The 72,089-nt window shown below is 40.4% G+C and overlaps 1 protein-coding gene across 2 annotated transcripts; it reads left to right on the top strand.

The window, feature by feature from the left end:
* Positions 1–52,375: 52,375 nt before the first annotated feature.
* Positions 52,376–68,221, top strand: LOC143886437 (uncharacterized). Of its 2 annotated transcripts, XM_077390404.1 has the most exons (4): positions 52,376–52,586; positions 60,063–60,181; positions 60,954–61,866; positions 67,919–68,221. In XM_077390404.1, the coding sequence occupies exons 3-4, from the start codon at positions 61,001–61,003 to the stop codon at positions 68,091–68,093; spliced, it is 1,041 nt and encodes a 346-aa protein (XP_077246519.1). In that variant the 5' UTR covers positions 52,376–52,586; positions 60,063–60,181; positions 60,954–61,000; the 3' UTR covers positions 68,094–68,221. The 2 variants fall into 2 exon arrangements, with proteins under 2 accessions (XP_077246519.1, XP_077246518.1); XM_077390403.1 differs by lacking the exon at positions 60,063–60,181 and having other exon boundaries at positions 52,377–52,586.
* The last annotated feature ends 3,868 nt before the right edge of the window (positions 68,222–72,089 follow it).

The following is a 72,089-nucleotide window of genomic DNA, read 5'->3' as shown; positions in this document are numbered from 1 at the left end:
TATAGATCCTCAAGGCTCCTCAATCTGAGCTCTCCTGCTTGCAGGCTCTTCCGATATTTCTCCACGTCGGATTTTAGATGCTAAAGAAAATCTCCTCTCCATATTTTTGTTTTCCCAAGCAGCCACAATGGATCTAATGAGATCAGGAGTGAGATCTTCACAAAGAGGAGGGACTATGGCTCCGGGAGGACATGGGATTCTCGTAACCTGATGGAGAAATCGCATGGGTGCATAAAAAGAAGATTTCTCAATATCCATGAGGTAAACAAACGGATGTGGGTAGGTGCTTGTGAAAAGTTGGAAGCATGAATGACTCACCCAACGAAACTGGCTCTCCTCTACACACTGCAACCAATTGCGCCATTCATCAATGGACTGAGGTTGATTAGCTATTGGTTGCCATGCAAGCAAATTCTTCAGGGTATACGGATTTTGGTTTTGTCGTTGAAGAACCTGAAGTTTCTCACCAAGCCAGACATATAGTAATTTAACACATCCACAGAAATTATCTTTGACTTCTTGAGAAGCAATAAGGTCTAGTCCCAAGAAGGTCTCTGCTAACATGGTGGGTATAGGATTCCTCCCCTCATTGATCTGATCTACCACTCCTAATAGGGTCAAAGATGCAACATGGGAGTTTCTGCGAAGAACGTGACGTGCGAAGACCATAAAGATTAAAGCGCTACGTCGACAATCCTGAAAACGGGAATTGGTAGGATCGACATTTTTGGAAAAAAGCTTAATCAGGTCTTGAACTTTCACGCACGTATCCGTTAGACACGGCAGAGCATCCACAGTTTCATTTTTGAATAGTTTGCAAAAGAAGTCACGAGAGGATTCTATTCTTGAAGGTTTGATCCAGAGTCCCTCAGATGGGAGCTTTAGCAGGGTACACCAGTCCTCAAATATGGGACAGAGTTCAAAAGGGCCAAATCGGAAGACATGAAGAACAGGATCCCAAAGTCCAGCGGCTGCTTGGAGAAACTTCCAATTTATATCACGATTGTTCAAATGAGTGAATGAATTGATGAAATGATCAGCCATGGTTCTCCTTGAATGCTCAGATGGAAGATCTTTAATGGTATCGGCTATCCAGTTATCCAACAAAATGTTCGCCATAATCAGACCTGACACAAAAATAGGACGGGATAATGAGGGAACGAAGATAACTTGGAATAAACAAAGAATAGGGATAAACTTAGCAATCAATAATAAAAAAGATACAATTGACAACGTCGAATGTTCCACTGATGATCAAAGATGATCAGAAATTCAGAAACGAGACCATGGTCACAAAATGACAAAAGTAGATCATAGACCGGATCTAAATATGGAAGATGAATGTCAAAACTGTATGATCCAGGAGATCAACAATGATAGGCTATGGTCATAGAGATAGTAGACAAACTGTCGACCATATCTAAAGACAAAACAAGCAAAAAATTTGATTAATACATACGCAATATGAATGACACAACAAAAGAATGGATAAATGAGGCTTGACTCTGAAGGATAAAAACAGGTAAAATTTATCATCACTGGGTCAAGGAATAAACCGTAGCTATGAGTGTGACAAGTATAAGCCACTAGCCAGGTTTAGATCTGAGAGATGAATAGACATGACAGATTGATTCAAGCCAGGAATCTCTACTAGAAAGTAGGTCATGATCTTATAATCAAGAGATATATGGACAAAAATCTCAATGAATAGAGCAAAAGATAGGCCACGACCATGAATGGGGCAAGTAAAAGCCACTGGTCGGGTCTAGATCTGAAAAACGGACTGATACAACTGATTAGATTAGACAAGGAAACCTCACTAAAGAGTAGGCCCCAATCTGATAATCAATATATACATATATACATATATATCCTAACCAGGGGCACCAACCATAAATATAATCCAGCAGAGTCAAGACACTTGACTCAAGACAGACATGTGAGTACACTAGGACTGCGTTGTAGCCACATAAGGTGAACCACAATAATCTATGGATAGGACATGGCTCCTAAATCTAGGCTCCAACATGTGTAAGTAACACATGTTCGTCTTTATATGAATGCAATATATATATATATAAGCACATGCAGATCCTAATTGGGTTTCACTAAGTCGGCAAATATATCCATATACATAATATATGTAAAATGAAAGTAGGGCTCCAGACTCAATATATCGGGTACTATGCTTATGATCCATACTTTAGATGTAAAACACAAGTATACCTAGTGTTATACATAGTAGCTTCATTGCTCATCGGCTGCTATAAACACAAGTACGCCTAGTGTTTATGGCTGCAGCACCGGCACATAGCTTGGAAATAGATACAACAATCCCATCAGGGTAATGACATCCCATCTGGCATGTATTAGTATCTATCCCATGGAGCCAATAATAATAAAATCAATAAAAGAAAATAAAAATAAAATGAAGTATGTTGTGCAGTGTGTGAATCCCTTGTTTTAAACACTTATTTGGTACCCCTGGATTCTAAGCGATTAAATTCTCATTTCACACGATTTTGGCCCAAATTTCTTCAAAATTAATTAAAATGGCATTTTAACAGAGTTAGGCAATATCTCGAAAGATCCCCAGCAGAGTCGCCAGCCTGTGGACCCCGATCCGAGAGAGGCGGGAGGACGAGTCCCCACGAGAGTCTCTCTCTCTCTCTCTGGATCATCCACATGAATAGAGAGCTCTGCCAAGGAACTCTCGAAAGAAGTGCCTCTCACAGCATGAGTGGTGATGAAAGGTGAGATACCTCTCGATTCGGAGACTGGCCCAGATTCGAGACGTACCTCAAACAAAACAAAAAATCTACAAGGAAGTAGGCCCTGGATCCCATACTATGCTCTATTGCAATGGATAACCAGAGATATAAAAGAAAGTTCGTGCCTGGTTACGAATTTGGAAGGTCCGAAGAGCACCTCATCCACCCAAGTGCAAGCACCTGGTCTCTTATGCCATTTACTTATTGATTTTGAAGAGTTTTGGGCGAAAGTCATACGCAATGGGAGCATAATCTCCAAGAAGAGGTCTATCTAATCATGCATGTCTCGGAGATGAATAATAAGCATACACAAAATAAATGAAAGAAGTGTCACCTAAAAGTAGCTAGATTTTGAGTGACAAGCCTAAATGATGTCTAAGTTCTGGTGTTCAAACACATGCTTGCTATAGCTAAAGGTATAAGGTCTGTACATGAAAGTAAGAAAACACAACAAAACACACAACACAAACCAACTCTATACACGACTTGACAAGATTAATCCTAAAACTCTAATGCAAAACTTGACTCGGACCAGAATAGCCATCCACTGTGGCTGCTCTATGTATCCCGGCCTCGGGAAGAATCAGAATCAACGTAGTTCGATGACCTATTCTAAACTATGATGCCTAACCATCTAGAACCGCTATCCTAGACTCGATCCACTAGACTCGACTGATTTTTTAAAGCTTTTCATACGATTGCTTGAATTCAAGTGAATTGTAATTTTTAGGACTCTCTATATGCCTTAACTAATGCAAGCTGATTAGTCTTAAGCTAATGCAGGTGGGCCCTACATCCTATGTGTATCTAGGCTATACAACCTAATGAAAATCATGGGCTGACTATATGCTTCCTAGTCTAGCCATCAGTTCGACTAAATGTCTAACCGATAAACTTGAGGCCTCCTAACTCTAAGGACACTCACATGACAGGACATACCAAATCAACACAAATAAGACAGACTCCTAACTCTAAAACACCCCAAACAGCTAAGACAGACTCCTAACTCTAGGGGAAGATCTTTTTGAAAAGGTTTTAAAGAAGTTTTGTATTTTTAGAAGGTTTGAAATGTTTATTTTTAAAGGTTTGGCTGGACCTAGGATGTGGAGCCCAAGCTGCACTACGTACCTTGTGGAAAGGGATCAAGCCAACGTAGTTCAGAACAAATTTTTCTAACTACACTCCTAATGACTCAAGATTTCTAAGATTTTTTATTTTTCAAATATTTTTCAAGTATTTTTGCTGTTTTGTAAATGTTTCAATGTTTTTTGAATTTTAAAGGATTTTCCCTTTTAGCCAAAGGGAAAACAAAGAGACAATCAGAAAGAAAAGAACACTCCTGTGATCCATAGCTTGGAGAAGTGTCAGATGAAAAGATGGAACCCTTTTAGCTTAAGAGTTGTCCTAGACCGGCAAATCAGTGTCTCAAATAAATGATAGAATGGAAGGAATCTCAAGAAGGCGTGAAAACCTACGAATACTGAATCAGGAATGAAGTCTTGCACTGCTTTTCTCTGAAAGAGTGTGCAAATGAAACAAAGCATGTCTCTCAAATGAAAATAGTCATTGGGATCAATGAGACATAGAGAGAAGAATCAATTAGAGAATGAGACTGAGGTGAGTCTCTTAAAAGAAAAAGGATGAGACTAGACAAGTCTCCCTAAATGAAAAGATCATCTAATGAGACAAAACATGTTTCCCTAAAAATATATGACGAGTGAAACAAAAGAGACAAAGCCTGTCTCCCCAAAAGAATGGTAACCACTAGGATAAATGAGACACGGCCTGTCTCCTAAGAAAGGCTCTAGATAGCTCTTTCATTGCCCATGCAATGAAGGAGCCCAATGTCTTAAGGGATATATATCTAAAAGACTGAGCAAGTCTTTTAAATGAAAGAAATGAATACTACTTGGACTGAGCAAGTCCCCTAATGATAGGCTTGGGCTGGCGCCTTCATAGCCCTTGCAATGACAAGGACCTAATGTCTAAAGGTATATTTAACTAAAAGACTGAGCTAGTCTTCTATAAGAGAGAAAAAGGAAGGAAATGCTATTGGGACTATGCAAGTCCCCCTAAAGGATTTAACCAATCTCCTATAAGAATAAAACATATACATCTTTAAACATAAAAAATTAGCTCATATAAATGACATACCATTAAACACACGGAGTAACCCTAAATGCACAATGCAAAAAAAATATATATGAAAGAAATGAAAGTGTTCATTAATCATGAGAATAATTGAAATTTTGAGTCTTACCAGATACTACCATTGGTCACCCCTTACCATTAGAATGTAATCATGCACATGTTGTTCTAATAACTAATTTTCAACTCCAACTTATGATTCTTCATCCAATAAATGGGTTCATTATAAGAGAAATTTGGCATCAATACTCTCATATATGGACATGTATAGCTGAGTCTAAGGCAAATCTAAACATTAATAAAAAAAATGAATTCAAAAGCATCACGTAACCCAAAGAACTACTCTCTAATTAACCTTGTATTGAATAAAGATACAATGAACCAATATTTCTTACTATTACCATAACAGAAATGGATCAAGTCCATGTAATTATCAAGGTGCAATGTTGGAAAAAATGAAATATAAATCAAATCAGTTTACGAATGGAATAGATGACCTGGTCCCCATCTATTTAATAACTTTAATCCAAACAAAATAACTTATACATCAAATAACTTTGACATATTTCTTTTAATCTTTCAATGACTCATACCTCAACTAAGTTTTCTAATGAGTACAAGGCACAATTCGAGATATTGAGAAAAATAAAATGATATCCAAAAGAAAGCAAATTTATGTTCCCACCTTGCCCCATGTACTATCACTGATCTACTCCAGCTCACACCATTTGATAGACCTTAGATTATCGTAATCGGATTACAGATGTATAATGACAGGAAGGGATAGTAGTAAAGAATAACCATGAAAATCACATAAGTACATAAGAATTATAGGGAAAGGGTAGCAATTACAGAAAGAAAGCTAAAGGCTTCTCTTTCCTCCTCTATGGATCAGACCCTAAATCTACTCAACTAATTTTTTATAGCCCAGAAAATGTAAAAAAACTCCAAAAAAGAATGGTGATGGTAGTGGCCATTTGTGGGAAAGGTGGTTGAATGAGAAAAAGGGTAAAAAATGGAAGTACGAGTCAGATATTGATAAATTTAAAATAGATTTTAAATGACTGCAAGGGATGGCTGCTGTGGTGATAAAGATGAATGATACGCTTGATGGTAAAAAATAAAAAACAGAACTTGTGTTACCATTCAAGACCAAATGTAATTGATTATCACACAGATAAGACATATACAATAATATCTTATTAAAAGTTAAACCATAAAGGAATATGTTAATCTTTACAATATATGAAGCATGGGCTGAACCACTCTGAACTCTTTAACATATAAAGCATAGACTGAACTACAAAAGGATAAATTGATCTTCACAACATACAGAGTATGGGCTGAACTTTATATGTATAAGATGAACTTGTGTTACACAAAACAAGGGCTGAGCTATGGGCTGGACTATGCAAAACAGGGCTAAAATATGGGTTGAATTGTGAACTTGTATTGTGTGCTAAAACAGGGCTGAACTGTGGACCGGACTGTGCAAAACAGGACTAAAATATGGGCTGAATTGTGAACTTGTATTATGTGCCAAAACAGGGCTGAACTGTGGACTGGACTGTGTAAGGACAAAACATGGTGAAAAGGGTGGAAATGAAGACTGTTAATATCATAGTGAAGTGAGGGATGCAAAACATCAAAGTGGTAGTGGGGCTGTAAATATCAAAGTGAAGAGATGGCTACCAAAATCAACATGGTAAGAGGGCTATGGATGTGAAAATCTGATGGGATTATGACAATTCAAACAACAAATTCTAAAATCTAAGTGAAGGAGTAACACTATAGCTACTTTGACATTTTTCAACCAAAACCCCTTGTGTTTTATAGTTCAGTAGGTTATTTCCATAAGGAAACATGAAGAAAGAAACACACATTTTCACAAAAATTCTCAACAAGATATCAAAAAGGCCTACAAAGATATCCCCCAACATCATCTTATTTTACATTAGCCTCAAAATAATAAAGAGCCGTGGATCAATATAAAATCCAAATCCATGAAATGAAAGCCTAAAAGGTACCCTGTCTATTCAAATCTATGAAATGAATTTGCCTTTAGTCAAGCACACCCTTAGTTTATCAGATCCATTTTGGGTTAAAATGCCAATACTCTAACCAATAGTACAAACATGAGCACCACTATTATAAGAAGCCTTCTACAGAGGAAGGTATCTTTGGATCCCTTTTCAAAATTAAAATTATTCTACAAAACTTAAATGATATGTAATATAAGGGTGAATGTGTGTAAAATGTGATCATGCATGTGGGTTAAACACTCTTCTATGTAACAGGGATTTCAAGATGAAACTACAATTTCAAAGTGATGAATTAAACCAAATAATGTTTTAACTACCAAGGAATTGATGAAGGTTATTCCAGAGTTGAAAAATCATAAGGTACCGAAGTAAGATTCCAATAAAGGATAGACATCTAAACATCAAAGTACTAAACATGACCACCAAAATAATTTGTGTGTGAAGACATATCTACAAAGAGAAAAAAAAAACACAATCAATTTTTTTTCTTAATGGCATAAATCAATCTAATCTATACTATCAACCCTAACCCCAACTGGTCATTATAGATACCGAAATTAGTGAAGAAGGCTAAAAGTCAATAAGATTTCAGGGTGAAAATTTCGGAAGGAATACTAATCATATCAAGCCAGATCGATCAAACAACCGACATTTTGTAAACACCTGAATATGAACGTACTGATATTATTTCATTTTTTCAAGCTTCATCACATAACACTAAAATGAACATAAAAGCTTGAGATCAAGCTAAATAATAATGAGATCAAAGTAGAAACATCTCTATCATCTATACGATCCTATTCAAATCACTGATCATTAAATACAAAAAGCAAAAATTCAAGAAATCCTTAACACATATAAATGTAGAATCATCCAACACTCTATTCATAGATGCCGAAACAAAGTAATCAAAAATTAACTTACCTCTTTTACTGCACTCCGTGAAAAATCATATGGAATAAGCTTTAAATCATTTTCTCAACAAAGATCCAACTGGAATTCCCCCAACCTTGCCGAAGATGATTGAAGAAGAAAGAGAAAGTTCAGGTTTCAAGGTAAAGGATTTATAGATCTCTTGTTTTAAGAGTTTAAACTAGGGTTATTAGCTCAAATTAGGACCTCAAAGCTTGAAGGAGAAAATTTAGGATTTATAAGGTCTGTAAAAAAAGAAAAGAGTAAAGATTTGCGCAAGCTACAAATAAAGGAGGAGTTGATCGGACGCTTGCCGACGATCGCCCAGAAAAACACCACCGGAGAAGAAGAAAAGAACGAATACGGTTTGGATTATCAGATCTACTTTCTCTCTCCTCCTTTCTCACTCTCTCTGATTTAGATTTGAAAAAACCTAATTAAAAATGAGAAATGAAGATTAAACTGTTATTTATAGGCAAAGGTTGGTGCGGATATTGGCACTACCATTTTGATAGGTGCGCGGTTCGCGCAAAAATTTGATGGGCGCACGAAGAAATCGTGTCTTTTCTGCCTCAGGCCGCGTCCTTTCCAGGATAAATTCGCCCCCCCCCCCCCCCTTCAGGATAAATTCACCGCCTTTTCTGGTTTACACTACGACAGCGCCTCGGCTCGATCGCTAGGCAAACGCGCTCGGATTTTGACAAAATTTTGCAGGGACATAGATGAGACCGCTTAGGGTGAAGTTTGGGATCCTAATTCATTCATTTGGTAGGTTTTTTGCACAAAATGGAAGGCTTAGGGCACGGTCAAAATGGGGTGTCTACAAAACTCTTCTGTTGCAGGTCATTATGTGACTGTGGAACTGTTGAGGTCGTTGCACCCATTGCAGCCACAGTTGAGGATATCATGCTACTGTAAGCATTTTCTATTTATGAATATATATTTCTATCATATCTACAACTTAAGTTGTTTTGTGTAGCATTTTTCTAGTTATAATTATGAAACTCTATGCTTGTGGTGATCCAGGTACTTCAAATACCTAATGAAGAGGAGGATATGATTGTTGCGTATATGTTAGAGGAACCTGATTGAGGAAATGTTTCATGTAACATGCGGTGCTTACATCAGATTTGCAGCTTGCATGAAATTTGTACCTTTTAATTAATATACATTTTGGGTCATTCTGTGTGGATTGTTGCGTATATGTAAATTTTGACCGCCCAAAATATAATTTTAATTGGAGTTTTGGCTATATGTCGATCTGGTGATCAGCCATTGTTTCTTTGCAGGTTAACTTATGATCTTAAAACACTTTATCAGATTTTAGTGGAGGAGAAGATGATTGATAGGGGACCCATTACAAATTTTCAACAACCCAAAGGGTCCATTGGGCTCGTTTCTTCAATTGCTATGAGAGTGGTTGTGTGGGTAGAAAAAAAGCTTATTATATGAGAGATTGAGAGGTGTGCTAGGCTCCATGTCCAATATTTTCCTATATTTTCTTAATTGCAAACCAATGTATTTGGGCATATTCTTCAACCTTTATTTGATTGGACTATTGGGCCTACCTTGATTTGTATCAGATTTAAAACAACCCTTTTAAAAAAAAAATTAAATCTGATGGAGTTTGGGCTCACTGAGTTGGGCTGAAGTCCCAATCTGACATCATGAACCGTCCACAATTATCTCATAAGTGGTTCCTGATTAAGCATTATTACTCCACATTTTGTACCTTTTTTTCTCTCCTTATTTGAGGAGTACAAAACGACTAGCATGTCACAGGAGATAATAAAGATCGGGGAAATTGCACAACAATTTTAGCCGAAATAACAAGAAGCCTTGAACAATGTTTCAACTCCAACTATGAAAATAACTACATTATAAACAACCCCATCATGTTTCAACCCAATTTACAACTGTCATTTCCAGAAAAAGATGAAAAAAAGAACCTACAAAGACTAATACTTAAAGCATCAAAATTTCATGCTTTAACATGAACAAGGTACAAGAAAAACAAAATCCCTATAGCTGCTAAGACTTTAAGCAAGCTATTTTCATTCTTGAGGAAGGTGATCTCATGCGTTAGGCAGGCGATCCCATTCTTAAGGAATGTAATCTCCTTCTCAACTGCTTTGATATGTTCTTCGTTTATCCCCTTCTCGCCATAATCTGCGCATCCGGTGTTGAACCTTTCCTCCCTACCAGGCCCGGCCTCGTCATCCCAACAAAAATATTTACAATTGTGGCCCAGCATGTTATTTAAACATTACATTCCCACAAGTTTTCCAACAACTTTTTCAAAAAAGAAAATAGATAACAAGTATGGAATTTTACTCACAGGATAATCAGCACATGGCAAAAATGGACGGCCTTGGTTATTATTTTTGTTGGTCCAAGTGATTCTTCGAACTAGTGGCTTTTGACAATAACATAAGTTCGAGTCAAATCCATCGCATAATGTACCACTATTATTGCTTGAAGATGCCATTATGTTTCAATTTGTACTACAAGATAATTGGTATTAAAAAAATTCACATAGTCCCAAACAACATAAAACTAAGTAAGCAACTTGGAAACAAATGAGCATGAGTAAGAAGCAACTTGGAAACAAATGAGCATGAGTAAGAAGCTATAGAATGGGCCATTGCACATTGCAATCCAGTGGAGATAAAAAAATGGTAATGTAAGGCTATAGAATGGGCCATTGCACATTGCAATCAAGTGGGACTTAATGGTAACATTGGACATTGCAATCCAATGGGACTTAATGGTAATGTAAGGCTATACAAATCCCCATACTCTTCCCAATATTAATGGTAATGTAAGGCTATAGAATGGGCCATTGCACATTGCAATCCAGTGGAACTTATTGGGTAAGAGCTTCAAAGTGTTGCCCCAGCCCTCTAAACTTCTAGTCACTAGTCATGCACAAAATTACATTCAAAGAACAGTACTAGAGGATATTCAACATTGGTCTATAAATGAGAGAAAACACTAATTTTTCAGAGTTTGCTTGTCTATTAATTTCAGAGTCTGTTGTTGCTACATCTTGCAACCCTGAAAACCAACTCATGGAGCAAATGTTCTTTGAAAGTACCAACTCCAAGATACAGAAAGCTACATCTTGCAAGACATTCAGCAAAAAGCACAAGATACAGAACAATGGCCTAATATTTCACAATAGAAACCCTAAAGAAATTATGGAGCAAAAAAAAATCATATATAGAAGCATCGACCAGATCATGAGTTCTTGAATAAAGAAGAAAATCCCAAATTGGGAACATGAATTAGACAATCAATTTAACTCTCCATACAACGGTTTATATGAAAATTTGAAGTGATTTTAGCGGGCAACGAAATACCTGAGGAGCAGAATTTTATGAAAATGGAAAAATGAACCAGATCTTTTGTTTAGATGAAAATGGAAAACCCTAAAAAAGTGAAGAAGAAAGGGAATACAAAATCTGATGAGAGAGATGAGATATATCTAGGGTTTTCTCATATGACAAAAAGAAAGAGATTAAAAGAGTTAAAAGACTAACCTGCATAAAACTGGTTCGAGGGAGACTTGAAACCCTCCTGGTTCGAGAGAAATCAGCTTGAAACCCTCGGTTTTTTTGACAGAAATCGTTGGGGTCAGTAGCCGTGGAAGAGAAGAGAGGCGTATTGAAATTCCAAGGGTGGTCCCTAATTGGCAACTAATGAGGAGTGAAAATTAGGTTTCTAACAAGTTTTGATCTTTTGAAAACTTAAACCTAAATTGAAGATTAAGAGATCAAAAAGAAATTCAAGCACACAAGTTAAATCTAAAGGTGCAATGCAAATAAAGAGCAAGAGTTCAAGAGAGAGTGCACCCGAGATTTAAAGTGGTTCGGTCATCAAAACGCAAGGACTACTCCACTCCACCAACCAAACCCGTTGATGGCTTCACTATGTGATCTTCTTAACTTCGGCGAAGATCGGTGCCGATTACAAATTCTGATTACCTTTAACCTTGGTGGCAATCTTCACCACGGAGAGTGAGCTACGCTTCTCCGAACACTCGCCCGATACAAAGTTCTTGATAAGAAAGAAAGAACAAAAAATCCCTCACAAGGGTTTACAAGAATTGCAGAAGATGTACAAATTGAGCCTATGATCCAAATCCTACGCTTTAGAGGATGAGAGGCATAATCAAGTTTGATTTACTCTTTGGATGTTCAAATGGAGTTTAAGAGTGTTAGGATTGATCATTTGGAAGTTGGGAATACCCATATATATAGAAAAACCTAAATATGACCGTTTGGTGGCATAGTGGTAATTCTGAAGAAAACACCAACTGATATAAATCTGACCGTTATTAGTGTTCTCGGAGTTCCGAGAATATTTCTCGGAGTTCCGGGAATACAAACAGAAGATGAAAAATGTCTACTGGACCAAATCTCGGAGGTCCGAGAATTCTCTCGGAGTTCCGAGAAGCCTATGTTGAGTAGATTTTCACTTCTTGTTTTTGGGCTTCCAATTCTCAACCAAGATGGGATTGCTATGGGTTTCAAAATTCTAAACTAGGATTGGATCTTAGTACAATCTAATATAACTTTGATCTTCAATGGATTCTTCAAGTCTTCATTTGTCTTGGACTTCGATGTCTTTGGCCTTCATGATGTGGTCCAATGAGATCTTCTTGGCCTCAATCCAAGCAATGTTGTCTTAGCACCAATGTGATCTACAACTTAGACAATCAAACACATTAGTGATCATAAATCACTTTTGTATTGGAATCATCAAAATAAGATGGGAATGCCAAGGTGGAAACCATTGGGCTTACAATCTCCCCCTTTTTTATGATGATAAGCACAAGAGATTTTCCAATAAAAGGCATTCACATTTTCCTTACACTAGAATTCTCTCCCCCTTTGGCATCAATAAAAAAGATTGGGGTAAAAGAAAAACAAAGGGATGAAATATTCAATTTAAAGCTCCCCCTTTTTCAAGGAAAAAGACAAACCTAGAACTCCCCCTATTGAGAATTTTTATTCAACATAAGAGGGGATATTTTAATTATCCATAGAAAGATATTCAATTTTAGAGCAAAAACCCCTAATCTAAGCACATATGAAGATAATCATATGGGGGCTTTGGGAACCCAAGATTTCTTGGTTCCAGCACTATCCCTAATCTTAAATGCACATTGGAATTGGTAATGACCATTTATTCCACAATAATGGCATCTAACATGAGGGTTAGATACGCTAGTCCTATCATATGCATGTTTAGGTCTTTGACTAGTCTTCTTTAAGATTATGTCAATAATTTTGTCACCATTTAAGAATCCATGGAGACATAATCTTAATCTTTCATTTTCATTATGAAGATGGGTTATTTGATTTAGAAAATCATTAAATTCATCTTCATAAGATTTGGAAGAGCTTGCCACATCTTGGAGTTTTGCAATTTGGCAAGTTTTCTCATCCAAACAACTCTTAAGGGTTTCAATCTCAAGTTTAAAATTTTCAAGTTGTGCTTGAGATTTGGAAGAAGATTCATTTTTCAAAAAATTAAGTTCATTTTCTAATTTTGAAATGGATTTCTTTTAAACTTTATTTTTAGAAATTTGAGAGTGCAAGGTTGAGCACAATTCATCATATGATATTTTTTCACTATCACTACTAGATGAATAACACAAGGGGTTAGAGTTTACCTCATCTTCATGGGTGAGTGCCATGAAGCAAAGATCATCCTTTTTATCTTCCCCTTCGCTTGAACTCTTTCCCGATGTGCTAGTAGCATCCCATCCGGCGGCAAGAGCCTTATGTTTCTTCCATTCCTTCTTTCCCTTGTATTTTGAGGAAGATGACTTGAGAAGTGGACAATCCGGTCTTTTGTGTCCGGTCTTCTTGCAATTATAGCACCTTATTCCTCCTTCTACTTCACTTTCTTCTTTCTTCTTTGTTTTATCCTTTTTATGTTTCTTTCTCCATAAGCTTTTAAATTTTCTTAAAGCTTCTTCTTCATCGCTATCCGCCTCGCTAGAGGATGATGATGGGCAAGGAGATCGAGGACTTGAAGCGGGAGAACGAGGTTTTACAGAAAAAGGTTCACCTTCTCAACGAGCAGCTGTTGGAATATGAGGTGGATCCCCTGCTGGAGACCTCTTGGGAGGAGGAGAGGAACCCTTCGGGAGAGGAGTCGTTCTCCGATTAAGTTTTGTGTTTCCTTGCGTGCCTATCCCTTTCTTTGTCGGGGATTTCTGAGGCCTGCGTGCCCTGTGCTGTGTTTTCTTGTTTTCCCTTTCTTTTTTGTAGGCCTGTGAGCCGGGAGGATGTGAATGGATGATCTTTATGAATTGGTGCCGTGCCCTTTTATGCTTTTAATCTTGTTTGTTCATTGTGGTTGCGTACCGTGGCCTTCGCATCCGGGCTCCGGGCCTCGTCCTTTTCTCCCCTTTTTTTGTGTAGGTCTGCGCTCCGGGCCCCGAACCTGCATGGGGTCGGGATAGCGGTGCTTGTCGACTTCGTATGGTCTTGTCGTTTCCCCTCGCCTTTCTTTAAGGAGTTTAAGCTTTATATAGGTGTGGGAGGCGACACGCGGCGTGTTCTGGGAATAGCGCCGCCTTTATATCTCTTCATGATACTACTTTTAGTTGATTGATTGGCCTCGGGGAGCGGGCTTGCTTGCCTGGCCAGAGAACATTGTGTCTAAGGCATTTATGGGAGCTTTGGGGTTTGAGAGGACGTGCTGTCTCGTTCGGCGGTTCCTTCCCAAGGAGTTGTCATTTCAGCGGCGCCGCTTGATCATTCAATAGAAAACGAGCACACGGATGGCTACCGCTTTGTTTTCCTACCCCAGGGTTCCCCCTAGGGTTTTATAAGGGGTGAGCTCTCCTGCCGAGTGTCTTTGTCCTCCGTATTTTTTTTGCTTTCTTCCGGCCTCTCTTCGCCAGAGATGTCGTCATCTTTCCAGGGTCTATCCATCAGTGGTGGGGGGAGAGTCGCTACCGAGGGGAGTCCTCCCAGCAGTCCCGAGGGTAACCCCGACGGGTTGGGGCCCCTGCAGGCGTTTCCTGAGAGGAATCCGCCTCCAGGGTTTTCCCCACGTTCTCCTCTTCTTCCGTTTCGCGAGGGGGAGTCCCATGAAGCTTTTGTCCCTCGCCACCGGTCTTTTTTCTCCCATGTCTATCGTAGGGAGATGGCGGTTTGCAGTCGGATGATTGACATGGAGCGGGAGATTGCGGCCTTGCGGGCGGAGAATGAGCTGTTGAGGAATCGGGTGCGTTGGTTAAATGACCAGGCCCGGTTCGCTGAGAATCGCCGCTGGGGGAGCTCTTCGGAGGGGGAGCAGAGTGATAGGGAGCTCTCTGATGCGGAGAACTCTTTTAGCGACCAATCGCTCTGAGTAGGAGGTGGCGGGAGGAGTAGGGTTTCGGAGGGAGTTTCTTCCTCTTTTTTTTTGTTAGGGGCCTTGGGAGTTCAGGCCTGCGTGCCTTATGTCTTTATTCCCCCCCTCTCTTGTAGGCCCGTGGGTCAGAAGGAAGTAGTTTATGAATGGCTCTCTTTATTTTTGTTTCCTTTGTCCGTTTGTTACAATCTTATATCTTATGTTTGCCTTCTTCTTGCGTGTTTTTATCATCGAACGTGGTTTTTTTCCATCTTGTGGAGATGTATGCCGGACCCTTGTGACGGGATCCGAGCCCTTTCCTTATGAACGTGGTTTTTTCCATCTTGTGGAGATGTATGCCGGACGCTTGTGACGAGTTCTAAGCCCTTTCCTTATGAACGTGGTCTTTTCCACCTTGTGGAGATGTATGCCGGACCCTTGTGACGGGTTCCGAGCCCTTTCCTTATGAACGTGGTTTTTTCCACCTTGTGGAGATGTATGCCGGACCCTTGTGACGGGTTCCGAGCCCTTTCCTTATGAACGTGGTTTTTTCCACCTTGTGGAGATGTATGCCGGACCCTTGTGACGGGTTCCGAGCCCTTTCCTTATGAACGTGGTTTTTTCCATCTTGTGGAGATGTATGCCGGACCCTTGTGACGGGTTCCGAGCCTTTTGCCATCAAACGTGGCAAGGGTCTATGGATGGCTTGCTGGGGAAGTTACTTCGTGGGTAGGGGTAGAGACGTCCTTTCCGTATGGCGCTTCGACTTATGGCGGTTCCCTTGGGTTTCCCAATCGGCGCCACGTGTTCGTGTCCCATCGGATTTAGAAAGGGCGGGAGTTGAAACGACGCGTGTCTTAACCCTAGCCGTTTTAAAGCCTTTTTGGGGATTTCATTCTTTACTTTATTGCTTCGTCTTCCTCGGGTGAACGGGTTTTCCTCCGCGGCGGTTTTTCACGCGTTGCTTATTCACCAAACTTCTTCCGCTGAGTTCCGTATCTCTTATTTCATCCGCGATTTGATAGTTTACGATGTCTGTTGCGACTGTACCTCAGAGCCCTTCTTCTGAGTCGGTGGAGGTGGTGGAGAAGGCTCTGCCAAGAAAAATGAGGCGGTTATCTTTAGAGGGTGGGGGCGTCGTCTCTGAGGATGTACAGCAGCCCACGGAGTTGAGAGATAGCTCCGGGGCCTCTGGGTCATCGGTGGGAGCCGGTCCCTCGGAATCTCTGGCTGGAGTTTTTTCTGCTCGTGAGGCGGAGGCTAGGGATATTCGGTCTGGTGCCGTTATTTGCCCCGGTCGGGTGGCGTGATTCAGGAACACTTTGGGAGAAGGGGCGGCGGAGAAAATTAGGAGGGAGTTCCACATTCCCGATGATTATGGGATTAGGGTTCCTTCCTTTGTAGAGAGTGTTTGTGGGGGTACCACTGAGGAAAAGGTAGCTTTCTACGTGGAGGCTTTTCGGGCGGGGGTTAGGTTCCCGCTCTTGGGCATTATAGTAGAGGCCCTTGAGTTTTACCGGGTGGCTCCCTCCCAACTGGCGCCTAATAGTTGGCGTACTCTCTTGGCCTTTGTGGCTAAGGCGGGCCTTCACAGGGTTCAACCTACCCTTCCGCTGCTCCGGGCCTGTGTTGCCCTTAGCCCGTTGGTGAAGGGGGAGGACAGCTGGCTATATCTGACTCAGCGTCCTCGGGTGAAAATGGCGGCGAATTTGCCTTCCTCCATCAAAGGGTGGAAGGAGGAGTATGTGTTCATCACCCCTCCGGTGGACGCTGGGTGGGGCTTTCCTCGCTCTTGGAGGCGCTCCGTTGAGTGGAAGTCCCTCCCCGACGAGTCTGACTATAACAAGTTTGACTTGGGGAAGCTCGCCTCCGGGGAGGCTGTCGATGTTTCCGAGTTCAAATGGGAGAGGAGCCTGAAGAGGCTTGGCTTGCTGGGAGCCGTGGAGAAGAGGGCCCGTTGTACGGGCGAGGGAATGGGGGAGAGTTCCGCCAGTCCTCGTGGTGAGCCCCTCCCCTCTTTCTCTCTCTCTCTTTCGCAATTTATTTATTTTTGGTTGCTTTCCCTCGTTCTGAGCAGTTGTTGTTTTCCCGTTTTTTTTTTTTTTTCTTGCAGGAGGTATGTCTTCGTCCGGTGACGCTGGGAAGGGAAAAGGGGTAGCGGTGGTGACGAAGGGTCTGACGAGTCAGAAGAAGATCCCTTATGATTTCATGGCCGCGGCCAGGTTGGGCCGGTCACAGGCAAAACTCGCGGCATCCGTGCCTTCTAGCCCCCCTGTTCGAGCGGTCGGAGAAAAGGGGGCGGCTAGGCTTTTTCCTTCGGAGTCGGAGCCGTCCGCCAAGAGGGCGGCCTCTTTTGGTGCTCGACAGGGGGATGTCGTTCGTGTGGCGCGTCCTCCTGTCTTTGCGGAGGACGTGCCAAGTCGAATGGAGGGGGCGGTTATGACCAAACTTCTTCTGGAACGAGTGGTGCTTCCTCCGCAGAGCTTCCAGGTGCGAGGAGAGTTGTTTCAGCCTGACTGGAAGATCAGTGTCGAGGATAGCGTTCTTGCGAATCCCTGGGTTGGAGTGGAGCTGGGGGTGACGACCGCCCTTCCTGGCGACGAGGCTGAGTTGGAGGGCTATGATCGCAGGGCCCTTGGGGCTCAGTATTTTCAATCGACATCTTGCGTAAGTACCGGGCGGCCGGTTTTCTGTTTGTACGTTTCTCTTTTTGTCATTTGTTGAACGGACGTCGGAAATTTTCTGATGGGTTGCTTTTGCAGTCCCAGAGCTACGCCAGGAGGATGGTGCAGTGCCTGCTCGAGGATGCGGCTGAGATAAGTGCCTTTGCGGAGCGGAATCGGCGGCTAAGTGAAGATTTGGACAGAGCCCGGGCGGAGAGAGCAACCTTTGATGATACTGTCGCTCAGCTTCGGGAAGACCTCCGGAAAACCATAGAGGGGAGAAGTCGCGCGTCGGACAAACTGGCGGTGGCCCGGCGAACGCACGCCTGGGAGCCGGCGAAGGCGCGGGAGGAGTGGCGTGGCTCAGAGGAGTTCCTTAAGGCTGCGGCTGCGTTCAGCGTGGATGTTGAGATTGATGCTTTTGCTGAATGCCGGCGGCGTGTCCACGAGGTTGATCCTTCCTTTCCCCTGGACAAACTGATGCACGAGGTTGAGGTTGATCCTCCGTCGGTACCAGTAGAAGCACCGGAGCTGGTCGATGAGGAGGTGGCTGCTCTGGTGGATCCTGTAGTTACCGAGACCTCTGAGGGGGCTTAGTGATGCCAGGATGTCTTTTGGATCTTATATTTTACCTTTTCTTGTGGGTCTGTAATAACTTTTGAATTGTCCTTCTTCTTCTCTTCTTTTCTGCTTTCTTCTATTTTCTTTATATACACGGTGCGCTCCGGGTTGTTCGAGCCTTTTGAATTTTAATCTGATCGTCGAGAATGTTCCTGGTGCACCCCGTGGGGTGTCTTTCTTTTGTGGAAGGACTATCTTTCCCTCGAGTGATCAGTTCGGGGTTAATGGGTCCCGTCTGCCCTTTTAGGGGGAGGTCTTTTCTTCATGGGGAGTGTTCTAGGGTATTCTCGGGGGGATCGGCCCCGATGCTACCTCTGTCTCGCTCCCTGTCTTCTTTCGGGTCCCTCGTTTATCATGGGCCGGAAAGTGGAGATACGTATGCCTTAAGTAGAAACGCTATTCCATTGATTCGTTTAAGGAGAAAAGATACATCTTTGCCTTTAAAGACACAAAAAGAAACAAACAAACATTCGTCATGCTTTTAAAGAAAAAAACACGGAGCTTACCCTATTCTTTTACTGGTAAAATTCTCGGAGGTTGTCCATGCTCCAACTTCGAGGGACTGGGGTCCCGTCGAGGCGTTCTAGCTGGTAGGCCCCGGGGCGGAGTGCTCGAACGACCCTGTAGGGTCCTTCCCATTTAGGTACGAGTTTTCTGGTGTTGCGGGGGTCGGATACCGCCGTACGCCGTAGTACGAGGTCTCCGGGTTTTACCGAGCGCTTTCTTACCCGAGCGTTGTAGTACCGTGCCACCTTTTGCTGGTAGGAGGCGGTTCGGAGAAGGGCTTGCTCTCTTTTTTCGAGCACGAGATCGAGGGTGTTCCGGAGGAGCTCGGAATTTCCCTGTTCGTCATAATTCGCGGTGCGGAAGCTAGGGAGGCCAATTTCCAATGGAATGATCGCTTCGGCGCCGAAGGTTAAACTAAAAGATTCTCCAGTCGCGGTCCGCGGCGTCGTTCGATAGGCCCAGAGGACGCTAGGTAGCGCTTCTACCCAGTCTTTCCCAGCTTCTCCTAATCGCTTCTTGAGGCTCTGAAGCAAGATCCTGTTAGTTACCTCTACCTGCCCATTGGCCTGCGGGTGTGCTACGGAGGCGAAACGGTGTTCGATGCTTAGGTTATCGCAGAATTTGCCAAATTCGGCGCTTGCGAACTGGGGGCCGTTGTCCGCTACAAGTGTCTTTGGAATGCCGAAGCGGCAAACCACGTCGTGGTAGAAGAACTTCTCTGTTGCTTTCGAAGTGGGTTTTGCCACGGCTTTGACTTCGACCCATTTGGTGAAGTAGTCGATGGCGACGTACAACATAGTATGCCCCCCGGGGGCTTTCGGGAAGGGTCCGAGTAGATCCATGCCCCACATGGCGAAAGGCAGGGGTCCTGCTATCGCGGTTTATGGTGTGGCCGGTTGGTGGGGGGTGGTTGCGTACCTTTGGCATGGGCTGCATTTTTTGACGAACTCCTTGGCGTCCCTGAGGATCGTAGGCCAGAAGTAGCCGTGCCTTACGATTTTCTGAGCTAGGGTCCTTCCACCCCCGTGGTCTCCGCAGATCCCTTCATGTACTTCTCGCAGGGCGTAGTCTGATTCGGAGGGCACCAGGCATCGGAGGTACGGCCATGTGTATGACCGTTTGTAGAGCCTGGGTCCGTGGACCACGTAGTGGGCGGCTCTTGCCATTAGGCGCCGGGCTTCCAGCTTATATGCGAGCAGTATACCGTCTTTCAGGTATCGTATGATGGGGTCCATCCAGTTTGGTCCAGGTGGGATTTCCAAGACTTGCACCTCGTCGATGCTGGGGTGGGGCAGTATTTCTGTGAGCACGGTACCGAAGTCATGGGTCTCGTCGGCGGCCATCTTCGATAATGCATCTGCTCGGTTGTTCATGTCTCGTGGTACTTGGAGGATCTCTACCTCTCCCATTCCCTGCAGCTTTTCTTTTATCTTCTGGAGGTATCTCTTCATTCTGGGGCCCTTGGCTTCGTATACGCCGTTCACTTGGTTGACGACGAGCTGGGAGTCGCAATGGACTTTTAACTTTCCTGCACCGAGCTCCGCGGCTAGACTTAGTCCTGCCAGCAAGGCTTCGTATTCAGCCTCGTTGTTGGAGGCCTTGAAATCTAACCTGAGGGCGTATTCCAGTGTGAATCCTTCTGGGCCGTGAAGGATCACCCCCACCCCGCGCCCTTTTTGGTCTGCTGAGCCGTCAACGTGTAGGGTCCAATGGACCTCGTCGCTTTGTTCCGCAACGTTCTTGCTAGCCGTCTGTTTGGTGGGGCCGTCGCCATTTTCCGTTGTCGCTGGTTCCTCGGCCAGGGTCGTGGATTCCACTATAAAGTCAGCGAGGGCCTGGGATTTAATGGCTGGTCTCGGGCGGACTTGTATGTCAAACTCCCCCAACTCGACGGCCCAACTGACCATCCTACCCGAGGTCTCTAGTTTCTGGAGAATTTTCCTCAGGGGTTGGTCGGTCAGAAGCACAATGGGGTGGGCCTGGAAGTAGGGGCGGAGCTTTCGAGCGGCGCTGATGATTGCGAGGGCGAATTTCTCTATATTTAGGTACCGGATCTCTGCACCGTGGAGAGTCTTGCTCACGTAGTACACCGGGTGTTCCTTTTTGTCGCTTTGTTTGGCCAACACCGCACTCACTGCCGTGGGGCTGACGGCCAGATATAAAAATAGCTCTTCCCCCGGCTCGGGTTTGGCGAGTACGGGCGGTGTCTGAAGGAATTGCTTCAAGGAGTTGAAGGCCTCTTGGCAGGCTGGGGTCCATTCGAACTCCCGTATGTTTTTTAATTGTTTGAAGAAGGGTTGGCATTTTTCTGCCGATTTGGGCATGAATCGGCCGAGGGCCGTGATTCGACCTGCGAGCCTCTGTACCTCTACTGCTGTTGCCGGGGGTTCCATGTCTAAGATGGCTTGGATTTTCTCGAGGTTGGCCTCGATCCCTCTCTGGCTGACCATGAACCCTAAGAATTTTCCGGAAGTTACCCCGAAGGCGCATTTCGCGGGGTTGAGCTTCATTCGGGCTCGTCGTAGGGTGCTGAAAGTTTCCTGAAGGTCGGAGATGTGTTTGGAGGCTTCCAGACTTTTTACCAGCATATCCTCGACATACACCTCTACGTTTCTTCTGATTTGCGCTTGGAACAGCTTATTGACGAGCCGCTGGTAGGTGGCGCCCGAGTTTTTTAAACCGAAGGGCATAACAGTATAGCAGTAGACGCCCTGATCGGTGATAAACGCCGTTTTCGGGATGTCAGGCTCGTGCATTTTGACCTGGTTGTAGCCTGAGAACGCATCCAAGAAGGTGAGAAGTTTGTGTCCGGATGTGGCGTCGATGAGTTGGTCTATGCGCGGCAGGGGGTAGGGGTCCTTTGGGCAGGCCCTGTTTAGGTCTGTGAAGTCTATACAGGCCCGCCAACCTCCGCTAGCTTTCTTGACCATGACGACGTTTGACAGCCACTCGGGGTACCGGATTTCTCTGATGAACCCAGCTTGTAGTAGTTTGTTCACTTCGGCCTTTATGTGAGTTTGACGTTCTATCGCGAAGTTCCTTTTTTTCTGCCGGACGGGTTTGAGGGCTGGGTTCACATTTAACTTGTGAACAGCCAGTTCCTTGGGTATCCCGGGCATGTCCTTAGCGGACCATGCGAACATGTCTTGGTTTGTTCTGAGGAAGTCGATCATTTGGTCTCGCAGGGGGCCCTTTAGGAGGGAGCTGATCCGGACTTGTCTCTCCGGCTGATCTTCGGCTAGGGGGATGCAGTCTAGCTCCTCGACGGGTTCTCCTCTGATTGTGCGGGCCCACTGCTGGGGATCTTCACTACCGATCGTGAAATTTTCGGCCGGGGCGTTAGTTCCTCTTAGGCTTGCGGCGTAGCACTGGCGTGCTACCATTTGCTATCCCCGGACCTCCCCTACCCCGGTCAGAGTGGGAAATTTCATCTTGGGGTGGGGGGTGGAGACTACTACTCCCAAATCTCTTAGAGCAGGGCGCCCAATGATGGCGATGTAAGTGAATGGTATGTCTACGACCAGGAAGGTGGTCAGGATGGTTTTTTGGAGGGGGTATGTCCCGAAGGTTACGGGTAAGTCGATCTTGCCGTCGACCCGTACGGACGCACCGGAGAACCCGTAGATAGAGTATTCCGTGGGTCCCAGCCTTTCTTTGCCCAGTTTCATTTCTTCGAAAGTCTCGAGGTGTAGCACGTTGACGGAGCTTCCTGTGTCCACCAGGATTTTTCCTATATCGAAGTTGGCGACGACCAGTCTGATGACCAGCGCCTCGTCGTGCGGGACTTGTAGCCCGTCGAGGTCTTCGTTGGAAAAAGTGATGATCTGGTTTTGTAGGGGTGGATCCTTTCGGGCCTTTTTGGAAGGCATATCCATGGAGAATATTCGTTCCGCGTATGCCCGCCTGCCGGCGGTTGTCGGCCCTCCCGCTGCTGGCCCGCCCGTGATGATATTGATTTTCCCGATAATGGTGGGCGGCTGTTCGCGGGCCTGCAGTTGCTCGGGGGGCTCCTCTTTCCGGGGGCGTTGGTGGTGGTGCGCGTCGCGTCTGCTTCGGGATCGGCGTCTGCTTCTTGAGCGATGCCTGCTAGGGGATCAATGTCGGCTTGTGGATCGGCGACGGTTGTTGGACCGACGCCCGTGGGGTGACCGATGCCTACCTCTGGGCTCGTCGGAGGGATGTTGGACCTCGCGCGAGCTTTCGTCAGGACTCCTGAGATATTGATTTAGGTGCCCTTCTTCGGCCAACTTTTCCAGTTGGAGGCGGAGGTGGAAGCAATGGTCAGTTTCGTGGCCGTGGTCCCCGTGGAATTCGCAGAATTTTCGAGCGTACCTCTTCTTTGGGTCTGTGGTCATTCTCTTGGGGGGGTCAGGAGACCCTGATCCCTGATGGCCAGTAGAACGTGGGAGAGGGGGAACTTTAGTGGGGCGGTTCCCAGTCTCTCGAAGACGGGGACGGGATTTCTGCCCGCCTGCCTCTCGTCGGTAGGTGAAAATCCGATATAGGGGGTCCCAAGTTGAATTAGAAATGGCAACTATGAGGAGGGAGAATGCGGTTGTTTAAGAAAACTAGAATTTACCGATTTGAAGAACTTAAACCGATTAAGAGATCAAAAACAATATTTTAAGCATACAAGTTAAATCTAATGGTGCAATGCAAATGAAAGAGCAAAGAGATAGAAAGAGTGCACCCGAGATTTAAAGTGGTTCGGTCCTCAAACTCGAGGCCTACTCCACTCCACCAACCAAACCCGTTGATGGCTTCACTATTTGATCTTCTTAACCTTGGCGAAGATCGGTGCCAATTACAATTGCTTTAACCTTGGTGGCAATCCTCACCACGGAGAAAAAGGGCTCCGCTTCTCCGAATACTCGCCCGAATACAAATCTTGAAAGATGAAAGAAAGAACTAAAAGATCCCTTCACAAGGGTTACAAAAGATGTACAATTGAGAGCCTATGATCCAAATCCTAGAGTTGGTGATGAGAGGCACAATTGAAGCTTGATTCACTCTTGGGTATTCAAATGAAGTTTAAGAGTGTTAGGATTGATAGTTTGTATGTTTAGAACACCCATATTTATAGGAAAAACAAAATATGACCGTTCAGTGGCATTACGGTAATTCCAGCAAAATTCCAAACGGCTCTTTTTCAGACCGTTGGAGTGTTCTCGGAGTTCCGAGAATTCTCGGAGTTCCGAGAAAAAATCTCGGAGTTCCGAGAAGCCTCACAGAATTTGGAAAAAAGTCTACTGGACCATTTCTCGGAGTTCCGAGAATATTTCTCGGAGTTCCGAGAATAATTCTCGGAGTTCCGAGAAAAACTCTCGGAGTTCCGAGAAGCCTATGCAGAGCAGATTTTCAATTCTGTTTTTGGGCTTCCAGTTCTCAACCAAGATGGGATTGCTATGAGGGTTCCAAGGTGTTGGAACTCCACAAATATAATCACTTGTCTATTTAGGGAGTGTGAGATTACTTTAATTATGCCTCTAAAAACCTAATCTAGGTTTGGATCAATTACATTAAAAAATGGTCTTCAATATTAATTTCTTCATGTCTTCAAGTCTTCATGACTTCTTGCTTGATGACTTTGGCCTTCCAATTAGTGGTCCAATGTGGGCTTCTTGGCCTTCAATCCAAGCATCCTTGATCTTACTTTATCAAGATCTACAACTTAGACAAACAAACACATTAGTGATAAATGATCACTTGTGTATTGGAATCATCAAAACAAGATGGGAATGCCAAGGTAAAAACCATTGTTCTTACAATCTCCCCCTTTTTGATGATGACAAGCACAAGAGATTTACAAATCAAAGCATATACTCTTTTCACATTTTTCTTACACTAGAGACTTTACTCTAGATTCTTCTCCCCCTTTGTCATCAACAAAAAGAAGGGGTAAGAAAAACAAGGGATTAAAATTTACAATTTTAAAGCTCCCCCTTTTTCAAAGAAAAATTCAATTTTAACTCCCCCTAGTTAAAATAATTTTACAATACAAGAGGGGTTATCAAACAAAACATACAAATGAAATATATTCAATTTTAAGTTCAAAAACCCCTAATCTACACAATATGAATATCATCATATGGGGGTTTTGGGAACCCAAGATTTCTTGGTCCCACATCTAGCCCTACTCTTGGATGCACATTGGAATTTGTAATGACCATTCATTCCACAAAAATGGCATCTAACAAGAGGGTTAGATACACTAGTCCTATCATGATAAGCATGTTGAGGTCTAAGACTAGTTTTACTTAGGATTATGTCAATTATTTTATTTCCATTTAGAAATCCATGTAAACATAATCTAAGTCTTTCATTTTCATTATGAAGATGGGATGTTTGAACTAAAAGCTCATTTCTTTCATCTTCATAAGAATTGGAGGAGCTTGCCATATTTTGAAATTTTAAAAGTTGGCAAGTTTTCTCATCCAAGCTACCCTTAAGGGTATTAATCTCAAGTTTATGATTTTCAAGTGTAACTTGTTCTTGAGATATGGAAGAAGATAAATCACTTTTCAAAAATTCAAGTTCTTTTTCTAACTTTAAAATGGATTTTTTAAGAACTTTGTTTTTGGAAATTTGGGTATGCAAGGTTTCACATAATTCATCATAAGGTATGCTATCACTTTTACTACTAGATGAAGAATATGAGGGGTTAGAGTTTACCTCAACTTCATGGGTGATTGTCATGAAGCAAAGATCATCTTTTTTATTTTCTTCCCCTTCACTTGAGCTTTTGCCCGATGTGCTTAACGCATCCCAACCGGCGGCAAGAGCCTTATGCTTCTTCCAATCTTTCTTACCCTTGTACTTAGAGGAAGTTGATTTTAGAAGTGGACAATCCGGTCTTTTGTGTCCAATCTTCTTGCAATTGAAGCATCTTAAGGCTCTTTCAACATCACTTTCCTCTTTCTTCTTCTTATCTTTCTTATGCTTCTTTCTCCACAAGCTCTTGAATCTTCGTAAAGCTTCTTCTTCGTCACTATCCGCTTCACTTGATGAGTCTTCCTTTGAAGCCTTGAGTGCTAGGGATCTAAATTCCCTCTCCTTCTCCTTTGGCTTCTTTTCCTCTTGTCGGCTAGTAAGGAGCATCTCATGGGTGATGAGAGATCCTACAAGCTCCTCTATGGTTAGTGTCTTGAGATTTTTTGACTCTTGAATTGCGGTCACCTTTGGATCCCAATGGGGAGGAAGAGACCTAAGTAACTTACTCACAAGTTCATCGTTAGGATAAGATTTACCAAGATTAGCTAGTTCGTTAGAAATAATAGAAAAACGAGTATACATTTTCGAAATACTCTCGTTTGGACTCATTCTAAACATTTCATACTTGCTCTTTAACAAGTTTATTTTGGAATCCTTGACTTGTGATGTTCCCTCATGGGTAGTTGCAAGGGTATCCCAAATAGTCTTGGCGAAATCAAAAAGAGCAACTCTATTAAACTCCTCGGTAGCTAAGGCACAAAACAAAGAATTTATTGCTTTGTAGTTCAAATTTGCTTGCCTTTTTTCTACCACATTCCATTCTTCAAAAGGTATGGAAGGTACATTGTATCCATTTTCAACAATGTACCAAAGTTCCACATCTATCGAAAGAAGATAGATGCGCATCCTTGTTTTCCAATGTCCATAGTTTGACCCATTGAAGAAAGGAGGTCTAGTTGTGGAATGGCCTTCCGGAAGTCCGGTTCCAATTTGATGTGCCATTTCACAATTAGAAGTTGCCAAATAAAATCTTTCCCTAGTTAGATTTTGAAATAACTTTCACAAAAAAAAATTTTAAAATCTTTTAAGAGCCAAGGCTCTGATACCAAGTGAAAATCTGATATAGGGGGTCCCAAGTTGAATTAGAAATGGCAACTATGAGGAGGGAGAATGCGGTTGTTTAAGAAAACTAGAATTTACCGATTTGAAGAACTTAAACCGATTAAGAGATCAAAAACAATATTTTAAGCATACAAGTTAAATCTAATGGTGCAATGCAAATGAAAGAGCAAAGAGATAGAAAGAGTGCACCCGAGATTTAAAGTGGTTCGGTCCTCAAACTCGAGGCCTACTCCACTCCACCAACCAAACCCGTTGATGGCTTCACTATTTGATCTTCTTAACCTTGGCGAAGATCGGTGCCAATTACAATTGCTTTAACCTTGGTGGCAATCCTCACCACGGAGAAAAAGGGCTCCGCTTCTCCGAATACTCGCCCGAATACAAATCTTGAAAGATGAAAGAAAGAACTAAAAGATCCCTTCACAAGGGTTACAAAAGATGTACAATTGAGAGCCTATGATCCAAATCCTAGAGTTGGTGATGAGAGGCACAATTGAAGCTTGATTCACTCTTGGGTATTCAAATGAAGTTTAAGAGTGTTAGGATTGATAGTTTGTATGTTTAGAACACCCATATTTATAGGAAAAACAAAATATGACCGTTCAGTGGCATTACGGTAATTCCAGCAAAATTCCAAACGGCTCTTTTTCAGACCGTTGGAGTGTTCTCGGAGTTCCGAGAATAATTCTCGGAGTTCCGAGAAAAAATCTCGGAGTTCCGAGAAGCCTCACAGAATTTGGAAAAAAGTCTACTGGACCATTTCTCGGAGTTCCGAGAATAATTCTCGGAGTTCCGAGAATTCTCGGAGTTCCGAGAAAAACTCTCGGAGTTCCGAGAAGCCTATGCAGAGCAGATTTTCAATTCTGTTTTTGGGCTTCCAGTTCTCAACCAAGATGGGATTGCTATGAGGGTTCCAAGGTGTTGGAACTCCACAAATATAATCACTTGTCTATTTAGGGAGTGTGAGATTACTTTAATTATGCCTCTAAAAACCTAATCTAGGTTTGGATCAATTACATTAAAAAATGGTCTTCAATATTAATTTCTTCATGTCTTCAAGTCTTCATGACTTCTTGCTTGATGACTTTGGCCTTCCAATTAGTGGTCCAATGTGGGCTTCTTGGCCTTCAATCCAAGCATCCTTGATCTTACTTTATCAAGATCTACAACTTAGACAAACAAACACATTAGTGATAAATGATCACTTGTGTATTGGAATCATCAAAACAAGATGGGAATGCCAAGGTAAAAACCATTGGGCTTACAGTGGCCTTATGGCCCTTCGGCCATCGTTTTTCCTTTCATCGGGGCCGGGCTGATTCTGTTCTCGAGCGCAGGCTTCTTCTGCTCGTACGAACTTATCGGCCTTGGATTCAAGTTCCTGTAGGTCGCGTGGTGGCTTGAGGGTGAGGTGCAGCTTGAGATTCGGATCGGTGGTGGCATGCTTTAGTGTGGCGACCGCTATTTGGACGTCCATGTTAGAAAGTTGGGCTAATTCGGCGTTGAATTTCAACATGAAGTCTCTCAGGGTCTCGTTTCTTCCTTGCCGGAGGGCTAAGAGGGCATCTGCTGGATCATGGCGGAGGCGGTTGTTGGCGAACCTTGTGCTAAACTTCCTCCCAAATTCGTGGAAGGATGCGATGGAGTCAGGCTCCAATCTCATGTACCAGTCGTTGGCGATTTTTCTTAGTAGGGACGCGAAGGCTCTGCACATGAATCCGTCCGACGCGCCTCGGAGCGTCATTACCCTTTTGAAGGTTTGGAGGAACTCGAGGGGGTCTGTACTTCCATCGTACAGACCGAAGCGGGAGAGGTCTATGCCTGCTTCTGCTGGGGTTTTTAAGACCTCCGAGGTGAATGGGGATGCCGTCTCCCTTTCCCACTCATCGAGGATGCCGTGGGCGTAGGGTTTTTTCATTTCTAGTTTTACCTCCCGGATCTGTCTTTGTAGGTCAGCTATCGGGTCCACGCCGGGCGGTTGTGCTGAGGTTGCCACTTCTTCCGCCCGAGCCAGGGGCGGTTCCTGGAGGCGGGTAGCTTGGACAGGGGAGCGCGGCTGTTTGTAGCCTGCCTCCCGCTGTCTCGTTGGTATCTCCTAGTTGCGGGGGGCAGAGGGCTATTTACTGACGGGGACGGCGTCCGGCGAGTCGGTGCTCGCTTTCGCCGGGGATGGTATTCCCCTGGTTGTTCCTCGTTGCCTTCGTCATAGGCCTATGTCTGGTCCTACGCTATCGGGGGCCTCTCCGAGGCCGGAGGAGGCAAGCGTTGGAGTAGTTCTCGGCGAAGTTCGTTGAACATCTCCATGGTGGGGACCATCTGCGGCGTGCTAGAGGAGGGTTGGTGTCGGCCCAAGGGCGGTGAGTTGGGCTCTTGGGAGGTTGAGGTGCTGGTTTGTGCGCGTTGAGCCTGGCTTCGGGTCATTACCCCTATTTCTTGCTGTTGGGTGTGGTTTCTCATCGCCATAAGGCGTTCAGTACTCGACGAGTCCCACGGATGGCGCCAATATGATGGCGTCTGAATCCGGGTCTGCGATCGCGCGGTTGGTAGAGGGCCTCCGCGGGGTCTGCAATCACAAACAAAGGGGGTCAGGAGGTCCGGGGTGGGTCCCGGACGACCACTTCGACACCCAAGTCAGATCCTTCGACCAATCAATATAAAGAACAATGAGAGAGGGAAGGGAGCTTCGATCAGGGTTACCAGGGGCAGCACGCGGGCTCTTTTCTGGGTGTGTGAGTGAGTGGGTCGGAGGGGACTAGCAGGGAGAGTAGGATTGGGTTCCTAGCCTCCTCTGTTGTTGCCTCGCCTCTTTTTCCGGTGTCCGGAGTGGAGAATGGGTAAAGTCCTCTTTTCAGCGAAAAAGGTCCTCTTCTGTTCTTCCTTTTCCTCCCTTTTAAAGGGAGGCGCGCGGCCCCTTTCATCATTATGGAGAGAAAACCTTCTTTCGCAGGATTGGGCTGTCCTCCTGCTTTGCCGGCGCGCATGGCTTTGGCGGCCATTTCCTTCCATAATTTGTGATGATGAGGCCTGGGCGGCGAGAGTGCGACACGTGTCACGAATGTGTGGTCTTTGTCGTTTTCCAATGTCATTCTTCATGATGGTTGGGCTCTGCTCGTGCATGGATGACATGTGGCGATATCTGGGAGCGCAGCCGTATTTGTGCCCCATCAATAATCGCTATTGCACAACTCTTCACAACACATGGCTTGTGGATCAAGGAGCAAAGGAACCAAGAGCTTGCACCTACAATGAAGACATCCTCATTTGAAGATGTTCAAATCAAGAAGCTCATCATGAAGATTCCACAACTTCCCAACAAGTGTCAAGAAGGAGCTTGGAGTTGAACATGCCATGGTGACACCTTATGTACCTCAACATGCATTGAAGATTTGAGGACAAGTCACAAGAGCCAAACAAGGTCAAGAAGTTCACTCTCAAGCCGAAGAAGTCTAAGAAAGTGCAAAGGAGCCAAGACATTCCAAGAAGACTCAAGGTTCTTATTTTTAGAATGTATTTGGAGTCCTCTTGAATATATGTAAAAATGCACTTTCAAAAGGTTGTCAAATAGTTTTTATACTTAACTTTTTACATCTTTGAAAACCATTAACACACCCTAAAATGTGTTTGAAAACCTAGGACTTTAGCCCAAAGTCCATGGCCCAAAAGCCCCTAAGCTTTAAAGTAAAAATAGAATTTTAACTAGGGCCGGTCGACCGGGGGTCTCCCGGGCGACCGCGGCAAGGTAGCTGGAAATCCAGCACTTGCCGGATATTGGCGGGCCGGTCGACCGGGTCAAGCCAGGCGACTGCGGAGGTGTCCTTGGACATCCAGGAACAATCCGTCATGGGTTTGGGCGGGTGACCGCTGTGGGTCGGTCGACCGGGATAGGTTTTTGAGCCGAATATTTGAGCTAACAGGTTAGCCTCGTCAGACGACAGCCATGGGACCAGTCGACTGCGACGGTAAGAAATTTAAAAATATAAAAGGGAGCCCAATAGGGGCGGGCGACCGCAGTGGCTCGGTCGACCGCGACGATCAGGCAAACTAGCTGTTGGGGCATTTTCTGCTTGACTTTTTCAAGCCAGTTATTTACAGTTTTACTCCAAACGGTAATATATTCAAATATACTATATATACATCATTAAAACCTATCTCTACAAGCTTTTGAACATTTGAGAAAGATCAAATCCCATTACTCTTTGTACTTCATTTTGAAAATCAAAAGCGAAAACCTTTTCTTTGCTTATTCTTTTGGAGTGAATGTGAGCTTACAAAGTTGAAATACGCCTATTTACGAGGCATTGAGTGTTTTTCATTTTCTTTGTTCTTCATTAAGGGCTTCTCTTCGGCCCGTTAAGAATTATGAAGACGACATATGAGGGTGTGTCCTCTCGCGGAAGGCTTCGTGTAGATGGGCTTCGCTTTGGCCCATGGAATGAAAAAGCGGGCTTCGCTTTGGCCCATGGAATGGAAAAGCGGGCTTCGCTTTGGCCCTTGACAATGGAAAAGCTTGGTCATGTAATGGCTCATTGATTTGGCCTTGAAGGAGGATCGAGATAGTGGAACTCACGCGTGGACGTGAAGAGTGGAGTAGGTCTTGTGATAGATCAAACCACTATAAATCTTGTGTTCATTGTCTCTCTCTCTCTCTCTCTCTCCCTTCTCTTGAACGTGTGGTGATTGGTAATCTCTAACCTTACTTATATTTATGCTTTAATTGAACAAGGGTTAGTAAATGCACTTACGTTGAATGTCTAAACCCTAAATTGCATTATAATATCTATTTGAACAAGGGTTAGCAAGTGTGCATGATTAGAATGTCTAATCTCTGAATTTTACTAATATGATTATTTGAACAAGGGTTAGATTAATTAGTGCTTAATTAAATGATTAATTTTTACTCTTCTCTTAATTAAGCATAAAACTTCTAATTGACCAATTCACCCCCCTCTTGGATTGTCGCACCTGTATTTCATTTGGTATCAGAGCTTAGGCTCTTATAGAGATTTTTAATTTTATTTTTAAAAATCTACAAGAGAAAAGATCTGTGACAATCCAAATGAATTTTGAGAAAGGCTGATCTACCATAATTCCTCCATTCTTTGATGGAACGAATTATGGAGCTTGGAAAGCACAAATGCAAGCCTATCTCAAATCCATAGATGATGACATTTTAGATGTCATTAAAGAGAAAATTTCTTTTTCAAGGAGATGCACTGAAGGTGATATAAAATTGTTTTCCTTGAACTCAAAGGCAATTATTTTATTGTGTTGTGGTTTAACTCCAAATATTTTTGACAATATTTCATCTTGCATCAATGCAAAAAATATTTGGACTTCATCAGAAAACACTTTTGAGAAAAATATTGGTCTCTTTTCAATTGATAAAATTCTTAGTCAAAAAGAGCCTTTACAAAAATCTTTTGTATATGATTTTTTTCTTCAAACATTCTATTTTCGATTTGGAAATTCAAATTGAAAATCTTAAATTGAAAATAAATGAATTTATGTAAAGAAATGAGAAATTAAGTCAATTGAGCATATTTTTTATAAATAAAAATGTTGACTTATTTCAAATATGCAATGCCTTTGAGAAAGAAATTAAAAGCCTTGAAATCACAAACATTGAACTTGTTGAAAAATATAAACATGTTTGTGAAAATGAAGAACAAATAAATGAAAAACTCTCTAATAAGAATCAAAGGCTTCAAGAAGAAAAAGATAAACATACTTCTAAGTCTTGTGATTCCATTTGTTCCTTATCTACCAATCATTACCGTTGTACTCATTGTGGTAGATCTGGACATCACAATTCTGAGTGTAGACTTGGAATTATGAAATCTAACAAGTTTGTTTGGATAAGAAAATGTACACTCCCACAAACATTCTTGCTAGATACTTTAATTCACTGAATACTCTTTGTATCTAGTTTTCATGAGCTTAACGATATATCTTTTTAATTTTGATCTTAGATACTTATCATTATTCATGTTCTTAATAGTTTGTTTCTTTGCTCTTTGTGCTTAAATGATCACATCTTTTTTTTATGCTTTATTGAATATTTAAAAAAAATCCTATCTAAGTGCAAATCACATCACTTGTGCACTTAGCATCCACAAAGCAAATCCACAATAGAAAATTCAATGTGAAAATCATATATGTGCTTTCATGAAAATTAACCTCCCTCTTTGCGCTTGAGTTCAAATTGATCTTTCAAGTTTATTCCCTTTATTCTTGAACTCTATTTTGGACAATTTTGGCTTTTGCTAGATCTTGGTATATTCAACTTAGGTAGAATATCATTTCTAGCAAGATTAAGTGTTAAAAAACATATCTAAGGAAATCCACTCAAATCCTTTCTTAGACATGTCTTATGCCCCTGGGTGACTATATTTATTACTATGCACCTAGTTGTCCTTTAAACCCATTCTTATATGCTTAATGATTATCATTAAATGCATAAGAAATCTTGATGGGTTAAATTGATGTATTTCAAAAAGGACTTAAAATGAATATCCTCTCATGACTAAGATAAAACTATCTAGTCATAGTAGTTTATTTTGGAATGCATGTGTCCAAGGTGTTCATCACTTGACATTCTCTAGAAGTCCTTAGATTATTCTCTACAGTCCTGATGAATATTTTTTTTGTAAAGAATTGAAAATGAGTCTAGATTCGATGTATGAAACTCAATTGAGTAAAATTGAAAATGTCATAGGAATCTAGTACCATTGTTGGGCAGTTTCTTATTGTAGTAGTTATCATGTAACATATTGTGATGGGAACACTTATTTCCCACACATCTTGATTTTCCATGGGCATTTTGCACTCTGTGCGTAAATGCCCTATCTTATATATATAGTGGTTTGTAGATGTAGGCATAGATGTTTGGACCATAATTCTTGTGACCAAACATGGTAGACTATCCATGAATGCTCTCATTGCCTGCGCCATGAATGTCTCTCTTAGACATGGGATTCTATTAATCCCTATTACAATGTCTAAGTTCTATAGATTTAAGCTTAATTGATAATCTATATAATCTATAGTTATTTCCTCTTGTATGCTATTGGTACATGGTAAAGATGGTAAACTTAAATTTAAAAATCACTCAATCGGTACTCTTAGTCCTCTTACCTAGTAAGATAGAGAGTGTACACTCACCTTTAATTAAAACACTAATTTTTTTAGCTTCTAGCCAACATCTTAACCATGATTAGCCATATGTGTGTCGTGTGTGTTATACATATATATAATATATGCACATATTTAGGGGGAGCATGGTATGCTAGGTTGATACCTTCAACCTTAGTAAATCATGCATTAATGGCCCAAGGGTGGTATGAAAATTATTCACCTTTAAATCCCTTGGTGTCCCGTTGGTTGGACAGCCCTTTGGATTCATACACTGTATGAGTCACTTACAAAGGGAGAGCTATACATGCTCAATGTCTGTCCATCCATCTTATCATATGATGTTTGATGTGCATCACATATGATAAGTACACTCATGTGGAGCCACATTGCTCCATATGTGTTGTTGTTGGGTCTTGTCCTATTCTGAAAATTTGAGATCATCTCTCATCTTTTGACAAGATCTTTTTGCATGTGCCTCAGTGCCATATCTTCTCAGGCCTTATACTTATCTTGGATACACTTATATGTTTCTATCTCTACCAATGATAAGTATCTTATTCTAGAGTTTGAAAAATCTCTAGAACCCTTCTTCATTAGACAATGCTTGAGATGATCATCTCATTGTCTATGAAGTAATCTCTTATCATGTATTCCTGAATGAAAATATATTATCATGATAAGGCCCAATGGCTGTGCTTTTTACATTCATATGTAAGCCATTGTATATTGTCATGTGGACCCCGACCCTGGGGAGGCGGCGAGAGAACGGGTCCCCCGTTGGTCCTTTAGATCATCCACGTGAAGGAGAGCTCTACCAAGGAACTCTAGAAAGAGTGCCTCTCACAGCATAAGTGGCGATGTAAAATAAGATACCTCTCAATTCAGGGACTAACTTGGATTCAAGACGTACATTAAACAAAGAAGAGTCGCCATCCAGGGAAGTCAGCCCTGGAACCCATTCTATGCTCTGTTGCAATGGATAACCAGACATACAAAAGGTTCCTGCCTAGTTACGAATTTGGAAGGTCTGAAGAGCACCTCATCCGCCCAAGTGCAAGCACCTGGTCTTTTATGCCATTTATTTATTGATTTTGAAGAGTTTTGGGCAAAAATCATGTGAAATGGGAATATATATCTCCGAGAAGACGTCTATCTAATCATACATGTCTTGGAGATGAATAATAAGCACACACAAAAAAATAAAAGAAATGTCACCTAAGAATAACTAAGTTATGAGTGTCATGCCTAATTGGTGTCTAAGTTCTGATGGACAAACACATGCATGCTACAGCTAAAGGTATAAGGTCTGCAGAGCATGAGAAATCTAAAACTAGCGATTAATCATGAAATGAATTAAGAATACAGTAAACGAAATAAAGAATAAACAAAATGACAGGCAGATAAAAAAATAATGAAATAAAACTTAGGGCGAACACATAGCGTCTATCTACATTAGGGTGAACACATAGCGCCTAATATAATATAAGATCCTAACACATCCCATCTAGAAAGCAGTAAATGACAGATACGATAAGCAATAATAAAATAAAACCTAGGGGGAACACATAGTGCCTATCTACATTAGGGCGAACACATAGCGCATAATATAATATAAGATCCTAACACATCCCATCTAGAAAGCAGTAAATGACAGATAGGATAAGCAATAATGAAATAAAATACCTAGGGCGAACACATATCGCCTATCTACATTAGGGCGAACACATAGCGCCTAATATAATATAAGATCATAACACATTCCATCTAGAAAGCAGTAACTGACAAATAGGATAAGCAATAATGAAATAAAAACCTAGGGCGAACACATAGCGCCTATCTACATCAGGGCGAACATATAGCGCCTAATATAATATAAAATCCTAACACATCCCATCTAGAAAGCAGTAAACATACATATGTATAACTACAGCTAAGCAGATGATGACGGGTATGATAAGCAGTAAAGCAATAAAAGAGCTAAACAGATAATGACAAATATGATAAGAAATAAAACAGTAAAAGAGCTAAGCAGATAATGATAAATATGATAAGTGGTAAAGCAATAAAATAGTTATAGATAAACATGTGATATGACAATAAAGAAAACAATGAAGAGCTAAAACTAAACATGAGTATAAGCAATAAAAGAAAGCAGTAAAGAACTATAAGAGTTACAGCTAAACATGGTGAAACTACAACTAAACAGGTATATGATAAACGAGTAAAAGCTATAACCAAAATATGCGAATAACAAATCACAAACAATCTAATCAAAGAATGAAAGCACACTAACATGATCATATGCAAGAAATAATGTTGAATAACAAACTCAAAACCCAAAATATTAAAAACTAATCCTAAACTCTAAATATTTTTGCCCAAATCTTCAGATGATCTGGTATTCATCCAAAGCCGCCTACGTATCCCTGCCTCCACGAGAATTAAGGCAACATAGTTCTTCACACCTATTCTAAACTAGGATGTCTAAGACATCTAGACCACTAAACTAGACTCAACCTAAAAGACTAGACTGATTTTTAAAGTTTCTTTAACGCTTATTTAAATTCAAGTGAATTGTGGATTTTAGGATACCATATATGCCTTAACTAAATGCAAGTTTTAGCCCTAAGCTAATGCAGGTGGTTCCTATATCCTATGTTTAACTAGGCTGTGTGTCATAAGGAAAACAATGGATAGACTAACGCATCATATTCTAGTCATCAGTCAGCGATGTAGATCGCCAACTGACCGGACGGAAGCGCTCCTAGTCAGGACAAACTCCTAACTCTAAAACAAACACAAACTAAACACATAACATATCAAAGATAAACTCCAAACTCTAGAACTCTCTATCTAAGCCATAGTCCTAACTCTAGAGGAAGATCTTTTCGAAAATAATATTTTGAAAGATTTTTATATTTTTTAAAGAGTTTAAATGATTTATTTACAAAGTTTGACTAGACTTGGGATGTGGATCCCAAGCTGCCTACGTACCCCGTGGGAGGGGATCGAGCCAACGTAGTCCGGAAACATATTTTCCTAATACGCTCTTAAAATCTTTGAATTTTCTCATATTTTTGAATTTTTCAATTTCTGAATATTTTTTGGATTTTAAAATGATTCACCCTTTTAGCCAAAGGAAACAAATAAGGAAAACACACTCTGTAATCCAAATCACGACAGAGTACAAACACAATTAGGTAAAACTCCCAAGGCCAAAAGGAAAAAACCTAAAAAGGTAAACGAGTGTCCCTAAAAATAACAAGGGTACACAAACAAGCAAACTAATGTCCCAAAGATAAGGAAATGGAAATGAATAAGATCCCAAGTAAGTAAACTCTAATAAAACTGAGCTAGTTCCTATGAAAGAATATGAAACACTGTCTAAAGGGTAAACTCCTATCTAAAGGATAGACTTCTAGTCTATGAGATAAACTTCTAAACTAAACTCTCTAAAAGAGGGGAGGCAAATGAGACATAGCATGTCTCATAACTCTATAAAATGGGGTCAAATAAGTCAAAAACTCTCTGAAGGGGGTTCTTATAAATGAGGCAAGGTATGCCTCCTATAAGTTTACTCTCTATAAGATCATGGACCATGGTAAACTCCTTAAGGATAGGATCTAAATGAGGCTTATTTCCAAAGGAGAATCACTTAACGAGATAAAGTGCATCTCCTAGTAGGGCTCTAGATGACTCTTTCATTGCCCATGCAATGAAGGAAAAACTAGTGTCTAAAAGACTAGAAAAGCACCTAAAAGAGAAGAAAAAAATACTACTGGGACTTAGCATGTCTCCTAAATGATGGGCTTGGGCTAACGCCTTCATCACCCTAACTTGAGAGGAAAACGGATTCCACTTATATTCTTTAAACTATAGGTGACAAAGATAAGTAATCATGAGATAGCTTTATTTCAGAACAAGAACACCCACTTGTTAACTAAACAAGAAAGAACAAATCTCCATAATAAGTGAACAAAGCATGTAGAAAGGGATGATCCCAAAAGGCATTAGCATTTACTACATCATAATGATTATCCCTAACCCTCCTTGCTCCTTTATCCTAAGTGAACTTATGAGAATTTCTCCATTTCATGGGTTAATATAATTTTCATGATGGATTTAAAGAGAAGGCAATGAGGGAAGACAAAAATTAATTATAAGTAGGATTCTAAGTAGATGGAATACCAAATCGTTGATACCATTATTTCTTAATAGTGACATTAGTTTTATATGTGAAAAATGGCTTCCAGAAACAAACACATTGAAGTAGAACACAAACTCATAAGATTAAAATCTATGTCCCCTACTACTTACAAAACGTATATACAAACCCTAACAAAAGGACAATTAATCTTCCCTACATTTTTGCTTTGATACCTAGGCTAACTTCCTCACCCTTTGATATTAAAAGATCTCTAAAAAATTATTGCAGCTCTCTTTAAATGATGAACTTTTATAAGTCAATAAAAATATGTAGTTAAAGCTAATTTTCAAACAATCTAATAAATCAAAATTTTATTTTTATCATAACCCGAGTCACATTTCTAAGATTTAAGAAGAGAGGCAACTTAAAACTGTGCAAATCTCCTCTTTTACTTAAAAAGAATGAGGATGTCAACATCATTTTTAAAACAACTATGAGAGTAATTCTGGTTTATGGATGAAAATGAAGACTTAAACCATGCAATTTTTTCAACCTGAGAAATGAATAAAACCATACTAAAACAACTTAAACACTTGGGTACTATACATAAGGATTTGAAATGAGTTAAAGCACTGTATGAAGTACCTGGAACAAATCAAATCAATTAGTGCCAACTTTCATTTAATCATCTATCCAATACCTATAACCTCTGCTCAATAATCAAACCAATTTGAAGTATATACCATTCAAATAGATGAGATTCCATTTGAATAATTCTTTACACATATTGACCCAAGCATACATACAAATTTTTATTTAGTTGTACTCCCCAACTACGGTTTAGATTTTGGGAATTTAACTAACAGAATCTAGATTAAGTGGCTAAAATGCAAATACAATTAATAGTGTGCCGAGAGTGATAAGCTGAAGATTTTGACCCATGATATTCTTGCACTTTAATTCACCATACACATTCTGTCTAATAAAACATTCTTTCTAAATGACTTATTAAGCAAACTCATAGCTACATTTCTACTTGGGACATTCCATTATATTCAAAGGGGTTAGTTTGAACCTAAAGACTCTTAAGTGGCATCCTTATATTCTTCAATGAGAATGAGAACATAGAGGGCTTCTCAAGAAGCTAAAGTATCTGAGTATCTCTGGAGGTGACAAAAGAATGCAAATAAGAATAAAAACGATCCAAAAAAAATAAAAATAAAAATGGTTACAAATGAGAGTACAAGCCCAAAACTATGTCAGTTCAAAACAAACCAAGAATTGAGAAAATATTCAATACACAGTGGGCTCTCATAATTAAATATTCTAACAAAGCATACCAACATTATTTAATGTTCCAAGAATGAACTCACATCCATCTAACAGATCATGTAAACAACATTTGGGACTAAACAAATGAGTTCACATTTTCACATTACTTTTGAAATCTAACAGATCTTGCCCATATTATTTAGTGCTCGAGGAATTGATGGACTCATCTAACGTATGGGTGTAGGCAAAGGTGGAAATTCTCACACCATCATAACCTTACGCAAACAAGATTTATCATTATAGGCATGCTCTCTATTCTTGTCAATTCATTTTCTTAAGAAACAATTGGATGATGGAGGCTGTTATTGTTTATAAGAAAATAAAAATGAGTAACCTACTTAAACCAACATAAACAAGCTAATCATAGGGGAGCACATGAATCTAACATCATTAAAATCACATATGTAAGCACTACATTTTGACGCACCAACAATCAAGCATAATATTTCCATATTTCTTCGAGAATCTAACACAACCTCACACAACAAGAATTTTTTTTAGAAAACACATAATAAGAGACTCTTACAACGAGGACAATTTGGGATATTTAAAGAACAAGCACATGCAACCCAAACCTCATTTCAAATTTCAATGATTAGCACTAAAGAGGCAGAGGCAGCAAAGATAAGAGTGTCAAACTGATTTTTACGTGGATTAAGATACTGTCATTAGAAAAGAAAGCTATTTAAAAAATGATGAAAGTGACAAGGGATTCGTAAATGAACAGCAAGCTTTAAGCCAAACATGAAGAGTCCAGTTGGATAGTCATGCTTATCTTTTGAGAAAATGATTTGAGCATCCGAGTTCTAACAAAGATTGGAGACATAGATCCAAACATATAATATTTCTATTCAATTTCAGAGTTGTAAACAGACAAGATAATGAAACAAGGCTCAAAGATAAAACTTCTTCTAGATTACACCTATTGGACCCAATTCTTCTACACCTCCATTAGCTATGACTATTACAAACCTCAGAGTAAAATTAAACGAAATGAAATAGATAACTTTCTAAAAAAATTTGAGTAAGCATGACAGTAAACATGGCGGTATCTGTATTAAAAGACCAACATTGACATCATCATGTTTTTTTTATAAAATGGCACAATCTCAACTTACCTATCCTCCTTTAAATAGCATCCAGGAAGTTTTGGCATTATAATGACTAATTTCAATTTGTCTCACCATTAAAGCATGAAAGAAGGGATATCACTAGCAAAATGGAAAACTGTGTGAAGCAAGAGACTGAGCTCCGGGAGTCAACATGATTAAATGCTTGAATAATAAGAACACAAATTAAGCAAGGAGCATTGAACCAGAATTTATGAGCTGTAAAATAGAAACATGGGTCGAGATATGGAAACCCAGTGTCATGAGGTTTTAGAGACACAGAATACATATTTCTAAATATGATTAATCAGGTTCTTTAAAAATAAAATCTCAAAATGATAAACATGAGAAGCAGATCTTATCCCAAACTCTATTCAACCTTAAAATTGTGCTCTCCCTAACACACATCCAACATCAAAATAAAAATGGAATTTATATTAAAGATGATCTCATCCCTGCTGAAAAACAGAGAACGAACAAGAGAGCATGTTCAAACATCAAATATACTCAAAACTCATTCCAAATGCCAGCATTACCATAAACACTAAAAAAAACAGAATCAGAGAGCAATAAAAAAAATGAAGATATTTGAATGGAATACATGTATGATTGATCAAGAGTGCAAAAAGTCCTTAAAATTGATCCAACCTTTTGCTTCTCCTTCCTAAAACATGAAAATTCTCGTTGATTTCTTACTTTGGATCCTTGTTAATCCATGATCTCTTCTCTTTCTCAGAGATCTCTTCGGAATTGCTGAAATTTCTATCGATTTCTTCAATTGAATACTCAATAATTGAACCAAAACCCTCAACTCTTCAATGAAATCGCTCAAATAAAAAACTAATAGATCTAATGCCCCCCCTTTTTTTTTCTTTAAGAACAAAACAATTTCGGATCTGATAAAGCATTGAGTAGCTAGAGCTAAGATCAAATGGCTAGAGATAGGCTAAAAACAAAACAAAAAAAACTTGCCGAAGAAATGAAAGCTAGGATTTTGAGAATGAAAAATGCCTGATCTATGATCCAGGAATGTGAATCGGAATTTTTGACGGAGAAGGAAAGAAAGAGCAGAATTAAGGAAAATGCTTAGGGTTTAAACTACAAAAACAGAGGAAATCTAAGATTTTATATGAAGCAAAATTAAAAGTTAGGATTTGAAAAAGCTAGGTTTTGAAATGAATTTAAAGATAAAGATCAAGCTCTATTTGAGGCTTAAGCAAAGAGCAGGAAGATTAGCTGGAATCATTGCCGGAGAATGACCGAGATCCGATGGGATTGCCGAAGAAGAGAGCTTATAATCGGAAAAGAAAAAGGAACAAATTTAGGGTTTGGACGATCTCTCATTCTATCTCTCTCAAAAATATGCTCTGTCAGGGTTAGCAAAAATTCCTAATTTTTTTCTTAAAATAAGGCTTTGATTTGGTTTTTATAAGATTTTTTTAAGGGCTGGTATTCGCACTACAACTATTGATAGGCGCGCGGTTGCGCGGGTAAAATGATAAGCGCACAATTCATCGTGTCCTATTCGCCCCCTTGCCACGGCCTCCTCAGGATAAATCACCCCCCTTCTGTATTTGCACCACGACACCATCTCAGCTCGTTCACTAGGCAAACGTGCTCGAATTTCGACAAAATTTTGTGGGACCTTAGTGGGACTCTAACCTAGCTTAGGGTAGAATTTGGATCTCTAAATCAATGATTTGATGGGTTTTCTAATCACACAAAGCCAATTAGAGCTCGGTCAAAATGGGGTGTCTACATGTTAGGCCTTACATTATAAGAATTATCAAAGGCCAATGACAATTTCCTAGAAGAGGGATGATTTAAAATATTTTTGAGTTTGTCATGTCCCATCATCTCTTCCAAGATTCTAGCATCGGAGGACTTCGCTCAAATCATATGTCATTCGCAGCTTGTCTATGGTATTTGTCTCCTTCCATAGTGCCAGATGTAATAAGATGGTAGATGTACTCAATTTTTCTCTGTCCATCTCTGTATTCTTCCACTATGAAGGATGGAAAGACACTAAGAAAATTGAGGATTCATGTCTAAAGGCTGGCATGTGCACTTCATGCTCATCCTCTCAAGGATGACCCTTTGATGAAGGTGGAAGATTTAGAGCAAGTACCCAATCTCTCAATCCGGAAAGATTTGTCAAATGATGCTCCCTTACATGGAAGAAATGGTGAAGCATTGATCTAAGCTCTTCTAAACATTCATCAGTAGAAGAGATCCGGATAGAAAAAAATAAGTTCAGTTTTACTTCTTTCGAGAGATTTTCAAATACCACTTTTATCATTTCTTGAAGTGATAAAAGAAATGTGGTATTAATCTTTCATTTTGATCATGTATATTGAGCTTTATGGTTCTTATCTATGTATACATATTCTTTTGGTTGCCATGGATGTGTTCGAGTACTTCATTGGTTACATTCTCTTGTCCATATGTTTATTAGACTGTACTCATTTCATCTGGTATCCTAAAAGTCTAATAACCATCTATTCTTATTCAAACTGAAATCTCCATTTGAATGGAGCAACTCAAAATGGTTAAAGGTGATTAATTGAATCAAGGGCCTATGTGCTTGAACTCTAACATTTATATTAGATGCACATAGTCAGGGGGAGCTTTCACTTTCATACGAGAATCTCTAGGGGCAAGCAACAAATGAACTCCAAAAGTTAATCACAGTTCAAAGCATATCCATGCTATGGAAGAGCTTGTTTGCTCACTGTCTAGAGATCCCCTTCTTGAAGCAACTTGTGAACCTAAATGGTTGTGTCATAGATCTAAGCATATCCTTACTCAGGTAGATACTTATCTGCTTCAAAGTTGCAAATGTAGCTCAAGTGCTCAAATCTCTCACCTTTTCAACCATTATGCCTTGCCAGGCCATACAACATAGGTTTCACCTATGGCCAATGACAAATACATAGGGGGAGAGCCAAATGGCTTCATATTCATGTTTATATAGATCATTATGATATGCTCACATGATCTATTGCCCCCCATAATTGTGCTTAACTTGCATATCTTTTGAAATAAAAACAAAACTACTTATCATGCAAGTTACCATATTTTATATTTTGATAAGCATCCTATGAGCATAAATATTATATCATATACCATACATATAGCTTATATAAGCTATCATTCATCTTGGCACTCCACTTGCACTTTCACTTGCACTTTCACTTGCATATTCCTACATTTTTGTTGTTGCCAAAAGGGGGAGAGTTTTGGGAACTGATTAGGTAGTCCATTGTATATGCACCACATGCTTTACATTATCATTTTGTACTTGTGCAAATAGTGAGGGGGAGCATTCCTTTATTATTTATAGTATTTAATGCTTATTCATATATTTATTTAATATCTCCTGCCTCTCTAATCAATTTGTTTGCCATCATCAAAAAGGGGGAGAATGTAAGCCCAAGGGTTTTCATGGGTTAATCATTCACCTTACCTTCTTATTTTGATGCTAGCAAACAAAATTGATTAGCATTTATGGACTGATGTGTTGCTTTGAGGTGTTGTGTTGTATACATGAATTTTATGTCATAATCGCCATTATACAACTCAGGCGACCGCGGCAAGGTAGCTGGAAATCCAGCACTTGCCGGATATTGGCGGGCCGATCGACCGGGTCAATGCGGGCGACCGCAGAGGTGTCCCTGGACATCCAGGAACAATCCCTCATGGGTTTGGATGGGCGACCGTCGTGGGTCGGTCGACCGGGATAGGTTTTGAGCCGAATTTTTGAGCTAACAGGTTAGCCTCGCCGGACAACCGCAGTCGACCGCGACGGTAAGAAATTTAAAAATATAAAAGGGAGCCCGATAGGGGCGGGCGACCGCGGTGGCTCGGTCTACCACGACGGTCGGGCAAACTAGCCTTTGGGGCATTTTCTGCTTGACTTTTTCAAGCCAGTTATTTACAGTTTTACTCCAAACGGTCATATTTTCAATCATTAAAAGCTATCTCTACAAGCTTTTGAACATTTGAGAAAGATCAAATCCCATTTTTCTCTGTACTTCATTTTGAAAATCGAAAGCAAAATCCTCTTTGAGCTTTCATTTCTACACTCTTTCAAGAGGCACTCTATAGGGCTTTTCTTTGCTTATTCTTTTGGAGTGAATGTGAGCTTACAAAGTTGTAATCCGCCTATTTAAGAGGCATTGAGTGTTTTTTATTTTCTTTGTTCTTCATTAAGGCTCTTCTCTTCCGTCCGTTAAGAATCGTAAAGACGATGGTCTCCTCTTCAGCCTGTTAAGAAAGGTAAAGACGGCATATGAGGGTGTGTACTCTCGCCGAAGGCTTCGTGTAGATGGGCTTCACTTTGGCCCATGAGAATGGAAAAGTGGGCTTCACTTTGGCCCTTGAGAATGGAAAAGCTTGGTCATGTAATGGCTCATTGATCCGACCTTGAAGGAGGATCGAGATAGTGGAACACACACGTGGACGTGAAGAATGGAGGAAGTCTTGTGATAGACCGAACCACTATAAATATTGTGTTCATTGTCTCTCTCTCTCTCTCTCTCTCTCTCTCTCTCTCTCTCTTCCTTCTCTTGCACGTGTGGTGATTGGTAATCTCTAACCTTACTTATGTTTATGTTTTAATTGGAAAAGGGTTAGTAAATGCACTTAAGTTGAATGTCTAAACCCTAAATTGCATTATAATATCTCTTTGAGCAAGGGTTAGCAAATGTGCATGATTAGAATGTCTAATCCCTAGATTTTACTAATATGATTATTTGAACAAGGATTAGATTAATTAGTACTTAATTAAAGGATTAATTTTTAATTTTCTCTTAATTAAGCCTAACAGTTCTAATTGACCAATTCACCCCCCTCTTGGATTGTCACACCTGTATTTCAGTTTTAAAAGGATTTTACAAATGCATTTGGAGGCTGGTATATCAAGAGTGGGCCAAGGGGACAAATGGTGTCCACCTCTCGTATGACTCAACTCAGTAGATATAGTTACAAAGAAAGGACTTGCACATACATGATGTGATTAGGGGTAAGATGATTTGACAGTCATCTTCAGAGTTACGTCTCAATGGAGGCCACTGATCTAATGCGAGTGTAGTTTAACTACAGAGCAAGATCGCAGTGGGGCCCACCGTGGGGTTCTGCAGGATTGATCATCGATCCCTGTGACGATCCCACTCATAACTCGAATGACCGGATAACATCTAAACGGATCAGGGTTCCGCATTTTATGTAATTGTACGGACGGATATGATCCGTTAGATTAATGTAGATATTAATTAAGTATATATATATATATATATATATGTTGATATATGTGTATATATATATGTCTTTGTTAAGTAAGTAACAAGAGACGGTAAGAGAACTTTTCGAAGACAAATTGGAGCCGAAATAACTCTCATTGGATGTGAGTTAATAATTAATTAAATTGTTAATTAATTATTTAATTATTATACATTATTATGTATTATTAATTTGATTAATAATAAGCATAATAATGTGTAATCCAAATGAGAATAGTTATTCCTAAATCGGTTTTGCAAAAGTTGCGGAATTGGAACGGAATTGGGCATTGGGATAGGACTACACATTTGGATAAGGTTTGTGGAGCCCACCACACTCCCAAATCAGTTGGAGAGCTGGGGAAAAGAGTCACAATAGGTCAAGGACTTTGAGTTGCACTCAAACTCCTTGTTGGATAAGAATTGCTAAATTGTAGGATCTACAAAACAAGTGATTTATTTCCAACATCAATTCTTATGAGATAAGGTAAGAAGGGCTGGCGAGAGACTTCATACACGTTTTGCCATGTATCTTAGGTGTCCCCACATAGCCTTGGATGTTTGGGAGAGTCCTAATGGCTCGAGGAGTCTCAATTCAAGTTGGTTTCTCAATTGGATAGGAATTGGGAGAGAGAAACAAGGATTTATGAAACTAAAACTCTATTTTCTATAAATGAGAGAGGGATGAACGAATGTTGAAAAAATGAATACTCCAAAATTCGTTCTCCCTTGCTTCCCCCCTTGGAAAATCATTTTCCATATCTCTCTCTCTCTATCTCTCTTCCAATTGAAAAAGTTGAAAGGGAAAGGCTTCCAATCAATTTCTATATTCTCTTCAACAAATATACTGATTAGATCAGACCTTAAAGAGGTGAATAAGAGTTATTCACATCCACAATAGTCCGACAAAGAAAAAGAATCCATCGGTTCAACTTGCGTGGTTCGCGGCATTCAGAACGATCACAATCGTTCGAGGAGTAGATCAAGCAGCGTGGTTCTGTGGACCCTGATCCGAGGACGGCGAGGGACAGATCCCCCCTCACATCCTTTGGATCTTCACATGAGAAGGAGAGCTCTACCTAGGAACTCTCGAAATGGTGCCCCTTACAGCATGAGTGGCGATATATGAGATATCTCTTTGATCTGGACTAAAAACTCTAGTTACCCATTACTTGTCATGAAAAGAAACTTTTATTGATTAACATGTGAAATATACTGGGTTTTAGGGCACCAACTCTAACATCGAGGGGCGTATCTACTTCTCTTCACCCCAGCCAATTGTGTGCAAGGGAAACCACAAATTCGCCTCCAAGATACAATGAAGCCCGATGAATTTTTCACCAATTGTTTGTCGATGTATTGCACCAAATGGAGACAAACCCCGAATTACCTTCAGATTTAGCAAGTATGCAAGATATTGGTTTCTATTTCTTGAGAATAACAAAATAGTAAAAGAAAACTTTTGAAAGGAACAAAGAACAAATTTGAAAAGCTTTCAAGAGAATGAAATTGTCTTTGGAATTTCTCTATTTTGAATTCCCCAAGTGGAATTTCGAATTCGACTATAATTGGCAAGTTTTCACTCTATTTATAGTATATTTGGTGTCTTTTCTATTTGAATTATGCCTTTTCTAGGCACCTTTTCAATTTGGGCTAAAATATGACCATAGATCGCACCCATCGGCGATTCTATGGTCCATATCAATCAAGAGTGGTTGTTGGTTTTTGTAAAACCTTCATCCTCTCCCATAACCTCTAGATCATTAATTCATAGTGCGAATGGCACCCGATCAATCTCTGATTGTTGGGATGTGATTGGTCGCAATTCGATAATCTACATTGCACCCTATCACTCACCAACCGTTACCCACGATTCAATGTTTCAGATCACACCTGTTCCAGCACTAGCCATTGGAGCACATCAGACCGACCCGATCACACTCATTACCTATCCTACGACCCGACCGACCTACCGACTACCGATCAAGAGACCAATCTCCATCAGCTTGCAATGATTGTGATCCAACAATCCAGATCCAATTTGAAAAAAAAAGTGCTCCAATCGTTCTCACTAGACGTTACCCACAATCCAATGATTCAGATTACAATCATTCCCGCACTAGCCGTTAGAGCACATTCGACTGACGGATCACACTCGTGATCTAACGTACGGCCCAACCGACCGGGTATCGACCATCTGACCGATCACCATAAGTTTACATTGATCTTGATCCAACAGTTCAGATTCAATCTGGAAAAAATTTAGCGCTCCAATTGCTCCTCGCGACGTGCTTCAAAAAGCGACACTAGAGCCCTACAACCCTTGTAGCACGTGCATGAACAATGCATTCACCATACCGCGGGTCCGCCATTGCTAAAACTCATTGTGCAACAAAGCAAGAGAGACATGTAGGAGAAGCTTGCATACCCCTCTCCAACTTTAACTTGCCAATGTGGGACTATTCCCACAAAGCACTTTTCAAGTCTTTTCAAAAAGCGCCCACTTTTCAAATAAAGTATAGTTTTCTTTTCAATACCTCTTCCAAAGACATTTTATTTTGAAAATACACCAATACTTAGTGGGAGAAAAGATGGAAAACAAAATCTTTTGGAGATACATTCTTGTTTTCTAGCTTAGATTGTGTAAATTATAAACTATCTTGTTGCCAGTCATCCAACTACTTCAAGTAAATGTCCGTCTATGACCACCCAAACATCATGTCCTTAATACAAACTTGCTGCACCATTTGATACAAAGAGAGGAGTGGTGAATTGCATCCTCTGCAAAGTAGTGAATTTGGAGAGTTGAAAGCAGTAAGTAGGGAGAATCCTTATTCAGATTAACAAGAGGATCAACTTTTACGATATCAAATAGATTCAGTTAACCTTCCTCTATCTTCAATGCATCACCATCCCTTTTCTTTTTCTTAAAGAGAAGAGAAAACCTACTTCTTTGTCCAAAGCTCCCTTGACTTCTTTTTTTTAATTAGGCGAACCTAGTCCAGTGAAAAGAAACTGGCCTTAATCGTCCAAGATTCTCTCCTTCGTTTCATGCAGTCCCTCAACATATAGGAAATTTCTCCTTTCAGGATCCTTCCTCAACATATAGGAAGTTTCTCCTCTCTCTCTCTCTCTCTCTCTCTCTCTCTCTCCCCCCCCCCCCATTTATGGAAAGGCTGATTGTCCACTTTCAATAAGCTTAGGAATCCTATTCCAACCCAATTAGAGACTTATTTCTAATGGAACTTTAATCGGTTTCCTACTAAATAATCCAACCTCCATTAACACCTTAAAAAGGAAACTAAACTCACCTTGAACGTAAATTACGCTAAAAAGAATCTTTTGTGAAAAAAGGAAAGAGGAGTTGGACGTCCAAAGCATGTTGGATGCTCAACCCTAGCTCTCCCTCTATATATGTATGAAGGAAAAGAAAGAGAGAGGCTCATGGACAATTTTTCCCATGCTCTCCCTTTCCCTCTTTTAAGAATTCCCAAAAAGACTTCCATTTGTCTCAAGTTCCTCTACATGGTTTTCTCCCTCTTCCTTCAATGCAAGAAGAAAGGTTTTCCAAGATTTATCTTTTGAAAAAGAAGAGTTACTCCCTAATCTTCCAAATTCCAAGCAATCAAAGATGGGGCCATGACTTCGACTTCCAAGGCATTCGTTTCTTGAGAAGATTTGAAGCCAAACGAGGAGTAGATCAAGCAGAGATTACTAATCGGGTAATCAAATTAGTATGATTTATTTATCCCTTATGCATTTTATTTTGATCACAGAGAAAATCTAGTAACTATGCATCCTGGATTTCGACGAAGGGAAGATTTTTTTTTGTTATTTGCATGTTCCAAGGCATACCATTGCACCGTAATTCCTTGATTGATCAGAATTTAACTAATAGTACAGCTCTGGCGAGAAATCAATTGGCAGGATGGATGGGTGTTGTACGATCCTCAGAGGTAGCGAATTGGTGGGTCGACAGGCTCTGTGAAGTCGGGTGGTCCTTGGGGTACTCTAGTTCGGTCGCGGGTAGTGAGGACCTCATCCGAACCTAGCCTTCTGACCTCCCACCTAGAGGCAGCCAGCTGCAAGTGGTCAGTCACTGGTCGACCGGGGCTCTCCTCTTGACCAGGTAGCGGCGAGTCCGCATGGCGACGCTCGACTGTGGACCTAAGCCTTGAAGGCCCCTCTCGATGGGGCTCTTATGGTTTCAAACTCCGAGGGATAGATTGATTGGCGGTACTCGAACATTCGAACATGGCCCGTGAGATGGCCCGACTGGCTCAAGTGTCTATGGGCCTCCTGCCATGTGTCATTATGTTGTTGGCCAACCTGATTTTACCCCCAACAAGCGTTTTCCATTCTAGCTTTTACCATTTCAATTTTTGCCATTTATAAACACTCTTTTGCCATTCATAAAACTTAATCTTAGCAATCATGGGTGAGTCTCCTCCCTCTTTGTTTTTGCCATATTTATAATCCGAACCCTAAAAGCTAAAATTTTGAAAATCTTAAGGATGTGATCTGTAAGCCCAAGGGTCCTCATGGGTTCTCTCAATCACCTTGTTTTGATGATTAACAAACACAAATTATTTAGTCTTTTATGGGCTAATTGTTTGCCTTGAGTGTTGTGCTATAGACAGAAAATTCACAAGTCAATCCGGCTAGCACATACATCATTCTATGGCCTATGCTTGAAGATGAACCACATACAATGTCAAGGAGCTTGAATCAACTTGAAGGAGTGATCCATGCAAGAGACCAAGACTTGAAGATGAGCTTTAAAGTTGAAGATGTGAGTAATGAGTCTTGTGTTAGATTGTATCATTTAATACCACTTAGGTATCCCATGTTGAGGCATAATCAAGTCACTAATAAGGTCCCAAACAATATTAAAATATAAGGAAAAGACCCGTGGACCAAAGTCCTAGTACCATAGATAGTTTAGAATTGCAAAAGATTCAAATCGGCACACTTAGCACTTGAATTTTGAGATCAAGGCATAAATCCTATCATAACTGACCCTAAACATTTTTAAATATTTTTGAAAATATTTGTAACAGAAAGATCTCATTGTTTCTGTTCAAATCGAGTATAAGAATGTCGAAATCCAACGAGAAACGAGTGAGATATGAATTTTAAAAAACCGGGTCTGAAATCTGGAAAATTCCAAAAATGCCCTGAAATAGATACGTTGGGAAGTTGCCCAGAATTATAGAAATGCCCTTGTAATTGCTAGTTTTGGGTTTTTTCTATATATATAGGTTTCCTAAGCATGTGAACTTATCTCTCTCATTCCTAAACTTGTTGAAAACATATTAGAGAGTGAAAAACACCCTTGTGCCTCAATTTGCGAATATCTAAAGGGATTAGACCTAGGCTTATCTTTGTACATCTTTTGAGAGATCATTTGAGAACTTATCATTGTTGTAATCAAGCCTACAAGAGGCTATTCATTGTGCGCTTCAAAGCTTCCGCAACGATCACGCGCTTCCGATTCGGCGCGTCTAAAGAAGGAGAATGCATTGTACGTGGGTTTACGCTTCGGCCCATCCAAGAAAGGTGAAGCATTGAGGGTCTACGCTTCAGCCCGTTAAGAAAGAAGAAGCCATTGTAAGAGGGCTCACGATCGGCCCGTTAAGAGTGGATGATCATCTTTAGTAGATTTCCCCAAGGAGACCAAACTTGAGAAGAGTGGAGTAGGGGATCTCCCGAACCACTTTACATCTTGTGCACTCTCATCTTCTCTCTCATTCTTTTAGTTGGTAAGATCTTTACTTTGCATTTTATTTTAATTCCACATTTATTTGCAAAGTAACAAGTGTGGGTGATTTGTTTGATTTAACTTATTAATTGGATTAATTAATTAATTAGTTTTTAAATTGGGATTAATTCCCTAAATTTTTAATTAGGCCAATTCACCCTCTCTTGGATTGCGTATCGGGATTTCATGATCAAAACCCTAGAGGTTGAGGCTTTGCATCTCAAAGGTCGCAGGTTCGATCCTAGCTTACCTATAGATAAAAAGTGATCCAAACATAGAAAACAAAAATTCCAGAAAAAACATTCAAGAATGTTCTATTCAGAAAAGTTTTCCTCTCCAAGAATAAACTGCTGCATGCAAACATGCACTTTTAAGTTAAAAAATTCAATTTCCCATCTTCACAAGTGCGATATGTGATCATATCATAATGGGGGCCTTAATCAAATGAAGGGTCCACATAGCCTTTATTTAGGGGTGCAACTCGGGTTGGGTTGGGTCGCAACTCAGGTTGGGTTGGGTCGGGTCGGCCCGAGGAACCATTTACTCAATCCGAACCTGAGCCGACCCAACCCAATGAGGTTCAACACGTCCAAATCCGATGAACCTTTTTCCAACCTGACCCGACCCGAGTTCAACCCGAGTTTTTAAGCTTACTAAAAACAGAAAATGATAAAAATGTCGGGTCGGGTTGCCCAAGCCCTCGACCCGACCGACTGTTTTTTGGGGTTGAACCCACCCGAGTTGCACCATTAATGTCATGTAGGTAGGTGCACATTATCGTTGGCTTCACATCATCACATGTTAAGGAGGAAAGAGATTCTCAACCCATCACGGATGCAAGAACAGAGAGGCAGAAAAAGCAACTTACAAGACCCCCCTTCACATTTCAACCATCTGGAAACATAACCGGGAATAAAAAAAAAAACCCTAATCAGAGCTCTCTCCGATTCTCCATTTTCTCAAATTCCAAGGTATATTTTCTCCAATCTGAATACATAATTTCCCTTCATTAAAACCCACCTAAGTTCTGATTCCTCTCTTTGTGATACCCTTCCCCTAATCCCGTCATTACATTAGGGTTAGGGTTTTTCCCCCTTGCATCTATTTTCACACAATCTAGGGCACGGTTTCGATTTTCTTTTTCTTTTTATGATGTTTTATTTCTCTCTCCTTTTTTACCTGATGGGTATAACAGTATGGATATTACTGTGTTGTAAGTCACATATTATTTGATTGATAGATTTTGGGCTAAAGCCAAACTTGTACTAATTGCTTTTGATTAGGTTAGAACAGGTTTCCCTACCATCTACTCTCTAGGGCATTCCAATTTGACATCAGAAAATAAATTTCTGAATCGACTTGATATGATCACAATTAGCCTTCTTCATAGAGGAAGATATTTGGTTTCCTTTTCTACAACAATGAGCTATGTTGTCCAATGGGTATTGCTCAATATGTAATTTGGAGAAGGTAATCTGAAAAAGACAGATTGACAATAGTTGTAACTGATAAAGATCTTTTCTTGCTTCTCATTCCCTTTCTATATAATACAAACTTTATTTTTGAATGGTAATTTATATAATACAAACTTTTAAAGAATAGCTACCACCCTAAGAATAGGCTCCAATGGGTTTGTTGATTCAGCTTACACTAACTTATCCAAAACAACCCCCTAAAGAAAAAGGTCCTACCAAAACCAACACTGCATACACGGCAATTACATGAATTTTCATATCGGCTCCTCCTTAAAGTCAATCTTGTCCGCAAGATGCGCATATGGAAACTTCTCTGAGATTGTATTAAAATGCTCACCATAGTTTTAAAAATTAAAACTTCCCTTCATCGTCGTGGACTCCTCCGAGCTGATTCTCTTTTCCCTTGGCCGCATTCCGCGTTTTGCCATTGCGTTCTGCGTCTTTCCATAGAGAGTCAATAAAAAGTCCTTTGACTCGAGTTATGACCGTGTCAACCGAGTACTCAGCCAACCGTGTTCTTGGCCGCATCCACGCCGAGTCGAAAAGGATTTTTCTTGGCCGCATTTTGACCCGCATTTGGGTTTTTAAATATGCTCACACGTTGCATCAGCTTGATTAGTTCCTTGCCATTGGATAGTAACTTTTATATTTATAGAACTCCGCATCTGACCATTCTTCTAGCTAGGATTGCTTCTGGATACGGATGTTAAGATGTTTTTACATCGAGTGAAGGAAGAGTAGGGCTCGACCGTACTTCACGGCCGATCCTCTTTTTCAGTTTTGACATGTGGAAGACATGGTGTAATTTGCTCTCAGATGGTAAGTCTAAACGATAAGCTACGTGCCTCACTTTCTGCCTGATTTTTAAAGGCCCAAAATACATCATTGACACATTTCTAGATCTCCTAGATGCTATTGAACTTTGTCTATAGAGCTGTAAACGAAGATAAACCCAATTGCCCAAAACAAATTCCCTTTCAATCTTATTCGTATCTGCAAAAAATTTCATCCTTTCTTGAGCCTGTTTGAGATTCTCCTTTAACATTAGCAATACCTTATCTAGTTATCCCTATCTTTGAATTCATCATCAACAACTTCGACTCTTGTAGTACTTGGTATGCAATCTATTAAAGTAGAAAAGGCTACACCATACCCTTGGGAAATTCCATCTTACCTAAGATATTGGTTTATCAATTGCAAATCATCTTAGGTAAGTTTCCAACCATCTATTAAGGACCTCATTCTGGCCAAACTGTGGATGGTAAGAAGCAAGGAAGCAGGAATCTCTATTCAGAATGGGGAATCGCGATTCCCCGAAACGTGAAATCTTCTTGATTCCCCAATTTTTGGGAATCCCATTTCGGAAACATGGGAAACACGATCCCCACTCTATGGGAAATGGGAAATGTGATCCCCACTCTATGGGAAATTCGATCCCCACTCTATGGGAAACACGATTCCCATTATATGGGAAACGCATATCCCACTCTATTTTTTTTTTGTGAGGGTTTCCAATCTTACCTCTCTATGGTAAGTAAATGTCTTTACCATCTTTATTTTCCATTTACTTAAGATTTACATGTAAATAAGGGAATGACCCCCATTTGAATCTATTAAAAATAGTTTCAAGACCCAAATCTAAAAGGATAAAAAGTCAACTTTCCAGTTCTACTATAAAATTCGAAAAAAAGGGTCGGGTCAAAATCTTAACTTCCAAACGATGGGGTATTTTTCTAATTTTAAAAATTCATAAATTCTATCATGTCCAAACATTATTAAATCTCAAAAGTCCGGTAAAAAAAATTCATAATTTGGTTTCTAATTTTTATTCATCTTGTCAGGCATTGGTCAAAACAGGCATTTCAGTTGATAGTGATTTTCCTTCAAGTAAATGCTGGATCTTTTAATAAAAAGTGTTTTTAAAATATTTGGTTCATATAATTATTTCTTATATTTTTTAGCAATTTTTTATTTTTTAAAATTTTCTTAAATATTTAACTATTAAAAAAAATTCTGACCGTTCACGCTTCCCTCTTCCCACCTTCCTGAGAGCCTTCGCTACCTGCTTCGCTTCCCGCTCTGGCAACCTTGGTAAGAAGAGCTCATCTATAGCTGCACTCCTTGTAATTTGAATACTTCATCCCTTAAATGGCTGGTAAATATGAGATCTCCATCTGACACAATTCAAGCTGGTAAATATGCAAAGCATCCACCCAAAACCTTCATTCACATTTATAAATATAATAGACTGCATGAATCTCCAAATTTCACAATCCTCCAATATTAGCAAATCCCAAATAATAAAGATACCTCCCTTATTTATTAATGTCATTTTGTTTCATTCAGAAAGGACAAAAAGTTACATTTTTTTCAAAAAACAAGACAAAACTTAATTAAATTAATGCATCCAAAAACCTGGTCTGATCCGATGTGCTTTGTTCCGTTTTTTCCGTTCTAGCCAGAACAGTCTATTCTACTCGGAACAATCCAAAATCATGAAAATTCCTAAATTTGGGTTTTTTTTTGCAGTATTTTTTTGTTTTCTCCTTTTTATGCCCCTTTAGCACATTTTTATGTCTTTTAACCCTCCCAAACGAATGGGCAGGATAAAAGACATCATAAACCCCCGCGATTTGAATGGAATTGATAACTCAGATACCTAATTTCCTTTGGTATGGTTTCCCACTGGACATTCCCTTATCCCCAAATTTGACGAACCAACCTATTGGAGCCGGTACACTGCCACTCTTGTTTTCTTGCAGCAACAAAATCTCAACTCTCCTACATAAAGCGAGATCTTTGACAACTCTCTTCTTGGTCCTTGATCACAACCCCCCAGATATTCTCGGAAACAATAGTCATTACACTGACTTGAAGTAGCCTCCCACATTCCATATTCCAAATGCTCTTTCTGAATCAAAATTAACAGAGGGGCCAATCCTTCTGAATTTACCTTTCATGTCAAATGGCTGGTTTATGATTCACTTTCATTTTATACCGCATTCCTTAATCCCCAAGAACAAAGTCAATGACTCCTTGTGGTTCTCAACATCCGCACCATCCTGGGACCCAATTCCTATTGCAAACACCACTCCACCAATTCCCTGTTATGGATTTGGGTGCTAGAAGAGTTGCAATCTCTGTCTTCCAAGAAGTTTTTAGTCGAATCCGAAGAAGACTCATTGAGGTTAATACTTGAAGACTCTGAGTTGTGAACATGTTTGAAACCTTCTTCCTCCTTAGAAGTGCCCTCCATCTCTTCAGTAGCACCATTGTTCTCTCCCATTTGTCTGACCCTACTGTTTTCAACTCTGTCATCAATATCAGCAACCGCTACTTTAGCAACCTCCACTTTGGCATCGAGCAAAGATATGCTCCTGGTAATGACCTCTCCACTCAATAATATTTTTGCATGTACATTAAAAGACCAAATGTCGAAGTAAACAGAGCTCGTACCGTGAAAGGAATTTGAAACATGAGTGTCCATCTCGCTCCCCAGATTTACTAATTAAAACTCCTCATCACTTTTTGATATTCTTCTGATAGCATCCACGTAATCTATCTTTGATTGTCCAAACAGAGGGTTCACCGCCATTGCACCATCCTCTGCAAGTCATATCTTTGTACGCTCACTTTTGCAAACTTCTTTTGTGTTAAAGCACCCATTGATTGATAAAGACCCTCTTCCCCCGTGCATACCAGCCCAAGTGACTCGACAACCTTCCTTATGGCAGTGTCAGAACTGACGAGATACGAATGAGCCTTGGGAACCGCCTTGTTCAAATTTTGAATTCACGTAGTTCACTAAGGTGCTGGTTGAATCTCTCAACTCACTATCTGTTTCCTCCAACAACTCTGTTCCCCGTGATCCTTTTTCCCTCCATGTCAACCCTAGAACTGCGAGATGGAGAATCAACCAACACAGCCTTGCCTTTTTTATCCATCCTCAGGGCCCCCTCCCTCACAATGAGTATCATCGACCGTTCCCAAGTATGACAGCCCCACAATTGATTGCCGAAATTTCTCAACTCTATCTTTCCTTGGGAGAGGATGGCCCCTTGGCCTCTTCTTTTGAGATCAAAGCAAGTTGGCATGTGAGCCGCCTACCTCCTCCATGTGGTTCTTCATCCTCCACCTTCACTTCCACCGAGAAGCATTCGATCTTGACCTCGACCACCATCCATTTTGACACATCAGTAGGACCCTTACTCAAGCCATACACTCTCCCATTTTCTGATCATCTCTCCACTCCACATGTTGGAAGGAGATCCTTGTAAATTTGACCCACCTTTTGTGGGGAATGGAATGGATCCCAGGAAACCACTTCTTAACCCCCACCCCCAAAATATCAAAATTCCTTTTCCGTCTACGATGGAACATATTATCTGCCTATCTCTCCAGTCAGAAGGGTTGAGAGGAATTCCTGCTCAAACGAGACCTAAACAATATTTGGGGCGGTTTGGCAATGATCTAGAAAAATGTTTTTTTGTGTTTTTCTTGATTTTAAAAACAGAAAATCAGAAAAATATGTTTGAGAGATAAAATCAAGGGCTAAGTGAATCGTTTTTGTTGTTGTTTTTTTTTTCCGCAGAATTGTCCAAATCGAACCTGAAAAAGTCATTTCTTACATGAAACAAATTGTTTTTATCGAGGACTGACTCCACCCGGACAAGACATCTCGCCTCTCTCTCTACCATCTATGTATCTTTTCCGCCCAACTGAGGACTGTTGACCGCCAACCACCGCAGCACCATGTTTGTCCCCCCCTCCCCTCTTCTCTCTCATGGCATCCATTTAAGCTCCCCAAAACCCTCCCAAATTTCTCTCCAGAAACCCTGAATTTCATCACCCGTTACTCGTCTTTCTTTCAGGGATGGGAATGAAAGGTAGGAGAGAAACCAACAAAACGAGAGAGAGAGAGAGAGAGAGAGAGAGAGAGAGAGAGAGAGAGAGAGAGAGGGCAAAATCCAGGCAATCGCCATGGATATTAGAGAGGCATCTCACGGACGAAGATGAGTACGAGGAAGAAGAGGAGTAAGAAGATGTGTGCAAGATCTGCTGAAACCCCAGTGATGCTGAAAACCTCCGTCTCTATCCATGAGGATGCAGTATAAGCATCAAATTTGTCCATCAGGACCGTCTCCTCTAGTGGCTCAACCATAGGAATGCTCGACAGTGTGTGGTGTCATGCATTCTCTGTCTCCTCTTTATGCCGGCGATGCTCCGGCAAGGCTACCTTTCAAGGAGTTTATAGTTGGGATGGCAACGAAAGCATGCCATGTTTTGCAGTTCTTTGCAGCCGATCTTTTTTTTTTTGTTTTTTTTTTGGAAGAAAATCTTCAGAATGATATTTATGATCATTTCGATGAACATAATTAAGGAGGTTGGTTTTAGGCATAGTGTAGTTTTGAATAGGGAAATGAAACATCCACCCCCTTTTGCTGCCTTTCACCCCCTTTTGTTTGACTTCTGAAAATAAAGTCATTTTTAGGAGAAGAGTTCTCTTTCTCTCTCTTATAATGTTAAAATGTTCATGCGTGTGGAATTGCAGCAGTATGGGTGTCCAGCGAAGGATTTTATAACAGGTTTGTCAATTCATTGTAGGGGTGGAAGTCAATATATTTTAATCCAGCTGGTAAAACATCCTAGGTGTTGCCTCGACTACACTAGCACAAACATCAAAACCAAGGATTTAGTCCAACAGTTCGGACTAATTATATGCTAGTAATGACATACTTTTGATTTTACCCAAATGATACATCAGTTCTTGGCTTCTTCACTTCAGCTAGGGAAGGAAGGCTTCCTAGGTGTATGGGCTCTTCTTATCTCTAGTTATTATTTTATCATTGCAAAAACTTGTAATTAATAATTAATTTTATCAGTTACACACGATTTTATTTCAAAACTTGATTTTATTTCAAAAAGAGAAAAATATTTTTCATTGTCAGTTACCAAACATAATTCTGATTCTTTATAATCAGAATCAGAATAAAAAATAGAAACAATAATCATAATCGAAATCAAGAAACAGTAACAAAATCATTGCTAAACTGTTTCTAATTATGAATCAGTTCTAACTCAGCCATCCTAGTTTAACTTAAACCTCCTTATTTCAAAATAGAAATGTTAGAAGCTTAAAACAACCCCATCTTATCCCAAATCATGGACTTTCTAAAACCAAACAAAAATATTCCATCTATTCAATCATGGACTTTCTAAAACCCAAATAAATATTCCATTTATTCAAAAGAATTACCAAAATTCATAAAACCTCATTCCTTCATAAGACATCATCCCTTCTCCAATTTTTTATTTGCAGAATGTATATTACTTTGAGCTACATCAGCATTTCAGTAAGTTGATACACAAAAACCCTCCAGATTTGAGGAGCTCTTATCAGTGTCCTCTGCTCAAGAGAGGCACATCTCTTTGAACCTTGACTATGTTGCTAGGTGAGAATGCCCGTGAGCATTTAATAATGTGGATACTGACTTCTAATACAAATGTTCTCTCATGTGGCTCATGCAAGTTAAGAGTCATATTCTTTAGGCCATTGTATTTTTGTTTGTATCTTGATAAGTTCTACCGGGGAAATCCGCAAAAAAATTAAAGAAACTGGAATAAATTGATGAAACATTTTTTTCACAACTATCTGGTTGAGGAAAATCCTGTCAGTTAACAAATTGATCAAGTATTTACAATGGGGGGTGTTTCTCATCATCATTGGCAAGGTTTTGCATGATGGCAATGACAGATAGGGGATATACCATCTTTCAACGTTAGCACTAAGAACTAAGCTTAATTCCTATTCTAACCTTTTTGCTCTTTAATATACACGTGCTTTGTAAGTATTCTCACTTGTTTGTTTGAGAAAACCTCTTCCACACTTAATAAGCAAGGATCTTTTACCAAAGTCTGTCGGGGAATTTGATCTTTTGAAATACTCCATTCCTCCATTTGTTGATCCTGCAGGCATGCTACAAGTGACAAAGTAGATCTTAAATATGCGTACCAGTGTACTCTATTGTATGTAACAACAAATTGATAATGAGTCGGCTGGAAAATGACAAAAGATTTGGGCAGACACTTCTGTAAGTTGATACGCAACTCCCTCTTGATTTTTGGCGCTCTTATAAATGACCTAGGGTGACCATGAATAAGAGACTCATCTCCACCTTGAATATGGACAGTCTTGGAAGTACATAAGACTCGTGAACACTTAGTGAGTGTGATGATTGACTTCTAAGCAAATGTTGTTCATGTGGCTCATTCAAGTTAGAGACGTATTGTTTGAGTTACAACATTAGGCCCTTACATTTTTTGTAAACATATTGTGATAATTTCTAGAAGGAAATTCTTCCCAAAAAATCATATAAACTGGATTAAATAGCAAAGCTTTCAAAATCAGCCTTAGCACTAGGGTTACTTCCTATTCCAACCTTGCTACACTTCATTATAGGTCTGACTGATATTTATTCCCTTACGACTTCAATGGACATAAGTTGCATCAGAATCCTTTACATCAAGTTTATACACTTTTTAGTTTTTAGTGAATCCGTTGCATCAAGTTTATACACTTTTTATGTTTTTTAGTGGGGAAGTAAGACTTTTTACTTTTTAGCCATTAATTTGATCCTTCACCACCAAAACTGTTCTGAACTTCACACTGTACATCGAGGTTGTCCCTATACACTTTTAAACAACTATATCTGTTGTTCGTTTTCTTGTGGGCCGTTCAAAAATTTCCTTATACTCACCCTAAAGAAGATGCATTCTCCTTAAAGATATGCCAAGTATTCTCTCAGTTTACTTGTTTTTATGTTTCCATTTTGCTGGTTTTGATGCTTTTCTTTCTTTTTTCAGCCTAGAAGTTCTCATTCTGAATATTCACTATAACTGAGGGAAAGATTATGGGAGAGCCAGTGGAGGAAAAGAGAGATTTGTTGACTATGACGTCTCAGCATAGTCATGCAAACATAACATGGAAGCAGGAGTTGGAGGTACACCAGTCCAAGGTGGATGCTTTACAAGTGAAGCTTATGGAAGTAAAGGCTTGTATCCAGTGTTCTGGGGAAGATGAAAAGAAGGAATTAGAAGTTCTCTGGCGAAGGGTCAAAACTATTTCTACATTGCTGACTTACTTGAAATCAAAGGCAAGAATCATGGCCGTTCCTCATTTAGCCCATACTACTTGTGGGATCAGACATCAAGACGGGGTGGGACTAATTGACAAAAATGGAAACCCATTGTCCAGTTGGTCAAAAGATGTTGACCTTTCTCCATTTGAAAGTATCGACGACAAAACTTGTCTGGGAATCAGCAACAAGATTGAGTCATTTGATGAACATGATGGAGCATATATTGGTGAAATATTTAAGTCGGTACGAATGGTAACGGATGTAATGGAGGGTCTTGTAAAGAGAGCCATTATGGCAGAAACAGAAACTTCTGTTGAGAAAGAGAAGGTAAGTTTAGGTCAGGAAGAAATTAGGAAAAAGGTGCTCCAAATTGAAAGCATGTCTGCAAAGGTAGAAGAGATGGAAAAATTTGCATTTGGTACAAACTGTATTTTGAACGAAATGCGCCAAAAAGTGGAAGATATGGTGCAAGAAACATCTAGACAAAGACAAAGAGCTTCTGAGAATGAACAGGAGCTTTGTCGTGTGAAGCAAGAGTTCGAATCACTGAGGTCATATGTTAATAGTCTTATCAGTGTAAGAGATACACTTCTTTCATCAGAGAAGCAGTTTCAGACCATGGAGAGACTTTTTGAAAGGTGTGCTTATTTAATTTACCCTCTTCAGGCTTAGCCATTAAAAAAAAATAAAAAATAAAAATTTATACTCTTTCGGAAATGTAAATAGTTGCCATATGAATTTGCTTAGTTAGCATAGAAGCCCTAATTTTGCTCATCTGCTTTTTTACATGCATCTGTACGCACATGGTCTTATATCTACCTAAAGTAATTATGCTCATGTAATAGCCGGGTGTTTTGTTTGTTAGTATTTAAGAGTTTAGATGACTTAAAGAAGCTATTATTTGAGGTATAGCAGTCTGTGGAGCAACTAGTTGTGAGCATCCAGTTACTGTTGTACACCAAATTTACAAATGGCTGTTTAGCATCTGTTCTTTTCTCAAAATAGTCATCATTGGCTGACCTGGGCAGGTTATCTACAGGGAAAGATTTGTTTTATTTTACTTCATATATATTTAGAGGCACAAGTAGCTTTTTCCTCCCTTGAGCCATGTAATTGAAGCACCCCATTTTTTCCTATAATTCCTATGCAAAGTACGCATGTTGAAAAAATTTCTGTAAAAACCCCAACCTTTTACCTGTTATTTTGTATTTCTTGTATGCTATTTATTCATGATAAAAGCTTCATATATATTTTTTAAAATTATGTTTGTCGCAGCAGAGGAAGTTGGTTTTCCTGGGATTGTGTCAGACAACTTCTGTCCATGTTAATTCCTACGCTCACAAGCCTGAAACTTGGGAATTAATAGGGTTTGTGTGCCTTTTTGGGATGCAAGGAATTCATCTGAATTAAAGAATATCTCACTTAATATCTCACACTTAGCTTGCTTGCAGCTGTTTTGGTTGCTGACTTTTCTTTCATGAAATCCTGAATTCAACCGTATATTCTCTGGTGGCTTTGCTTATTGACTTTGTTGGATGATATAAAGCTGATTATTTGGAAAATCACTTTGCTATTTATTGAACTCTACATTGATCTTGTTGGATCAAATCCTAGCTTTTAGTTTAACATTGATAAATCGAATCAGATGTATCAGGTCCATGTTCAATTAAACATTTAAGCTTGTTCCCGGGTTCATGGTTACCTTTATGGATTGTGCCCAAACCCCAAAGAAGGTAGGTAGCGCCATTTAGTTTAATAGAGGTAAGCTGTACGAAAGGTATCTCCATGATTGTTGGCTTACGTTCACCCATCTTTATGAGTCACAAGGACTAGATGACATGAAAAACTCCTCATACATCGGATCGGATGTAGGAGGTCCATGTTCAGTTAAACATTTAAGCTTGCTTCCGGGTTCCTGGCGTTCTATAATTATAGATTGTGCCCAAAGAAGGTAGGTAGCGCCACTTAGTCACACAAGTGCACATCAGTCCACAAATTGGTGCAACAGTCTTTGAACTAAGACATAACAGTCCATACTCTAAGTCCAGCTCGCCATTAAGAGCACAGCAGTTTACGGCATTGACACGAAAGAGGAACAAGCCAAAACAACAATCCATACAAGGCTTAATAGTTTACGAAAAGCAAATTATTCCATATGGGCAGTGATGCAGCACCGTGAAGAAAAATTGAGGAAAGGAGAGAGAAATAGACGAAAAGGGGATAAAATTAGAAGAATAGGGGAAGAAGAGACGAAGATAACCTGAAGAAGAGACGAAAATAACCAGAAGAATAGACGAATTTAGGGAAAGGAGAAGAAATTGGAAGAGAAGAAGAAAACCAGAATTAGAGGGAGAAGAATCTTTATTCATATCAATAATCATCAAAAGTTTTAAAATAAACTGTAAAGAGGCCTATAAATAGGCAATTAACAACCTAAAAGATAGAAAGCTTCTAAAATAAGAATTCCTAAAAGACTAAACTTCCTAATTCCAAATAACATGGAAAATAAAAGCCTAAAAACTAAATAACATGGAAAATAAACGCCTAGAAATCTAAAGGGCAAATATGCCTCTTATTTAGGCCTAAAATTTGCATCATTCTCCCCTCTCCCTCGAGTTCTAGTCCACCTGGGTCAAAGATGTCAACAATCCACTGAAGTAGTAGAACGTGTAATCCGGTGGAAGCAATCATGATGTCTAACGCTCGAGACAATCAGGAGAAGCATCTGCACGGTCGGCAGAAGAAGAGGGAAGAAAGTGCCCATGTAGACTCATGCGAACAGAATCTGCGCTGGAGAAGTAAACTAGCAGGGAAGATCGCAACGTACTCCTCATGGATCGGCAAAACAACTATGGGCAGTATTAATCCATGATCAACATCAAGATGGTCATCTCGTGCACTGAAATCGGCGGGCTCGACCTCCATAATCATCTTGATCGGGGCATCTACTGGAGAAGCAATGCTATCAGTGTACTCATATAATGATATGGAATCGGCATCCTCAATGATCAGCTCATGCTGTGTATGCTCTGATAATGCCTCAACAATCTGGTCACTCGGCTCGGACTCAGGTAATGGATCAGCCTCACGTGAATCTGCGACAATATCTGCCTCAGAAGAGTGAAGCTCACTCTCTAGATGATCGGCAATCGGCGCTACAGAAATCTCAGAAGCATCATGCACAACGATGTCGATATATCAGCAATCAACTGAGTCTCTAACTCTGGATCGCCCATCTCAGTGTCTGAATCTGATGGAATCAAAGGCTCAACATCAATATCTCATCAATACTTGCATCTGGACCCGTAAGAATATCAGCAATGGGTAAGACGGATGAAGTAGTGGAGCGGCTCTGCAAATCCGACTCACGCATGCGACGCTCTTGATATCTGGTGGTTGTTGCATTTCTGCTTCTCGTGCACGACGGTCTGCAGCTTTTCTCTCATTGCAGGCTGCAGGTTCTTGTCCACGTCGAGCAGCTTCACGCATCAATTGTCTTTCATACCAATATGCCCACCCTTATTGCATAAATACCCATAAACTCATCACGAACATCCTCCCATCGACAGAATAGAGAACTGCGATGACGGTCCGTGATTCGACGTATCCATAACCTCTGGGCTTGTCGTCGTACAGTTTCACTGGCTCGGTAGATGGTAGCTCGGTGATCATAGCCCTAGTACGCATGATATCCATCAAGAGCATTGATCCACCGCAGACATGCATTCTCATAATAACTATAGTGAGTGCGGCCTTCGAAATATTGATCGTCGTACCCGTCAAAATATGGAACATATGGTGGAGCCATTGGGATCGGCGTCAAAAATTGAAATTAACTGTCTGATCTATCTGGCATGTCGAAAGAAGCACAACGTCTGTCGCGGATCTGAAATTGGATGAGTGAAAGCTGATGATCGGAAGAAGGGGAGCGATCAACGGCTAAGATGGCTCCTGAAACTCTGCTGAAGACTGTTGTCCGCTGCTGAAAATAGGCTGGATGCGCTATGTTACCAAAAAATTAAGCAGATCAGGATCGATGATCTTCCCTTGATGATCTTCCCTTTCCTTCGATAGTGGAAGGTATTGACGGTTTCAAGGCTACTTGCAGGTAGCTGAAAGTTAAGAAAGAGAGGGCTGTTCGAGTGAATTTCTGGGTTTTGGGTTGAGTTTTGGGTATGGGCAGCAAGGGACTGGTTTTAGGTCTGCAAAAACAGCAAGAGAACAAGATGAATTGGGTTCGGTTGAAGGACTGAGTTGGATCTTTTAGCTCTGATTGCGGGAAGAATTTGCTGGAAAACTTGGATCCTTTTCCGAGAGGACTCCGACAGAAGGAAATTCAAAATCAAATTTGTTATTATTCTTTGTGACTTAAAGGAGTTCCTCCTCTGGGAGTACCTTTTTACAAATGAAGAGGCAAAATAGTTAACATCTCTCTGTAATTCATCTTCCGAGAGGACCTTTTTCCACAAAAGAGGAGTCGAAATTGTTAGAACTTCTACGACTCAGAGGTTCCTCTTCCGGGAGGACCGTTTTACGAAAGAAGAGTTAAAATGGGTAACACCTCTATGGCTCAATGGTCTTCTTCCTACACGGTTCTTCTACAAAAGAGTCAAAATGGTTAACATCTCTACTCGGAGTTATTCCAAAAGGACCTATATTCTTTTATCCTAATGAACAAATCATGCATTTGCATAGCGGAAGGGATAACTAAAATTCAAAGCTATCTTCACATTTAAACAAAAATATGACCGATCACCAGCTGGGGACTGCTCACCCAATAGACCTTCTGTAGTTCTGTTCCATCCCAACATCTGATGCCCCAGTGCCTGTCACCTGTTATCTGTGTATGTCTATGGTTCTTTCAGAGAAATGCTGCTGCTACTCTTTAGGATGTCTCCATGGCACACAGATATACTTCCACCAGATATGACGAGCAATCCAAAACTTCCAAGATTTGTAAAACTACCCCTGATTATTTCATTCCCCCTGTATGATAGCCATCAGTTTGACTTTTTAGTCTTTCAAAACTTAGACAGTTGGTGTGAGCTTATCTATGCGGTTATGCACTATTCGATTAGGAATCTATTTTTGAAAGATCCTGACTTCGTGCTTTGATCGGACGTTTGTGATTCTTTCGATGACCTATGTTGTATTGAAGGGATATCTATCTATATGATCGATATATTGCGCGATTGGCTCTTCCTAGAGGAACGATCTATTTTATTTGATTTATGGATCAACAATATAATGAATTATGGACCAATTACCAATGGGGGACAAACATTAGGCAAAATTATCAACAGGACCCATGCTTTTCAAAAATTATCAACGGGGGACAAAAGAGGTCTTGTCAGTAAAAGCTAGACGAAAATACCCTTTGGCATATACAACACGTTTTGACTTTGGAAGGGGGTTTTCAAGTCTCTACGATTGGGGTTATCAGGTATCAAAATGGGGTTACCAATTTCAGAATGGGCTTATCAAGTCCCTGAAAATTGGCCGAGGGTACTAGAGTTTTGGAAGGGGGTTTTCAAGTATTTGGGATTGGGGTTATCTAGTATCAAAATGGGCTTATCAAGTGCTTGAAAATTGGCAGAGGGTACTAAAGTTTGGGAAGAGGGTTTTCAAGTTTCTAGGATTGGAGTTATCTAGTATAAAAAATGGGGTCACCAATTTCCGAATGGGGTGATCAAGTCCCTAAAAATTGGCCAAGCGTACTAGAGTTTTGGAAGGGGGTTTTCAAGTCTCTGGGATTGGGGTTATCTAGCATAAAAATGGGGTTACCAATTTCTGAATAGGCTTATCAAGTCCTTGAAAATTGGCCGAGGGTACTGGAGTTTTGGAAGGGGGTTTTCAAGTCTCTAGGATTGGGGTTATCAGGTATCAAAATGGGGTTACCAATTTCAGAATGGGCTTATCAAGTCCCTGAAAATTGGCCGAGGGTACTAGAGTTTTGGAAGAGGGTTTTCAAGTATTTGGGATTGGGGTTATCTAGTATCAAAATAGGGTTACCAATTTACGAATGGGCTTATCAAGTCCGTTAAAATTGCCCAAGGGTACTGGAGTTTTGGAAGGGGGTTTTCAAGTCTCTGGGGTTGGGGTTATCCAGTATCAAAATGGGGTTACCAAATTCCGAATGGGCTTATCAAGTCCCTTATGAACACGTTTTTACTTCCTGTTTTTTTTTCACTCGTTCATTTTCACGTTTTTTTCTTTCTACCGTACGATTCATCTTCCTCATCCTCCATTGAAAGGGAGAAGGAGAAATGCAAAACCCTAAAACAAATGAAAAATAAAACCTAGATATTGAAAGATAGATGGGAATGAACTCACGTTTCAAAATTTTGAGTTTTCCCACCTCCAATGGTGGCTAAATGATGAAGATGACTGGTAATGTAGAAAAAAACAAAGTTGAAAATGAAAAAGTGAAAAACAAAGAGGGAAAGAAGGGAGAAGAGGGAAAAGTGGAAAAGCAAAACGTTTTGCTTAAGAAAAGGGCATTTTTGTCCAGCTTTTAATGACAAGACATATTTTGTCCCCCGTTGATAATTTCACCTAATTTTTGTCCCCCATTGGTAATTGATCCTAGTTAGAATTATCTGTCTTGTGATCTTCAACCAGTTATGTGCTTCAATATAATTATCTTTAATGGCTGTCCTTATTGAGAGATGTGGCCGTGGTTTTGTGCAGGCTAATTGCCAAGACTACTCACTTGGAGGGAGAGAAGACCCAGAAAGAAGCTGAAGTCCAGCAGCTAATGGCGGAGAATGTCAGGCTAAATGCTTTGCTCGACCAGAAAGAGGCGCAACTGTTGGCCATGAATGCGCAGTGCAAGTTCATGGCATTGAATTCACAGGGCATTTAGTTTCTGTATTTGTTTTTCTAGAGTCATCAGATTATAGCCACGACACGATGGTATGCTTTGGGCCTCTGTTTGTCTTGATGTTACAGTAGACTTTATTTGTGTCGATCAAAGAAGAATAGATTCTTATATTCTGCATTGGGACATCAATTTTGGTGATACATTCTTTTCATTATGGTTTATTTAGGATAGAGAACTGTTAAGAATGACAAAAATACCTCTATCCTGGTATATGTGGCAGCATTATGAGGGCTGTTTGGGGGGTGATATGGTCGCAAACTTGTCCTCATAGGCTCATACCATTTCTCTTTTGAAAAATATGTTCATATATACACTAGGGGATTTGTCAAACAATTTTGCAGAGAGCCATTTTTTGCGGCTCACTTTTGCAGGAAAGAACAGCCATCTTGGATGCATTATACAAAATCTGCTAAAAAGTAAGCCTGTGGCTGTTCTCTCCTGCAAAAGTGAGCCACGAAATGGCTTTCCGCCAAATTGCAAATCCCACAGAGGAGAAAAACATGTTTGGAGTTCAAAAACACTCCCATTGTTTTGGGAGTCTTTCTAAAGATGCCCTGATTTTTTTTTTTGAAAATTTTCTTCTCCATGTAATTTAAAAACCAATAAAATACCCTGAGAAGTTTTTACTTCTTAGTCATCCATTTAAATTTGAAAATTTCAATTAATCCTGGATTTTCATAATTAAACATGAATTTGACAAATATTTCGTCAATTTGTCATATTTTATTTGTAAATCTTGTGAGAAATTTAAATTTTTTTTTGAAAACAATGTTTTAGAGAACTAAACCCCAATTAGTTAGAAAAATAATTATTTATAGTGATATTTCCAGTCCCTTTTCTAGTACGGATTTGCTAAGGTCCATCGCAATAGGCTTTTCACGGATGGTTTGTCGCACGTCAGACCAGCCACCTTGTGAATGGAGACTTACTTTTGTCTCCATTCACGAGGTGGCTGGTCTGACGTGCGACAGACCAGCCGCGAAATGCCTCTTGTGATGGACGTTAGGAATTCCCTTCCCAGTATTTTCATTCTCTTGTGTCTTTAAAAAATGGTTGCATTTTCACCTCCTTTTGCCAGCCTTAACTTTATTTTCAACTCAACTCAAATCAACAAAGCCTTTGTCCCAAACTAGTAGGGGTCGGCTGAATGAATCCTTTAGAAAAATTTCATGAAGAAGGTGAAAAGAATCTACCCGGCTCAATCCCGGCTGTAGTTGGATTTTTCTACGTGGATCATTTTCTTCCATTCTATCATATCGAAGGTTATGTTCTCTGTTATCTTCCTAGCTATCAGGTCTTTCCTCACTGTTTATACCCAAGTTGTTTTACTCCATCAATTTGGCACGAGTCGCCTCTTCTCACCGGAGCATCCAAAGGTCTATGTTGGATATGTCCGAACCATCTTAAGCGGTGCTCTCTCATCTTCTCCTCAATTGGTGCCACCCCCACCTTTTTACGAATGTCTTCATTTTTAATTCTATCTAATCTTGTATGGCCGTACATCCATCTAAGCATTCTCATCTCCGCTACACTCATCTTATGCACATACTGCTTCTTGGTGGCTCAACATTATGAGCCGTACAACATGGTTGGCCTCACAACTATCTTATAAAACTTTCCCTTCTACTTGGTAGGAATTTTATGGTCGCACAAAACTCCTGCGGCAAGCTTCCATTTCAACCAACCTACTCTTATTCTATGGTTAACATCCTTTTCAATCTCTCCTTAGTACAAGTGGCAGCTTTATTAATATAGCTGTTGGGTACCCATAAGAAAGCAACAAAGTACTTGCTTGTCATTTTGATTGGAGAAAAGTACAGACTGTAGGCTCATGTTTTGAGAAATTATAGATTACAGGCACTTTTAAAACAAGAATGAAACACGGGCTAATCTTTAAAATCGAGTGGTGAAAAGACCCTGATACCCTTCTGACGTCCTCAAAGTCCTCCTTTTTCATTACTGCCTATTAAATTGGCGGGCTTCATGAGACTTCTTTTGATTCGTTTGAATGTGTATTTGAACCGACAAAACCTTGGGTTCATTTCTATCTTAGCCGTCGGAAATAACTAGAGACAGATGGATGCATGACACATGTTGAAAAACTTTTTGGAACACTGACGTTATTGAATACTTTTTGGAATGCTGACGTTATCTTTTCTCACTTCTCTTTTGGCTTAGAAAGATCACATTATTGAATACGTCCCTTTTGGATTAGAATCTTTTCCCTTCTCTTTTGGTCCTCATTATTTACGCCAGTGTAAACGCTGACGCTATCTTTTCTCACTTCTCTTTTGGCTTAGAACGGTAACGTTATTGAATACGTCTTTTTGGATTATAATATTTTTCCTTCTCTTTTGGTCCTCATTATTTACGTCGGCATAAACATTGACGTTATCTTTTCTCACTTCTCTTTTTGCTTTGAATGGTAACGTTATTGAATACGTCTCTTTTGGATTATAATCTTTTTCCTTATTTTTTGGTCCTCATTATTTATGCCGGCATACTCCATTATTTACACCGGTGTACCCATTATTCCCACCGTCGTACCCATGAATTTTGCCGGCATACATCCTATTTCCGCTTACACCCTATTTCCGCCGGCGTACCCCATTATTTACACTTGCGTACCCATTATTTCAGCCGGCGTACACCCTATTTCCGCTTCCACCCTATTTCCGCCGGCAGGGGTGGAGCCACATGTAGCATAAGGGGGCAGTTGCCAATGTTGAGTTGGACCAAATCCTTAATAAGCCCAACTCAATTGGGCCCACCTCCTTTAAAATTCGAAGGCCTCCCCCCTTATATATAAGCTTGCCCCCTCTTATGCATAAATCCTGGTTCCGCCATTGTCCGCCGGCGTACCCCTTTATTTCTGCCGGCGTATCCATTATTTCCGCCGGCGTACCCCTTAATATTCCGGCAGCGTACTCTAGAATCCGGCAGCGTTCTTAGCCAAAAGAGATGTGAGAAATAATAAAATACTCAATAATGTCGCCGTTCTAAGCCAAAAGAGACGTATTCAATAACGTTACTGTTATAAGCCAAAAGAGAGGTGAGGACCAAAAGAGAAGTGAAAAGATTCTAAGCCAAAAGAGACGTATTGAATAACGTTACAGTTCTAAGCCAAAAGAGAAGTGAGAAAAGATAATGATTGAGTTTGGGTTGTCAGCGTTTCAAAAAGTTTAAACGTGTCAAGCATCAATCCGTCTCTAGTTATTTCCTACAGCCAAGATAGAAACGAACCCAAGGTTTTGTCGATTCAAATACACATTCAAATGAACCAAAAGAAGCCTCGTGAAGCGCGCCAATTTAAGAGATAGTAATGAAAAAGGAAGACTCTGTCGATGCCAAAAGGGTATAGGGTCTTTTGACCACCCGATTTTGAAGATTAGCCCGTGTTTCATTTTTGTTTTAAAAGGTGCCCGTAATCCATAATTCCTTGAAATGTGAGCCCATATTCCGTACTTTTCTCTTTTGATTGATGGGAACGATGGACCCTTGGTATGAAAGACTCATGGGTCCCACAAATCCCACTAATGACAAGTTTAGTGTACGGGAAATTTGTCACTTTCCAATCATGAAGAGATGGTGACAAGAGTGGGCCCTATCCATATATGGGTTCTTCTGCTATAGATGCCCATATTTTTCGAAGGAAATGTACGAGGGGCTTAGAAGTAAAAGTGGAGCCCACCTGGTTCAGTGCGTAGAATCCATTTTGGACTCAAATTGATTCTACATCCCAGTGATATGTTTATTTTTTGCAACAACCAATTTTGCCAAAATCAGTTTTGGACTAAAAATCGATTCTCAAAATCCATAAAGGGCCTTGTCTTGTCTGAACAAACGTTGCTCCTATATTCCAACCATCCAATTTGTGGTTTTGAAAGTATGCCCTAACTTCTTTGTTCTCTAATCGTCTATTTAACAAACACAAATTATAGAATTAGAATAGTTCGGGAATTGATTTTTATGCTTGGT

This window comes from Tasmannia lanceolata, unplaced genomic scaffold (assembly GCF_043159265.1).
Source record: "Tasmannia lanceolata isolate RefF3 unplaced genomic scaffold, GAP_Taslan_0.1 ptg000011l, whole genome shotgun sequence".
NCBI classification, from domain to species: domain Eukaryota; kingdom Viridiplantae; phylum Streptophyta; class Magnoliopsida; order Canellales; family Winteraceae; genus Tasmannia; species Tasmannia lanceolata.
This window is presented reverse-complemented; position numbering and strand designations above follow the sequence as displayed.

Coding starts and splice junctions, on each gene's coding strand:
- LOC143886437 (XM_077390404.1), top strand. CDS start 61,001: ATGGGAGAGCCAGTGGAGGAAAAGAGAGATTTGTTGACTATGACGTCT. Junction 61,867..67,918: donor ATGGAGAGACTTTTTGAAAG/GTGTGCTTATTT, acceptor GGTTTTGTGCAG/GCTAATTGCCAAGACTACTC.